Below are 72089 nucleotides of genomic sequence, written 5' to 3' on the forward strand. Positions count from 1 at the left end.
ACTTTACGTTTTCTTTCATTCTAAGCAGATACATGTTGGTCTTTGTATTCGTTCCGCTTTGTTATACTGTAATACTAAGCTAACATCAATGTGTATGTAAGCTCTGGGAAGCGTTGTTGTTTTTACTGCAAAATAGAAAATTTCGTAGGACCTTGAGCCGAGATCTCGTAATTGGGATAATAAGACTCGTGCTTTTCTCTTATAAATCGGGCATTTCTCTGTGTGGGTGAGGGTGTATAGATGCTCTGTAAGATGAAAGGTAATAAAAAGTGTTAATACTTTTTCTCATTTCGAGAAAAAATTAAGCGGTGACCTCTCTGCGTCGCCTTGGGAGTAGATAAAGTTTGTCCTGTCGAAGGTGGCCGGGTGGAGATTAACCGCGGCGAGGTCTTGCGTCGACTTCATCAATTATCTCCGTCCCCCCGACCCCTCTGCCCTCGAGCCCTGCTGGCTCGTCCAGAACCGAAGACACGCCTCCTCGCAGCTGCTTCGTGATGAGACCGTTTGCAGTTTGCGAATGATTGATCTCCTCACAATAAGTAGTTACACTGTAACAAACGTCTCGAGACGAACATTGTTCGAGTAAAAAGGGTCACTTTTATTCACGTTGCCAACTTTTTCATTGGAAAGTTTAATGTTGATTTGATAATATGCATTCAGTGGCGCATTATGTCCGTTATTTAACAAGCATCGTATATCTAACAACAGAGCGCATGGAACCGGCAGCAGTGATCATTGTTCCATTGTTTATCGTTGCACAATTATGTCGGGATTGGCGTTCAACCCACCGCTGAAAACAAATTGAATGTATTAAACTCCCGCACAAGTTTATACACGGTTTATACTACTTTATACAGTCCGCTTTACGATACAACATGCGTGTTATTTTACTTTATGTTGGAGTTACTGTTCTTGCTGTACTGCGGAACGAGTAGACGTGACAACAAAACAAACGTCTTCGTACAAGGACAATGATAATTTCTGAAACTTTTACTACGTGCAATCATTGGTATTTGTTGCAAACTTAACATCATTCATTGTTTAATGACCGTTTGATGTGTAGATAGAGTGGAAAAGCATAAAGTTTGTAAACTTACATTTAATATAACTGTGGCTCGACTCTTGTACAGTTAAATTGCTTTATTTTACCTCGATTTTATGGAACCAGAAGCGAGAAGGTTTTCAAATTATGCAGAGTTCCGAATTTTATACTGATACAATATTAGTTTATTCTAATTCTGTCAGATATTGGACAACGTAATTTATAAAATTGGAGATATTGGTTCAGAAAGGGGGCGTTCTGACAAAAATGGCATTTAAAATATTGTAATTGGAGTGGCCGATGGGTGCCGATGGGCCGATGTCGGGCACTCGGTGGGAGCGAGTCGAGTGCGACCTTTCTCCTCTAATGGATACCGAAAACCTTCTTCACTTTTACGCGAGAAATCTTTTTGGAAAATAAATGAATCCATACCGTATGTAAATCGGACGCCTTCGAAAGTTTTTATTGAAAAACTTGAAGAACTGATGAAAATGGGGCCGCGACGTTTAAGATATCTCCGTTCATCTTATGAATGTACCCGTTGAATCCTAAATGTTCTTACTTTTGCATACTTTACTTTTATTTGCGATGCGTATTTGTGTGGACTGAACTAATATGGAAGTAATGTAGTCTAGTTACGCCACAGTAGTTTGGTGAGACTAATAAAATATTTATTAAATTATGTTAAAGGGTTTCAGCCATAATTAAGTTATTTAAGATTAATTAAAGGCGAGCAGGGTGGCGGCACTGACTGGCTGACTCGGCGGCGCGGCGACGAGCGAAGGGCACAGAAGCTCTCCGCAGAGAGGCTGAGTAATTGATAAAGCTAACCCTACTACCCTTAATCACGGTCAGCTCAAAGTTAAACTCAATAAATAGTTATTTATTAAGTTGTCTGAAAACTTATTATCAAGTCTCCTCATAGAGTTAGATAGGTACCGTGTTTATGTTTTGCGTCCTTGTACCTTCAACTACCAGTTTATCTGTATGTGAACTCCTCACTCTAGGTGCGAAGTGCGGATTATAGCGTAGAGACTTTTAGTTTTTGATACATAACTATTTATTATTTCGTTGCTAAATACGTATTCCATTTTATATGAACAATATAAAGATATGACTCTTTTCTAAAATTATCGCCTACCTCTATAAATGACTAAAGCAACGGAAAACGTAATTTAGGTACCTAGGTATATGAATTATAGGTAGCAAGAACAATAGTTTACATTTAATATTCGTAGGGCTGATATAAGACGTTGCTAAAAGCATAAACCCATTACAACTATGTTAACCTCATGAGTTAGGCAAGTTCGTTTTATCTAAACATATCGTGATGTCTCGTTTACAGCTAGGTCTCTATTATTTATAACACGCGACGTCGTGACTTATGCACTCTACCTACTGGGCTACTTATTAATAAACATACAAAAAATAAACTGCCGACTTCCTTTCGCGTGCCTACAGACATAAAAGTTCTTCGTGCGTATCCTAACAAAAACATAAATTAGGTAAATTTATATAGAGGGTCATCCCTCCGTTACAATATGTTCGTAACGACACCGAGGGTCAATGCGCAGTCAAATCTCCCCCGCAAGAATTCAAGCGGCTTCGGATCGGCAAAATTATCAAAACTTTTTAACTTACAACTTTTCCTTAAACGAGTGGAGCGAGCTTTTTCATTCGTTTGGAGGTCTCGCGACTCGCGGCGTGTGGGGCTCTCTCCGTCCCTGTCGCGCGCGCCGGCTCCGGCTCGGCCAGAGGCGGCGCGGCGGCGAGCTTCTGTAGCTGTTGTCTCGCGTGTGCCGGTTCCAGCCGGGGCCGGCCCGTCTCGTTGACTCGAAACATTTTCAGTTCTCGTCGCTGCGATGCCGGTGGCGCACGTCACGCTTGTCGCCCGCCGACGACTGCGTTACCACGATCGTAGCGTACTTCTTTACCAACTAATAAATCAAGCGAGCCGAACGAAGTAAACCCTCACGAACAGATTATAACTCGATATGAGATAACAAGCTCGCGGTAAGAGTTGCGGTGATTAATCACTGAAGTCCGTTCAACTCGAATGATCTGAACGGAAGCATAATCTCTCAGATTTCGGTTTAGGTGCGCGTAATGTAAACAGATAAACATTGTTGAAGTTTTCCGGAACCGTTGACTCGAGGACTACAATAGTCCTAGGTGTATCTTATGGACTGATGAGAGCGGCGATGTCCGGGTGCGAGAGTAAGGTGTAGTCGTGTGTGCGACGTGGATGTGTGTGCAGAGATAGAGGCGCGCGACCACGATGGCTGCCGGTGGACAATGGACTGCGGGGGTGCTGTGGGCCATACTTGCGACGGCACTGGCCGACTCCTGGACCGCGTACCAGGAACAGCCGTGCTGTCGACCTGTATCGCATCACCGCGTGAGGCATCACCGAGGTGAGTCATAGTTACCGAGTACCGACATCGGTGTTCTAGCTTACTATATTTAAACTGTTCTTACTATTCAAATATTTTTTGTTAAGGTAAGTAACTAGATACAAAGCGATGGTTCATCGGCCGAGTCCATTAGTCACAGTGTTATGTAGGACGGACAGATACGGCATCATTACAACTTTAAATATTTACCCAAGTTATTTATTCTATGCTGCAGATAAGTTAAAAGTTTACCGTTAGTCTTACATATTCTAATTAGTCATCTGGTATATTTTTATGTAAACTCTACTAAATCGCATTATAAGTACCCATAAAAAATGACCGACGGACTGCTCTTATTTTTTGTCATAAATATGAGCACATATAAAGATTGTTAAAGTTCATCAATGAACCCGAGCCGGTAGCATAAAAGTTTTACAATGACACGGTAGAGTCGTCCGGCACGCAAACTTATGTTTATGCACCGTCGATCCGTGGCGGACCAAAGCCCAAATAGACCAAACGAGGCACACACACGAACACCCAAATAGGCTCAAATGGAGCATTCACCCTCTTCAACTCTCGTAAAAACACCATAAATGAATAAAAACATACTAAACAATATTGTAAACAAAACGATTCTGATGCAACCAATTCAGATTCTGTTGTATTTTGATCGTTTAGTACCTACTTTACTTTGTTTATAGAAAATGCGACTGATTTAAAATAAGTTTCATATTAGAAAAACAGTACTTAGATGTCACGATTCATTTTTGGGACTCTTCGTAGAAATACATTTAACGTTGTTAGCTTACGTGCTTACTTTATGTATAATGTTCGCAAACTTTTCTTCCCTTACCGCATTAAAGTTTTTAGGTAATAAATTATGCCTACTTGTTCCTAGTGGCTGTTACCTACTTTGCAATACTTAATAAGCACATTTTCCGTTAGAGGAACAACTATGAAAAATAGTTCAAAAGTAGACTCAACTTTGAAACTGTTCTTTGTTTGCCTATGCAACTGTTAGATTTAAAAACCATATTAATGTTCAATCAATAAAGATGCCATTTCAAATATAGGATTCATATTTTTCCATTCCAACGCTGTCTCATGTCGGACTAAATATTTAATTTTATGCGGCAAATGGTCGCTCACCGAATTCTTTTCGGACATCTAGGCGTGGATAAGAGTACAATTTGGCGTCATTAGCAAGGAGTAAACATTCCCCGGAGACGCGTCAGCATTAAGAACGCAATATATTGAAATACTTGGACTTATTTATTCAGATATCAATAAACGTCTCTTAAATATTACTTCTCCTATTGGTATGTACGTGTAAGCAAATGTATTTCTTTAGGTTCGCAGCTGAACAAAAGAAAATAAACGTCACAGATAGCAATCTATTAATTGTCGAGTTCCGTGTTCGTATACAATACCCAACCTACATGTTCTACAATAAAGAAACAGAGACAAGCTGCGACTACGACTAATGAGTTTAGTTCAAAAGCCGTTACGTTATACTGGATTTTCAAACTTTTTGCACTAGTGTACAGAACTGCGGATTAAATTACGAAGATACGATAACGAAACAGCAAAAATAATTTGTTAAACGAACTTGTGGCGAATGTAAAAAAACCGAAGCATTGGTTACTCTGACTACTTAAATTTATTTCATACAGTGTTAAAAGGCAATAAAACTGTTGATGGGAAAAATTGAGATAATGATCCAATTATAATTCGTTCTGGCGATTATTGTTGCAATCATCTCTAGTTAGTTGATTACGTTCTTAAACAAGTCATTTTATTCGAAGGCCGTTCAAGCACCCGGTGATGATTTTTATTCTTTATTTTAATAACCGGCTTATTGTTATGTGTGCAAACAAATTAAATTTGTACGAATAGTGATTAAGCTGCTTATTAATGTCTTGTGATTTTATTTATTGTCTGAAGACAAGGATTCTTCAGAATATAAATAAATACACAAGGATTAAATGAAAATACATATATTACGCAGAAAAATGGAATTAAGTGATTAGTCAAGTCTTTGTTCGACAAGTAGGTACTGAGGTGTAGTTGTCTGTTCTTATTATAGTTTATTTCTCACGATTTAAGGGGCCCCTCAATGTGGAGCAAAAAATATTATGCACGATGGGTGCTAGGAGCGCGGTGCGAAGGTGAAGGGAGGATCATGCGAACCGGTTTAGCTTGCGCCCGCGCAGGTAAACGACTCGCGCTCCTTATAACCAGGGCTGCTACTGAATATTTACACTCCTTTTTGTTTAAGAAGTGTTGAAGTTTAAACAATGAAGTGTAAGGCCTTGTTTTAAGATGCTAATAGATCGCAGTTTGAAATCTGAGACGCGAGATACGTGTCATATTTTACCATAAATATTAATAGTGGTCAAGAAACAAACCACTACACGTTAATTTCTTGGGAAATCGATAAGCAATCAATAACTAAATATACGGCAATAAATCGGTAATGGGCCCAAGAAAATAATGACTCAATTTCGCTGACCATTTAGCAGGTGGCAGCCCTACTTGGCTAAATTAAGTTATAAACGAGGCAACATAATCGAAACATAAGCTATGGCGAAGAGTTTTTATTATAATATCGTGCTACATCATTCCAATGGAATATATCTTAATGGTTGTGACTATTAGACCAGACACGCATGTCCGACGTCGCGGTTTTTTTATTTATGACTTAATTTGCCTGTTACGAATATTAGCTATCATTATATACACTGCTTAGATAAGATAACGCCTTGAAGATAGTTGTTAGTAGAAATAAAATGTACGTTAAACTTTATTTATCGTTTAAGGGCGTGAGGTCAACGGTTTCTTATTCACAAGATTATGAGAAAATCCATCGTGAAGGTAGGTTATTCATAGGTATTATCATACTGATAGATATATCATGACGTGCCCACCGGCTAAGGCGTCGACTTGCGATTAAAAGGTCGCGAGTTCAAATCCTACTCCGATGAACTATTGTCATGAGCTCAATGCTGGTTTAGCTATATTTAATCAGGTAAAGAGCTTAATATGAATGATGCAGTACAAGTTTAGCCATAAAATATTAAAATCAGAATATAAGTATATGATCAAAAGCCCAATAGGTAACTTCTTTTAACATTATGTAGAGCCATGAAAAAAAACCAGAGATTATCTTTTTCACATTAATAGTTCCGTTACTTTTTAATACTATTTCGAACTTATGACATGTAATTGTAACATCACTGACATAGTTTTCCGAGTGCATTTGAAAGTCCGTAGCTGTTATCATGTATATTTAACCAACAATGTTTCTGATCCACCTACTTCTGCATTCCATAAATCCGTAGTTTCATCGAGCCGGACAGGTTTATCTGATAATTGTACCCTACAATTATTTCACGGTACACTCCACATAGTTCAAGCGTTTTAAACATACAACTACTTCGCGTTACTGGGTCCGCTTGGCGTGTGGTCCCATCGTGGAGAGCGCGCAATCGTTCTGACAGCCCGGCCGCTGATCTTATCGTTATTTAATATAAACCTATTTACTAGCAGCCCGTATTCGGCGTGTACCGCTACACGTGGCCTTAGAAACGCCGTGTACAGTTGAACACCCACAAGTATCGTTTACTTGCTATCTATGGAGTACTTTAGATACTTTGAAGTAATGCGGTAAGTTGAGCTTGGGCAGCGTGCATGCGGCTCGGATTTTATGTTATTGCAGATATGAATCAGAATGAATGTCTATTAAAATATCCTGTTAATATATTCGATACAATCAATATAAGGCTTAGAATGTTTAGATTTTGATTACTTTAGCAATATGTATGTATGAAAACTCAAGACAATCGTCTTTTTTTATCTATGTTGACTATAGGTATGAATATTACGAAATATAAGCAAGAAGTTCAATAAAAGATTTTTTATAGAAGCGGGTACAAGGTGTCAAAAAAAGAATCCGTATAAAAATCTATGCTGTGTTTTTTGCGCACTGACTGATCAAAGAGTAACGTGATGTTATGCGACTCTATATTATTTGTATTCCTTTGAAAGGAAACAAAGCATTTCTGTCAGCTACCAACATACTAACTACTAAACACACAAAACATGTAATTTCAGTAAAATAATGAGCACGCATATTTTTGTCAAACCACTAACCATTATTTTGTAACTAATTGCGGACAATTTATTTAATTTAAACTCTGTTAGCACTAATGAATGGTTCTGATTATATTATTTTAGATGCTAAATATAAATAAAATACGAATTGATTTTGTCATAGGCATAAAATATATTATAATTATATGCATAAATAATTTATCTGACTGCTAAATACAGATAACGTTTGATTGTCGGTTGTAACAGTATTGTGTCTAATTGTTTAATAACATATTCAGCAGTCGTAATGCCCTTTTTCCATATAAGTGACTTAACGCATCAAGCATAATTGTCATAGGTATACATATTTTAATAGATTTCTTGTTACTTTATCTATCGCATAGGTTATCCAAAACTTATCCATAGGCCGCAAAACTAGCCAAGAGTTTATCAAATGCTTTTCTTGATTTGTAGAATCAGCGACAATATTACCTGTTAATCAATATTAAATTGTTATACTCTTTTTGTTGTTGACAGTCGCTTTTTCATTCACTGAATACAAAATGTTAAGCTCACTTTTTTCCGAAGTGGTTTTATGACGCTTGTATACACAACTTCAGAAATAGAGATTAATGTAATCCGGAAGTGTAAGGTTTTACAAACACATTTGCGGAACACATAAACTTAGATCAAAGGACATTTGACAAAGAGATGTGCATGTTGAACGGTAAAACTGGATAATCTATGTTTAGAATAAGATCCGCGACCGGGAATTTAATGTATGGACCAAGATCATTGGTCGTTTTTCACAGACGACTAGACATTACTTACTCGTTCATATTGTATTCAATATGAATGAGTAACCCCCGATTTCTGAGGTACATTAAGCGGTAGTTTATCTATTCAATAGCGTCAAAACTTATACAAAAAAAAACGCTATTGAATACATAAACTACCGCTGAAAGTTCAGAAACCGGGGGTAAGCAATGTGTAATATCTCTGGAAATATCAGTGCCACTAAAAACATGGCTAAAAAACGAAGGAAAGTGGGTTATGCCTACTGTATGTCGGTAAAATTAAAAAGCAAGTTAGTGTTAGATCAGATTTTCATACAAAATTTCTCGATAGCTAGTTATTGGTATTCGATAGTAGTAGAGGATCGAGCTCGGAGCTACTGGTTGCTAGTCAGTGTCCTTTAAATTCTTTTGTTCGTTAGATATACATAAAGGAAAACCTTTTAGAAAAAATATGTATAAAATCATGAAACTGCTAGCACAGCTTTAATAATAAATCTCCAAATAAAGAGTGACATAAAATTTAAAGTAAAAAAAATAATTATAAGGTTTAAAAAATTAAATGTCCGCAGCAATACGAGTGTCTTATACTAATCCTTGAACAATAACCTGCAGTATAAAAATGCAGTTTTGCTAATTTCTTTATAAAAAGTAGACAATCTAGGATTCAGGTGGAAGCTCTGCAGGTGTATAATGATCACGTCGTGTCGAGCGTGATAATCACTCTAATTAAGTTATCTAGACAACACGGTTTTACCTAGGACCAGACATTAACGACTTCTAAGAACCACCGCTATTAATTGCTAACTTTATATTGTATCCAACACTGTTATTTATATTTCAGATTCTATGTTCGATTTTATTTAAAACTAGCTTTTGTATGCGATTTCGTCCTCGTGGTGTGTGACTTAGGACAGAATTTTTATACAAACTGACATCCCCTATGTTTTTCCCTTGGGAGTAGAATTGAACATATACTTATATATTTAGTTTGATAAAAAAGATTTGTGCAATATACTATTAAACTGCATTGTTAATACGTTTTTCTTAAGAGGTATAATTGCTATGTAAATCCTTCTTCATTAATTAAGTAGTTTATTACGGCAACTGTTTACATGTCAGGCAGTTTATTGCCTCTCAATTGTTTTGTCCATATGCCAAGTGTTATCTCATAAAGAAAGTGAAAATATTATGAAGATTTAACAAAAAATGTAGTTTTAAAATTACGAAAATGTACGTAAGTATCTAAATATAACTCTCATTCGTGTCGTTAAGATGTCGCTATAGATTATGAAAATATATTGTCCTGAATAATAATCTCTAAACTCTCAAAATTAGATCTCAAGGATTAACTCGATCAGGTCACCATTTACAATAATCTCTTTCCAATAATTTATTTTAGGAGATCAACATCCAGGTATTATAAATTACGTGCCAAAATAATAAAAAGATAAAGGACGGCACATTTACTTTAATAACCCCTTAATTAATAGGTCATTTAAAGTCAGACATTTTTCTATTCCTTTAGGAGAGCAAATTTAGTACGGCTGTGACTCTACAAAGTTTATAACAACGCGTTATTAAATTTTCATTTCATACTATCACGTTTGTTCTCCTCAATTGCAATAATTTGAAACGTCTTACAATTCAAAGAATGAGAACGTATTCTAGTAAAAGCAATTATAAGTGAACAAATCTAAAAGGTTATAAACAGGCTGTTTAACGAGTTTGTTTAAAAGCATTCGTAGAAAGTCGTAGTGTAGTGTAGGTTATTGCTTCGTTATCTTTATATTATCGTCGTATATCTGTTATGTTCCAAGTAAAGTCTCGCCAATATCGTACGGTGTCGTGTAGGGATTTCCTTGCAGTGTTAAACGAGGTTTATTGGGCGTGTAGCGTCGCAAGCAACCGAGCCGAGCCTTGTGTAAATCGAACTGACAGACCTGTCTCAGATTGACTGACGTTGCTTTAACTGCTCTATCCCACGTACATAAGCTTATCTACCTACATTCTCACTTTAATTTGATACTGGTATTTGCTACACTTTTGTGATTTTATCGGTATTTTATGTGGAATTCTCTGTATATGTCGATGTGGAGCTGTATGAAGTGCATTGTGAACAGGTGCACTCGGGATGTATGGATAATCTATAGCTTTTTAGGATTTATGGCCGGAGCAAAATAACGAGTTGATACGTTCTGCTCTTATTCGCTTTCGCCTTTAAAAAGAACGGATTATCTCGTCTCTTTGTTTCATATTAATGCTTCGAATAATATATTAAAAGGTAAAGACATTTATAGAAAACTAGTTAAACTGCGCGGATCTGGGCGTGTATTATGTATAAAAAAATCTCATTTTCGAAGGACCCCGCGTCTCCCATTAAATATATAAGCAAATTAATAATGCATTATTGAAACCGAACGGTTTAATCGTGAAAGAAATTACATGCAGACTTTCAAATTTATAATACTTATTATAGAACTGCGAGTACTTCTCGATAAACAAAAAAAGTCCACACAAACAGATTCTCCTTAAGTGTAAAATTTTGGTTGTAAAATGCTTAAAACTCCATTACTTTATGTGGCTACTAAGATATTAAACTGAAGGTAAACAAGTGTAAAATAATAGCTACTTAGTTGATAAATAATATATCATCTTCGTATCGAGGTTATGCGATTATACGTCGGACTCTGAAGTTTTAGAACTCATCTAAATTGTATGACAGCAGGTGGCGTAAAACTTTACGGAAGGAGATATTGCCATCTCGCCGCTATGGGCTGACACAATAAATTTTATGCTTTATTTAAACTATTAAACCTTACACGTTTTACTATTATGGCTTATAGAAATATCGACAAAATGAGTTCTCAAGCCTTATCGTGTCTATTTATAGGTTTCGTTATTTTAATATAAAACGTGTTTCAAATAGATTTACAAAGATAACTTTATCTTATATTTTCTGTAACTGAATCCAAATTGTGATCTAAAACACCTACGCGGTATAATAACATTGATAATCATGTTCGGGGACTATGAAATAAAAACCGTATCGACTCGGTTTCATCGCCATAGAAGAATATTTATCTACGTTACAAATTACAATCGTAATGTATTTACTTTCACTTTATTATTGAGTCTAATGGAAGCGATAGCGTTTATTTACTAGGACGGGTGAGTATTGAGTGTGGTATTCAAATATTGGGTCCGCTGTCTAACCGATAAGGCGGGTAACATGACACTTTAGCCGGTATGCGTCGCGTCGGACGGGCTCGAGCCGGCAACGGACGTGTGACTCTGCGGTGTAAGGCTCTCACACTACGTTCCCGGTACCGCAACAGAAACGCTTTTATTACTAAGATATTCAATAGACACTATCTGTTACTGTCAATACTAACATTCTGAATCGCTGAGTTGGGACTTATCTAAATCGGTTTACATGTAAGTAGTGTTCGTGTGCCTAGTAGACTGAGGTTGCTTATCTCTCGCGTTATTGGCTGCTTGCTACATTTCGGTTGTTCGATTGTTGATGGGCTTGTAAGTAGTGAAGTGTGGGATCTTTTATAACTACATGTCCGTTATGTTACTTTTGTAACCGGATTTCAAGAGAAAATAGGTTAAGAAGTGGTAAAAATATAAAAGTAGTGAGTTCCTTATTTGTGTTCTATTCATTGTGTTATTTTTGTTCTTAATTAGTTTGTTGAATTTTTTCCCTATTTTCATATTTTTTTGAGAATATTAGATATTGTAATTGTTATACCAAGATCGTAGTCATATATCGTAGATCGTAGTATATCATCTGGGGGCACGGCAGTGCCCCCGCAAGTCGAGCAAAAATAAAGCGGCACGGCCGTACTATCCTTTTCTCGAAGCAATTCAGGCTATTTTCGACCCCCTATAATTTCGTTGTGGATAAAACAAGAAGCCTGAATTTTTAGCAACTTATCAGTCATTGTATAAACACGGTATATTTAAAATTTCAGTCAATTTGAACCAGTAGTTTAAGAATGACAACTTGTTAAAGTTATGAATTTTGTCACTCACTGATTCACTGACTCACTGACTCACCGATCATCAAAAGTCTAAGGTACTTCTAGCAGACATAGAAGCTTCAAATTTAGAATACAAATAGAATTTAGTGTCTTAATCATGGGAAAAATTCTATATTCTCTAATTTCGGTCCAGTTTTCTAAATACATCAACTGCAACAATAACTTTGTAATCTTATATAAATGTATGGTATTACAAGGTTACATTTGCAGTTAATGAATCATTATTACTGTAGAAAATAAAATAAATAGGTGTAGATAAGTACCTACTATATGAGGCATAACTTAAGGGTGTTATTATCATGCCAATTAAAAAAAAACGTTTAAAACTAATAGATCGACTTGGTCATCGCAAGAAAACACAAATTCACTATTAACATTTCAGGAGCATTAACTTCTCGTCCCGCAAATCATGCGATGGCCAGGTCGGTCTATTTGTTTTAAGCGTTTTTTTTTTAAATTGGCTTGATAATAACATACGTAATAACTTAAGACAGAAGGTCCTTTAAGTAGAGACTAAATAGATTAATCGACTTGGTATTATATAGATCTCACTACTTTTTACGGCGAGACTTGAGGTTTTTACAGAATGTTTTTGATGGCATACATAATTTAGTAGTTATATGTTGCACAAGTAAAGATTGGTTTTTGGTTTCCACGTTATATTACTTTAGTTACGATGCTGGAGACAAATTGAATCTTTCACACACGAAACCGCCGCAACAACCATGATTTGTTAGTCTCTCCAATCTGTGCATCTGATATGTTATACCTCGTTACAGTCGTTACTCATTGTATTATGTCGATAAATCTCTACACTACATCATATCATGTTTTAGATTTAACAACCGTAAAGATTCGTTGAATTCTAATCTCTGTTTGTCTGACTACTTCAGAAATACAAAAGTAGTGGAATGTTATTTAAACAGTTGACAGTCATTATAGTAATAGCGGATAATTTGGCAACATAAATTACCCTGGGAAAAGGAGTTTCATTCAAACTACGCTGTCTCGTCATGTTTCCTCTAATTTGATGACTTGAATGAAAATTGTAGGCAAATAAATGAAACACAAGTGAATAGGGGCTTAACTTATTTATCGTTCAATTAAGTAAGTGATGTTACAAATTCCCGGAGTGTCGGCGGCGGATGAAAATTAAATGGCTCAGTTTCCGTGCCACAAATAGAGACATCAGTTCCGACGCACGTTCTGTGCTCGCACAACACTACCCGCATATATTTAACATTTCGCCCATACGAATTAAATTTCAATATGCGTAAAAGCAACATGAACAATAAATTGGCAATTATTTCCAATTTTTTGTGCAATTCATACCCGCCGGGTTGTGTTTATGGGAACGCTTAGTTGAGTGGAATGATTGTGTAAAACTGTTGGACGGGCTCCAACGAGCGGGTGCGCCGCGCGAGAAACAAACGCCACAAATAAAGTCAAATAAGTGAACCTAGCAGAATGGTTGTGAGCTGCAATTGCACCCGGTATCGGGCATTTTATTGGACCGTGATGAAATATCGATATGAATCATAGACGTGCGCTCCATAGATTCTATTGAAACATAACAGTTACACCGAGTAACAGCCAGATGTTTTGTGCTCGGATGTCATTTATTGCATAAATCATGCTGTTTTTTTCACAGCAAGTGGACATGACTACACAAGTTCGAGGAACACTGTCACGAAGTTATTTCTGTTGCGCGATCCTTTCTTCTGAGAACTGGTTTGTGTATGTAAGTCCGTATCAATGTGCCATTTCGTATCGAGTTTTGTTACTCGTTCGCGGCACGATACGGGTAATCTAACGGAAATGATGGAGTCTCGACGACCGCGGCTTGTGATATCTCCTCACATTCACTGTACGTATCGCATGGTTGGAATACTTGATGAATTTCATCCAATTACTGCACCACTTAGAATAAAGCATCTCAATTAAGAGACATTTTTGCTTGATGCGGGACTTTATAGAGCCATTATGTTCAATATTACTGTCACATGTCTATTGTGGTAGAATGGTCCGGAATTCCAGACAGAATAGTTTTATAATTGGCATCAATTGCTCCTCTCGTTTTATGGTTATTAATAGCTCTATCACATGTTAACCGCAAGAGATCTTTGAGGTCATTAATCAGTTGAAATTTTCCGACGCTGTCACCGCAAGCTTAATAAGACAATGAACTTCACTTAACTTTGATTCTTTTCAAAAAGAAATCCAAATAAAACCACAAATTCGCAGTGCTTAGTTATTGTTTTTATTTGATTATTTAAGACAAAAGTTCAAAGCGACTTGTATAAATAATGACAGAGTGAAAGCGTGTTGCGCCTAAGCAAGTGGATGTTATAGAATAGTGTTGTGACATGTACAAGTCGTAGTCCCGCACTCGGCGAACAGGCTGGCACCGCTCCAGTCGTTTCAATTTTATCCCGCGGGACGTTCACTGTAAACATCCCTAAATGATAAACGCATAATTTAACGCCCCAGCGAAACACGAAAAATTGTGCATCCATTTATTTTCTCGATCATAGGAGCGTGAAGACGTTCATATTTGAAATTTATGAGTTCACGCTCGGCTATAATAGTAACAATACGTTATATTAATATTACGTTGATATATTTTAAACTATCTCGACTAGAGTTTTATGTACTAAGAAATGGATTATTAACGCTGTATGAGACGTGAAAGCTTGATTACTGGGGCAATAAAAACAGATAGCAGCAGTTATATTGCCTGCCTTTATGAAGTTTTTTATAAGTAGTTAAAAACTTTATTAATCCTTAGAGAGATGTAAAGATTTTTAAGATTATTAAAGGGAGTAGGGTGAAGAAATCTTATATTGCCTTGTAACAGTTTAATTAAACGTCCAGTTAACCGTAGTTGGCACTTAGAATCGTATCTTTAAAGCATATGCTGCAGAAACAGCTGTTAGTAAAACAACAAAATGCACCTTAATTTGACTGCACGATTAGAACAAAGCTCGGCTCCGCTTTATGTGTAGATCTGCAGTGAAAATATGTACATTCACATTAATATAAAAGATTTATGTCATATCGTTAACAATCATGATGAATTGATGGCTCGTATGAATATGATAATTTATGTTCTACATCCAGCTTACATACAATACATATATGGAACAATGATAAACCAATCAATCAAAATCAAAGATATCGAAATTCGGTCAGGAATCCAAAATGCTAACTGGCCATTACGCTTAGGTATTTTGTGAGAATATTGTATACGAGCCGTTCGCGAGTTAGGTAAAAGCGGCACGTTTAGGGCGGGCGGGCCGCGGACCGCGCGCGGTTTCCAGCGGCCGAATGCCGATACCATCGCAGCCTTCGTCGCAGGCCCACATAAATCTAGCTTTGATACATTTTGGTAAGGAGCCAAGTGCGGTGCATCCCCTCCCCCTGCGATCCACTCGACCTGTGCATCGCGAAATAACATTTGCTTTTATTTGAACCGCACCTCACTTTTTTATTACATTGTTGGAACACGGAAAAATACTTTCTTTTGTGTACATAGAGCGGTGGCTGAAATAGAAAATTGTGTATTCATCTGAAACCGCCTAAAACTGGTCTGGAATTTAAAAGCCCACTTAACAGTAAGGCGGTATTCACTTGAAGGTTTCATATTTTTATCTGAGAGAGCGTCGACAAGAGAAGGCTTTTATTAATAAATACTTTATTTGGAATAGGTACAACGAAGCTGTTTCTTTTTAGATCGTTTGTTAGGCTTTTTTTATAAGTGAAGAGAACATTTTTCACATAGAGATATTGCTTTCGTAATTTATGAAGGCCTGTATTTATTTAACCAGGTTCTTTGAACAATGTTTAAGTCCGAACCCGGTGACCGCTTTTGTCATCATGACACTCGTACTTAAGTAGTTATGTATTTTTGCTTTGACCTACTCAATTAAGCTTCACAATGAAACTTTTGTATTGTGGCTGACAACAAAATTATGGTCGTTGGAAGTGTGCACTCTGCTGACTACAGTAATACTGCCGTTTCATCGCTGAGTCACGGCGCGTTGTTCATTCGATATTCATATTAAACAAATCCGATTGTAACAAAGATTTATCTTGCGCAATAAAGGTATTGTGTGTTCGAAGCTCACTGCGCTTTCATACTCAAATAAATACATTGAAAGTTATTTTATAAAGTGGCCGCAGCGATGCAGGTGTAATGAATCACGTGCAAACATTGAGTGATATTATCTGCGCTGGCCTCCACCGCTGCACTTGTTTCAAAGCGAATATCTTTGAACTATACATACGTATAATTGGACACAATACTTAATATCACATATTTTTAAGTTATTTTCTTATTTGAACTTGTTTTACTTTTTTAGAAATAAAAGTGTCATAATGTGAAAACAGGACAATTTTAAAGTAAAGTTTCAGTGTTTTCAATAAAGTCGGTCTAGCCCAAAAATGACTTATGTACATGTGATAAATGCCACAACTTTGCCATACGCAGCACTTATCTCCCTGGAGATACACAGCTACATAATAACGATGTAAATCCACAGAGGGTGAGAAGAGGTCAGCAATTAGAGGGTTTACTTTTCTTGGGATGGACGATAAGTTAGTTTAGTAATAGGGTTCATTTTCAAGTCGGCGTGGTACGCTCGTTAATCACTGCGTTGCGCGTTGGGCGCGCTTCCGTCGCCGACCGACGCCGGAACACAAGCTTATTTTTGATTGTTTTTGATAAAAACAAACAAAGACAAATGAATAAGCTAAATCGTTAATCATAACCGGTTTAAACTGAAGTTCCTTTTGCGATGCTTACATACATTTTTCTTTGCGAATAATATGTGGGCGTTATCTTGTGTCAGGGTAAATTTATGAAGACGCTTTTATTTTATCACAAAAAGCAATCAGGGACTTCTCCGCTCGATGCTTTTGGTTTTATTTTCATATCAATTGAAATACGCACGTTTGACGTGCAGACGTCTTAATAACTTTATGATAGCGGGCGTATAAAATGAAAATGGAATAAAACGGTTTTGTAATGTTATTAGGTGCATTTGGTGAGTGGGGTTGGAGGCGGCTCGCAGTGAGCGCGTTATGAAAAAGCGATCACCGAGCTGGCGCGGGCGGGAGCCGGGAGCTCTGCTCGCGCCCCGCACCCGTTACCAAATTAATGTGTCACGAACTGTATCGCCCTATGATATTGATGTTGAAAAATGATGCTATTTGACATTTGATTGCAATCGTAAATCTCTTGTGAACGGCACTGCGCCGCTCTATTCGTAATTGACGGTTTACAAAATTTTCCACGAAAACCCTTTTCTTTTGCATTACAACATAAAAGAGATATTAATGTACTATCAGAAAGTAGATGGATAACTTTCAAGCCCTGTTACGCCCTCCCCTAAGATAAATTGTGGGGATTAAACAGGCGTTATGGATCGCAGTATAGTAGATACATAGACAATACATATCTATGTTCGGCGTGGCTGAATCAGTTCATATGGATACTAATTCGTTTATTATTTGTATAAGCCATAACGCGGCTAATGATTAATAGTGGCGTTATTCGGCGACTGTATGTACGAAGGCGAGCCCGAGATCGGAATGATTATCGTGGAGCTCACGCTTGGTTGATCACAGCACAAAATTAATTTACGTATAAGGCGGGCGGCGGAGCGGCGAGCATCGCTGCGTCGTCGAACCCTCGTGCGCCTATATCGTTACGTACGATCGGTCTCCCTCGAGAGGTGAACAACAACTTTGATACCGATACATTCAGTATCGGTATCACACAAAGCTCAACAATAGTTAGAGAGTTAGAGCCCATCGTAGTTATATTGTCAGCATCAACTTCTTACCTCTTAAGTCTTTATAAGTAAGAGTTGTTTACTTATAATGCTTATTTGTAACGTTACTTCTATAACTTGTCTTTTAAGTAAGGAAATACATAACAAAGATATTCCGAGTGAGTCGGTCGTAGTAGTGATCCGGTAACTTGTATTCATAGGCCGGTCGAGTGGCTGTCAGACTGTCGAACTCGGCTTCGCTGGAATTGATCTGTAAAATTGATTTTCATTCGGTGCTGAGGAACAAAGGCTGCGGCGACAGGCAGCCTGTCTATTGCTATTCAAATGTTATTGTTATAACTTGCTAAAACTGCAAAACACTAACCCTCTTATTCATAAAAATATATGAAGTTATGAAAGGCTTATAAAGAGTTTTGTTTCTTCTTAGCCAAATGAAAAAGAGAATACATTTTATAGTCGTTTTTTAACTGAAATAGGTTTATAGTGTGTTTATGAATAAGAGGGTTACAGTTTACGTAATTTTCAATGTCGCATTACAGCCTGGAAGTTTTTAGAAAAACTAAAGTCCTTTATTAATAAGTAGATAACGTAGACGTTATAATAAGCTGCTACGTCAAAGTTTTGCCGGTTTCACCTGGACCTTAAAATCCGCTTTTGACTTCGAGACTTTCTAAGTGAATATTAGGTAATTCGAAGATTACAAAGAAAAGTTAGACTGCAGGCGAGAAATTGTTCAGTAATAATATTTCATTTGTAACTTTACGTTCAAGATTTATAATTATTTTAAGAAAAACTGACTTCAAAACTAATTTATGTTTGAATGCTGGTTTTTTGTCACTTTATAGGCAATAGAAAACAAGAGGTTTGTCACCTATTATTCTGTAGTATGTACTTCTAAGTAATAACTATTCTTCTTAAACAAAAATTTTACCATAATAAGTGTCAAACAAAGAAATAACAATAAAAATATGAAGTACCAAACATTAAAAAAACATTACTTAACGACTTGAAAACTTCCTCTGTTTTCAAGTCGGTTTAAAAGATTGGCAAAGGAATCACTAAAACTACACCATTAATGAGTTGTTCATTCTATCATAATTAAACGCATACATATCTGTGTCATCTATATTAAGAAAGCCGTTAACATTTTTGTCGGTCGTTTCAACCGTGTTAAAATTTATATATTTTGACACGAACGGTGACGTTTGAAATAAACAAAACAAAACTCGCGTCGTATCATTATACCAAGATGTGGGTTAGTTTAAACAACTTTTTGTAAACGTATATTAGTATTAGTAGTTGACACTTAGATACATTAGGAAATACATTTTTCATAGACTGTTCTATTACAAGAGTGAATTTGCCCCTAAAAACTAGGTCATAAATATAAATAGGTACTTTTTCTTTGAAGTTATCTCCTGAACAAAAATGACTTACACAGATCTGTCTATTGATACATTAGACCTTTGAAATGACGGTCAAATTGATAAAACCTACGGATTATAAATTCGATTTGATTCTACAAGCTCTATATTTGCCAATTTCAATCCATAATATCAAAATTTTCTGAGCTCTACAATATTTTCTATAAGAATTTCTTTCCAATATCATTGTTATTTTTCGATGTTTGTCAATGTGCGAATCGATTGGCCGACGGAACGTAGCAGGACGCAATTTTAGAACAATGAGGTGGGAAATTGGTTTCAGTACGAGTATGTGGTGTGGTGGGTAAACTGGCGCTACACTGAGTGCTGCGGACCAGCGATGATGTTCTACTCAATCTAATATATGACATATTATTACGTATAAGATTTCGTAATTTTTAACCGACTTAAAAAAAGTAGGTTATCTGTTTCTATGGTCAAAATTAGTGTTTGTTACTACAATATGACGTTTGTTTCAAACAAAAGTATAGACGGAGAAATATGAATACTCGTGCACGTTGCACTGCATAATTGTGATAATCATATTATATGGCAAGCAAACATACCCGGCAAAACTTAGTGACAATTTCGGGAATTGAAACCGAGGCCTCCTGTTCGGTAGGAGTTCGCTACGATGATGGCAGCCAATTAAGAATACTCCATAAAATTCTCCTGCCCGGTTTGTGACACCTGCCACCTAGAAGCTATTAAATGTGTTTTGAAAACGATCGTAAACCGAATTGTAACAACATAAACAATCAGTTTATGTTATTGAAAGGTGTGAAAACCAAACAGACTAAGTAGGTAGGTACATATCTAGTTGTTACAGTTTTAATATCTAGGTCACATGAGATAAAAAGTTACATTTATGTTTTTGGTTATGTGTTTTTTATACGAGCAGTTTAATTGTTTAGTATGATTCTATTTATTTTGTAAATATATGGTGCTCTTGAAGCAAGACACTAAGAAAGCGTGTATTGTTCAGGTAACTTAGTACTGCGAAGGATAAAACACAATGTCAAATACATTACGGGCTGTTTGCTCCAGTTTGTCTTCTATTTTACTTCGCTTTTCCTCTCAGAGAAAGCAACATTCAAGATATAAGCACTACATCTATGTCTTAACCACAATACCAATGTTTGCTGGCCAATTGCTTTAAACACACCAATTTCTTTGAATGGTTTCTAAGAACTCGAGGCGGTTACTTGACAAACAATTTACCCATGCTTTTATTCATTCACTAGCTTCCACTCCGATCGTGACTTGTTGTAAGTATCCTCGCTTATTTCTTTATTCTACCTATTTAGTCATGATCGATAAACGCTCTTTAGTTTTATAAAGGCACTCAGAAATAGATCAATAGTCTATTAAAATTTTGATTGCCAGGCAATGCCAGGGTTTTGATTGGTGGATGTTAGTAAACCTCACTTTTGCGTATTTGACATACGTGCCAATATCACGCAAAGCGAGAGGTATTGGCAATAGTCGGGTCGACACTGATGGCACATAGTCTAGCAGCTTTCAGACAGACATAATGAAAACGTAGCACTATCATTGGAGCCATTCAAGCAAATTATCTTTTGGCGTTTTCAATTTTACTACGGAAATATAGTTTCATCCGGACTAAATGTTTTACTAATTGATTCAATTTGTAACTCGGCGTTGTCGTTTATTTTAAGGAGGCTAGACACTCGTTAAGTTAAATATTCATGTTTTGTTGTGTCAAGGTTCGTTTTAGTTTTACAACAGCTGTGTACTTTATTAGGTAAATGTCTGTTGTTATAATTACTATTAATAGAGCTGCGTGAATTTTCGGCAGATTAATCTATTGTGGAAATAAAAAAAATATATTAACGAGCTTTATTTAAAAGTTCTCACTAAATAAATCTAAGTTAGATATATGAAAACGGACAGTCAGTACTCATGAAATCGAGGGCAGGTCACTGGTATTGTATTATAAATTACAATGAGTTATTTTTGAAGCGTATAATGCACAACCTACGCTATTCTTCCGATTGAATTTTGTTGATACACGAACAGACTAACATTATGGAGTAATTAGTTTTAAGGTGTGGGCGTGATCTATAGCTATGAGGCCCATGAGCCGTGATCGCTTATGGCTATCATTATGTTTTCTAATTGCAATACTCGAATAGATAATGGCTTATTTAACGAATTATCATAATGGGCTGTGCTTTGATTGTATTATGTATTTTATATTTGGTGTATAATTTTGACATTAATAAACAACGTGATGTTTTCAATAAGAAAATTAGTAAACATGATGATGGTGAATGGTGATATATTGTGAGAGTGTTACAAACATTGTTATTACTTTAACTGAATTAATAGTAATATTTTAAAGAGGCACGATTTGTATGTAAGCTTGTTGGTAACGAATTGGCTCAAAAAGTATTGGACCGATAAAAAAAATACCTTCTGAATGCTCGTTGTCACTGATTGATATAGGCTATTTAATTGCAAGAAAAAAAATAAGATTCCAGCTAAAACTAGAATATAGTAATAAAAAAATGTCTACCCGTAGGAAAACGGGACGGGTCACTAGTAAATTAATAAAGTGACTGGTTGTTAAGAAAATCTCTACAAATTCCGAATTTACTGCTTCTTCGTTCAATATTATTGTAGATAACGCCGTTAAAAATACTCTCTGGAAAAGTCATGGAATCAGTATGCTGAGATGATGGTATTTTTATATCCGTGAGCATGACACACAATGCCTACTCGTAGAGATGAGCATTCCGAGAGAAGTCCGTCACCGGCCGCCACGGACTTCAACAAACATAACATATTGCGGTTTGTGTCTGCAAAATGTATGAACGCATATTCCAGCTTATTGTAAACAAATAAAACAGGTAGATTTATGTAAGAAGAAAGTTAATTGCAACTTGTTATTAAGCATACAATATAACGTTGATAAAAGAACGGTTCAAAATGGGATAGTTGGGATTACAAATAGACAGGACTATATTGTAGTGTTATACCTGTAAATACTTTGTATAACATGCAAGTAAAACTCGTGACTTGTTTATTAGATGTGACCGCATGGATGGTCGTATTCGTGAGGAACTGGTATCGTAAATCTGCCTGGACCGGAATGGGTTACAGCATCGGCTCCATAAATTGGCTATCCATAGTTTACGATTCAGTGTGAAAGGAACCCGACGCGTCGGGTCTCGCCCCCAACTAAGATAGAACATGGAACACTTAAATTTTCGGTAAAATATTCGCAAATATGTAAAGAAAATGCTTTTGGGATAAAGAAGAAAAACGTGAAAATAATATTTCGTTGGGATGTTTACTCATTTTTGTACCTATTTGTGATAGGAAAATTTTGTCTACTGACTTTAATCTCTACTTAAGTTACGTCAATATAAATTGACCTTAAAATTGTCAACCGGGTCACGTCGACGCCAGTTTTAGAAGACTGTCAGCTCTTGTCTAAATTTAGAGTCGACGATGTGACCGTTGAAGTCGTTCTGAGAACGGCAGCATGGCGCCTGTGTTCAGTTCAGCCTGCTAATTGAAATGTACCCACGAGTTATGTATATTTCGTGGCATTAAATGGGCCCGCGGGCCCACAATTCCGAGGCGACGGCGCCTCTTCATTAAGAATACATTAGTTCATTAAAGCTTTTACACTAAATTTCTTTCCAGACTGTCTCGCTTCGTCTTCGGCAAAATTTGCGAATCAAAATTCCTATTAATGTCCTTAAAACTTCGCCTGCTCCATGTTATTTATAACATATACAATTTCATCCATTTGTTCGTTTCGAACTCTTCAATTTAACTTTGTTTAACTATTTTCTAAGTTTCTAATCGACCCGATGGAATTTCGAATGATTACTATTTAACATTGTATGTGATAGAGCGTATGTAGAGCAAAGTTAGTCGTTCGATTCTGTTTGAGTGTAAATATATTATCTTACTCTAGAATGGTTTTGAATTTCTTTACTAAATAAATACAGATCATAATAGAAATATTTTCAATACGCCAAAACCAATCAGAGGTTCTCGTCAAACACTCATTGATATGCAAGGGATATCCATTTATTACTGTGCAATCAATTTGCAGTGTTTTCTTAGGAACTGACGCAATAAACTTTAATATTTTTAACGTTCAAGCGGTGAAATACGTCTCCATTTACAAAAGGCAGAAGTTGTCGAGTAGAAATTTTAATATAAATGTACGTACATTCAGTTGGTAGTGTCGGCTCGTGCCAACAACCAGCAAAACATATTCATTTTGCTTTTGTTATTTAGCAATGATACACACTGGTTGTTTATTTATTTGTAAGGATTAAACGCGAACAGTGAGCTCGCAGCGGTAGTGGTTCCTACTTAAACTTCACTAAATGGTCAGCTCTGTTGAAAGCCTTCTAACTCCCTCTGCGCTTTACGCTTACCATTCGCTGTGCCGAAATAATATTGATATTTAACAATAGTACTTTTGACATTTAATGAAGTAAGAGTTTTCTTTTTCCTGTAAATAACTTTTTTTTGTAGTTTAGTAGTATGTAGGTACTCAAATACTTATAGAATGTGTCAAATACATATTTATTTTCTTTTTGAGTCGTTTCATTTTTATTGTTTGCAAACAATAACTTTTTTTAAAGTACACTGAAGCAGGCATTATTAAGCTTGATAATAATTTTGTTAACTTAGAAATCAGCTCAGTGAACAATGGTTGAGCAATCATTTAAAACTGTTAATACCAGTGGTCAAGAACTTGTCAAAAGCTTCGCAAACTATTCTGAACTAGTTTTGGCATTCAAATGGACGAGATTCAGCCTCACTATTGCTCAATATACTTAAGGTACGAAATATAAGGTTGAACTATATTCTTATTGCTATAGTTATTTTGTCCTACTATTTCAATGTAAACGTGTGTTACAATCTCTTGTTAAGCTAAAGTTATATTACTGTACAGAGACCTAATAATTTAGTTACAAAAGTGATTCTATGTAATACTAGTCAACCATATCAGGTCAGGCTAAAGCTGACCCTAATACTCTAGGGAAAGTGCTCGCATGATGAGGATTTTCCACGACCTTTTCTGTGTGGATTTTACCATATACCATCTAAGAAGGTCTCATGTTAATCCGATGAACGGTTTCGTGTCGCCCCAACAAATAAATAAAACTTTCCTTTATAACATAATACGCTTACTGTAACCGGCGGAATCCAATATAAACGTTCCTACGACCGAAATAATTTCTATCTCGTTATGACCGTACATTCACATTGATTGATTATTTATTTTTATTACTCCAGACATGAGCGAGATACGCTCTCGCTGGGAAATATTTTAAACTAACTCAAAGAAGTACAAAGATACGGACTTCAATAAAATTTAATTTAATGTCGATCAAAATGTCAGCCGCTGATAAGTGACGGGTGATTTATATAAAAGGTGAAAAATGGTCCTGTTGGTAATCAAGCCTACCTGCTTTCACATCTCCGGATAGTGGATGCATATAAATCATTGGACTGTCATCAAACCAAATGGTTACGTAAAGTTATGAACCCGGTGAACTCTATGAACTGTATTTCTGAACCTCGACTAAATAAAGATGTTATGTTGACGCCTTTGTTTGCTTGTAACATCACCTTCACGAGAACTGCTCCAATATTCACGGCTTGTTTGTTTTGAAGGGTATATTGACGCTAAGGTTCGAGTTAGATATACCAGTAGGTTATTTATACAGTTTCTTTGTATAACAGTTTGTATTACGGGTTCTTTCTAATCAGATTTACACAATTTGTAGCTATTATCTGAGTGAGCTAATGAATACTGTTCCCATTGAGCTCTGAACAATTGTTCAAACTGTATTGGAGAATTTTGAATAAAAAGTTGTGGTTATATTTGTTGTGAAGTATTTACAAGTGAATGTCAGAGCACCTGTGGGTTACACATTGTTTTCAATTCAAATGTTAATTACAAAGCTAGTTTGGTGGTAAACGTCCCACATGCTGAGCTTTGTTCAATGTTATGTCATTGTATTTGTATGTTATGTTTTAAACGTTTTGTTGGTCTCGAACAAAGTTGCCGTTGTGGCGTTGTCCTCGCACACAATGGGTTTAACATTCATGTTTATATACCTGTACGTACAAATTATATTACACTTCTATTTGTACAAATGATAAATTTAAATAATTTGAAAGTGATGAGTGAGTAAGATTTTTGGTAGTTCTGTTAATTATTGTTAAGTATACTAATGAAGAGATTATAAATATTTAGATGAGCATTTGCAAATGATCGTTTTTGCAATATTTCATGTTACCTCAGAGTTTAAGCATACAGAATAAAAGGTTTCTGTGTAACACTTTTTAGACACAACGCAAAATAAAATAAAATAAAAAGTTTAAGGTGCTGGATTGAAAACAAATTTGATTTTGGGATCTACCTATTCCCGAATATCTTGGACGCATTTCATAGTCATCTCAACTTGAACGTACAGCTATACACATAATATTTCTACCTAAAAGCTTTCAGATTTCTTTCTTAGAACGGTGTTAGCCACCGGATGTCAGTCTAAGATAATGTATTGGATTACAATGAATAATAAACGAGAGTTCTCGTCGAAACCGGCTAACGCATACCGTGGCCGCATCTCGTTTACATAATAAGTGGAGAACTAAGTTTATTACATTCAACCTACGAACGATACTCACATTAGTGTAGTTTACAAAATGTTAATTTGTTTACCAATAATAAAATAGATAGGAACAGACATTAATCAACCTAACAATCAATCATGTATTTTTGTTCAGTCACAGATAAATAAAATATGTATTATTTTAGAAACTCAAATATAACTTAATGTACTTAATATGTATGTATAGGTAGAGAGACAGACTTTCTATCGCACTAGAGCACAACGGATGAGTTGGCAACCTGTCACAACTCACTACACTGTGTAACTTTATTATCTTTTGATCCTCTGAGCTCTGTGCCAAATGTAGCTTGAGCATTATTTGTTAGTGAGTGTGTCGTTACGTTAACCCGAACAAATCATAAATGTGGTGTTAAGTGCGCCACGTTTGATACGTGTTTGTGAACGCTAACATAAAGCTAATTGTGACAACGGCTTAAGCAAACGGCCGAGGTGTAATGGACATTGTCCGGGGCCATCATCGCGGTGATGCCGCGCATTGTCAGCCCTTCCTTGCTTTCATTAAAGATACATTACTCCTTTTATTCTTGTTTAGATTGCAAATTCTCTCCCAGTCCTTTGTCTCATTTAGCATTTATTTACGGCGTATTCAATTTAAATACCGCTCCTTTCGCGTTTTATCGCTGTAGAAATTGCCCGAGTCGGACCTCGGCTGTTTTATTTATTTGTCAGTTTTGCTCTTGTTGTTGGTAAGCTGCGATTCTGTTTAACTTCGAAAGTTGTCTTTGCATTAGCTACATTATTTATTATTGTAAGTAATACTAAATCTTCTTTAAATCTCCCGATCCATAATTCATTTGACAATACAATGAGGGAGATCGAAGTTATTTAACATTATAAGCTATTGTAAGTGTTCCGATCCAAAGAAAATTCGAAAATAAAGTCTGCTGAAAGTAAAGAAACGGCGGTGAGACGGTGAATAATAATAAAAAATATTACAATGTCGGAGAGTAAAGAAAATCAGAACTAATTTACATTACAATGTCGCGTCGACATTTCCACGAGAGCGCTCAATCATTAGGGTTTTTATAAATATACCGTTACGTCGGGGGTAAGTTTGCAGAGGCGTAATTAAAACTTAAAAGTTGTATTATGGCGAAAGCGCGGCGAGAATGTGAACTGTGCCAAGTGTCGGATTTCGTACGTGCCTCGAGTCCGCAATGCAATCCTTGTGCGGATCGCGTCCGCTGCCTCCGCTAGCGCCGCCGCCGTCGCCGCGGAACAGCGCTGCCGCTGCAAGAGAGCACTTTCCGTTAATCCTAAAGTGTAGTCTTTTTCATGAATGTGGCTAATGTATACTGAACAAAAACATAATATATACTCGCGCAGTGTATAATTTTAATTACTATTCTATTTGTACAGTGAACAAATTGGAGAGTTCTCATTTCAAATGTATCTTCACGTTCTTTTTATCCCTTTTGCAGCAACGTCGGATGTCACTTGAGATTTGTGGTAGCTGGAAAGGTCACGTTTGTTCCAAGGTTATGCACACGATATATCAGGGTGGGACGAATACCAACACCACTTTAATAATGCATCAGTCAGTTTCTTTTCCTGGCCCCTTGTATATTTTATTGCTTTTTGTATCTACTCCTTAGTCACGTAATCTCATTGCTAGGCCTATACTATATGATTATTTATTGATACTTTTTAACATTTAAAGTATGGTACAACTGAAATCATGAACCCATAAACAATCGTTAGAATTTATTAAAATCCCAATAGATTTTTTGAAAATCTGTTGAAGCGATAACTCTTTCAGCTCTTGCATACTGTACCCTGGCAAAAAAAGATCACATTCAATGAGGTGGCGTTACGTGTAGAGCAGGCTCAGCGCAGGGCTAATTAAAAGCCAAGCACGTGACTGGGGCGGGCCGCCGACGCAGCGACGACGGGTTGACGAGACGCCGCCACCGAGAGCTATTTGCCCCCGCTTATTGCCCTTTTCAGCCTGTACCCGCCACCTACATCTCGCCTAGTACTAGTGAAACTGCCACTCCTTTTGTATGTACAGCCGTAAGACAAACACTGTGTTACTTACGATCTCGCAGGTTTATTTTTACGTCTACCTTACTTACAAGATTGCGGTAGTTTCAGCGCGGGTTTAAAATAACCGTAAGACTTCATACGTGTGGCTAGAGTGCACATATACTGTTGTTCAGGATATCAGTGACTGAGCAAGACTTTATAAATTGTAAAATATGGGGACGAATGCAGTGTTGCTATGCATTTCGGAACTTGACGTAATGTGTCAGCGAAGTTTCGGTCTAGACTACAAGAAAATCTGTTTCTATTTCGAGTTTTCTATTGTGTCATGGTAGTACCTAGACAACTTCAGTGTATAGCGTATACAAACAACTTTCTCAATGGTTCACAATAGACAGTGTTCGGCCATGACGGGTGCGTGGGTGTCTTAAATTCTAACTCTAATTCAATTTTCTAAGTTCTTTATGAATTAATCCAAATTTTTGGGAGGAACTTCAAAAGTTAAATTTGGAATTATCCCGTAAAATTAACAAAGTATTGAAATATTAAATGTAATTCGCACTTAAAGATGGAAATTATAAATTTAACGGTATCTAAATTGGCACACATTAAGTTAACTTTTAGCTAAAGTATCTAATTGTATGATGGGTCCAAAAGTTGTGACATTTTAATTAAAATTACAACTCGTTTCGTGTCCGTCCATTGTACGTGTGCCGAGCACGTGACGCACATTGTAACAAACTCTTATGACCCACAATACACGGAAATTATGATAATATATTTGTTAATATTATGGTCAGCTCAGAGAGGATTACGGCTTAATGTTGAGCGTGCATAAGGAGGTTGGAGTCGTCTTATTTCTCTTGAACTGAAATTACCGAATCTGGAATTGTTTACTGGATTTTTGGGATGATGCACCTCCGTCAAAGATAATGCGTGTATAGCATATAGTCTATAATTATATAGATTGAATACAGTTGAGTGGTGGTGCGTGCAGGTTCCGGCAGATGGTAGAGTGCAAAACAGCTGGAAAGACATGTTAAAGGCAATCATTAAAATACATTTATTGTTTAAGGTCAGGAACGGTAGAAAAATTGGTTGAAACTATATTTTGTTAAGTGTAGGTAACCTCCAAATGTAGGTAAACACTACTCAGAAAATATAGTTGGTAGTTTACTAAATCTCTACTCTGGCCAGCATTATCAATCAATTTTCGTCAGTGACAACGTAAGAGATCTGCCACCGAGCGTCCCTTGGGAGGGCAGTTTGGCTCATCCAGAAAGCGAAAGTCACGAACTCATGACGGAACCATTCTAACTCCCAACAAAATAAGTATATTTTGCTGATTCGAGACGAAATTTGCAAGTCTGCCAAGAATATTCGTACCAAATCGTTTTCCTATAATTGGAGTACATGTGAATTTGTATTCAGTAGCGCATCCACGGCGGATGGAATTTCGCCATTTCGCGGGAACCTCGTCCTCCATCATGCGTGCTTATTGAAGTAATTTGTGTAGCCCTGCGTGTCTCAGACTATGTTACTTGAATTTTATTGTATATGTGGTGTCGAAACGATGCCCAACCACACTCCAATAGACGTCCAAGGGTTTAGAAGCATAACATTACTGATTTTAAGATGTTTACTTATGATTCTGACCGCAACTCTAATGTAAATATTTCGTGCAACTTGGGTTGCCAATGTCAGTTGAGCTAAGTTCGTTTTACGGTTAGATGGTTCTTAGCTAGAACTTTAGTAAACTGCGGTTTGAAGCACTAGGTGAGTAAATAGTAGTATTTGAAATTTAAGTTATTTAGTTAAAACCGAGTTAAGAGAATTCTACAGTCTTTTAAAAAACGCATTGTTATCTGCATGCGGTATCAGTGGCTGATTGTAGGTTGTGCACATTGTACAGAGGCTCGTTGAATGAGCGGAATTAAATTACACCCATACATATGTATGTTTGCGACGCGTGCCACGCATCCGCCCGGTGATGCGTTCCAACCCCCGGCACCAACACTTTTATCTAAGCAGAAGTGAAAAATACGTTGTTATTAAAAGACTGAATATGTACGGTACATGTAATTAGACAACTGAAATACAAAGTAAAGAAAAGAAAAGTGGAAATTTTCAGAGGTCAGTTGAAACCTTATGTATATCGAACGTTGAAACTACATTTTATCCCAGGATCCAAAGAAATCCATATCCATTATTTGTATTTCATTATTTTACAAATCAAATGATCGATATATTGCACAGCCACACGGCTTAAAAGATTTCCTGAAATTAGTAAGAAATTAGAACCGGAGCATTAAAACGTGATAGATACGCATTAACTTTTTTATAACGGGCCGAGATTGAAACAGAATCAAAAAGTAATCAATGCCAGTAACTATTATTTATGAAAAATCTGTTTCTATTTTGAAATGATTTTATTAAAAATGTTATATAGGAGGTGTGGAAGCAGTATTTATTCGCAGGTAAGAGCACCGTGACGCATGGGAGTGCGAGCGACAGGACTGCAGCCTATCACCGTCACGCTTGGCTGCCCAGGTGTGTCGCCGCCCGCATATGAATTTTTCACTATATTTAATTCCAGACACTAGTGTGGTTGGAGTCGAATTTCATGTCTAATTTTGTGGACGTGAGAAGATATCTATAAATTTTCTAGCCATTTTCTTGATTTTTATAAGATTATATCATGTTTGGATAACTTTAGGCATGTGTGAGTGGTGTGTTAATTAATGCTTAATGAGAAAGAGAGACTCTTAAAGTTAGTTACGATAAAAGTAAAAGCTAGCATTATGATGATGTATTTATTATCTTAGGATTAAATACAGAGTAGCTGAAAAATATTCTAATCATAAACAACAAAATATTAGCCATGTAGTAGATATGTATGTATTTTATATAACAATTCAAGTAAGTAATCTAAACAGTAACGATTTTATGACGGCGAAAATAAAGCAACTAGTAAAATATTAGCAAGAATTTCCGCGACACCCGCCAGTAGAAATAACGTTGAACGATGTCGCCTTGAAAGCAAACGTCTGTCCCCTGACCACTTAAACTGCTTAATGCGGCTGTATATTATAATTATGACAATCAACGTCGTTAATGAGGCAATAATTCTCACCTCCGTCTTCATTATATTTAATGGATTAATTCAATGGTTTCCACAGTTTGATGTAAATTGCTTTGTACAAAACTCTGTAGAGTGGTCGGTGACAGGGGCCGTCGGGAAGTCCAAAGCTCATTTCACGGCGGCCGCACTCATATTTTACACTATCCAAAAGAGGCATTCTAAATGGAGAGAAAAACCTTGTTTGCTCGCTTCTATAAACATTCTTTGTCGCACCGTTCTAGAGTACAATTTTGCTCGGAAAGAGTCACATAGTGAATATACGAGGCTTTTAGTGATATCACACGAGGAACTAGTTCGGTTATAATGTAAGCCCGCTTGTAAACATGTTAAAATTCTCTACCAAAACCGTCGAGACTTCCGGCTGATGTTTTGATCACAGACTAATTGAGTAATAAATAATGGTCCAATATTAACTATTTAATTGTATTTAATTAATGAAAACGAACAATGTGTTTTGCACACTTTATTAAATGTGTTTAATATCGGTGAGGGCATATCATAATAATTAATGATATCAATAGATCGGTTACACGTGATGATAAATATTACGCTCTAGCTCGTGAGGTACGTTTGGATTGGGCGTTGGAAAAACGTAATACCTACCTAGTTCTTTTTCGTTTTTCCAAAATCCAACCCAAACCAGTGTACAATCACTACTCTTAAGCAAATAAAAAATCTGAATAAGGGGTAGTAATCAAGTGTGATCCATGAAATATCCCTGAAGCAATATTTTCAAAAGATTCGCATGGCATATTGTGACATAACGACAGCCTTAAACTCTCGAAAATCGTGCAGCGAGGGCCACATCGTATTAGAGAGTGCACTAAACCGCCTTATCTCCCCTACTTGTTTAGATAGACGCCGGCTCCTTCCGTAGAATGCATCTTTAAGGAGTTCAAAGATAAGATTTTATGTTCAAAATAACGTACATCGACTCAAATGGGGAGGGAAAGACTGTATTGCAAATACTCATAAACTACAATGTGTTGAAATGTAGTTTCGACTGAAATATTTTTTCTGTATGTGACCGGAAACAAATATTAGTGGATATAGGTGGGTGGGTAAATGAACGCGAGGTGCGTTGCCAAGTAAGGCGGCGGGCAGGAGAGTCGAGGTCATGACACGGCGTAGTTGAATCTGCTGTCACCTCAGTGGTGCGGGTCCACTCCGCACTCACTGACCTACATCCGCTTTGGCACCGTTCACAATCGCCGCTTCAACTTAATTGTCCCGACACTTTGGCCTTCCTAACGACTGTGCCGCAATCGGCCGATTTAAGGGGCGTTTTGAACACTGCGACTGCGAGCCCACTCAGGTCGAGCGACATCTATCCGACACCGAGTCAAAGGCCAGCCGCATTGGAGATGACGTTATGCAAATCTTAGCTTTGTTACAATTCAGCGTTTGTTACTAAAACACTTGTTCCTCTCAAAATAATAAAATAGCGGTGCAGCGTCAGATATATCTACATAATGCATGGTCGTCTTGCAGAATAAAGTAACAATACGACACATTGTGTGAGTGCCACGTTACGGGAATATACAATGAAAAGAGGGGGATTACAATTTGCCTTTGTGATGGCGTCGTCGAATTACATTAATCTGGCGTACTTGTGCCGAGGCGGCGCCGCGCCGCAAGCAACTTGATTAAAAATTCTATTAGTTGAAAGGCACAGACATCTTCTTAATAGATAAAGTGCACGGTGCTAGTTGTGGTGACTTGCGGTTACGATCCTTGTTATAGGAAAGGTCTCGACATACCGTACTAACCTTAATTAGAGTTTTCTCATCTGCCAAGTATCGAGCTCGTTTGTGTAATGCAAGTCTGAACTTACAAACAGCTGTCAGAGGAATAGAAGAGTCCAAGTCTTACTCCCAATTTAGCAAGTTTAACAAGATTCTGTCATTAAACTTGTAACAAACATTGAACTAAAAAGAATACTCCAGACTAGGCAACGCACAAATCTGAGTTATAAAGCTAGTAAAATTCATATGAAAAGCGTGTAATGAAACAGACTACACTGAAAATAACAAGCCCTTAGTATGCAGCGTAGTGTATTTCAGCGAGTGAAGCATTTGTAAGTGAATTAAGCGAAACATCGTCACCTTGGCGTGGTAATTGTTACAACGAAATCTGTGTAAAAACATCACGGTCGGCATCTGCCCCCGCGGCCCGGCCGGCGCACAGTAATGAGCGCCTCGGGCACCGCGCGCCCGCCTAGCGCTCCATGCACCATATACATATTTATCTCTACTTTTTGCGTTTCTTCTTTATGCAGAACGCAATTGAAATATGGAGTACTTGATGTTGTTCCATTACTTGCCTTATGTCGTACGCATGTTCTTCAGATTCTCTATGATGCTTTTGTAAGGAGAAAATTATGTAGAAACTTTAAGTTAAAGTAAAGATGAATTTTGAGTAAAAAATATATAATAAGATAGATAACAAAATATATAGAATTTCGATTATAAAATATGTTTCAATATTTCATCAGCCTCACTATTCTGAAATGAAAATTTATATGTCCTATTACCATATCATACATTTCTATTCTATTGTACCCATCTCAAAATGTGGCTGAAATTTAGGACCAAACCTATAAATGTGACAATTTTCATTCCAATCCTCTGAGAATTGTGGCCTGTAGTTGCGGAGTATATACAAAATTATCTCAGACAGATAAACACAAACATCGACCGAAACTCGGAACTAAGCAGATATCTACGTTCCTTAGAAGTTTACTGTCCTAGGTGACCATAAATCAGCGTATTTTAGCAAAACACACTCGAAGCGGTTTCTTCACAGTATTTTCTTTAAAGATATCAATGTGGTGTGAGCCAAGCGTGCGGGAACTCGGACAGGACAGATTTACGAAGACTGTCGTTATCTCCGACCGCATCTCGGACCGGACCAAGGGGCAACTGAAACACAAAAAGAATTTAACACACTGCTCTAGGTAACGTAACCATTGAAATCACGAGCGCTCGAATAAACGAAAACTCGCTCTATAGACATTATCCACCTGCAATGTTCGTGGCCATTCCCTTCGAGTTTAAACAATGATAGGGGACAGTATAGCAGACGCTTAGTAAAACGTTTACTGGAGAATTGTTCTTTTTAAGTACACAGACAAGTCTCTCTGCAAGTCGCCGACATCGTGTGAGCTCTTTGTAAATACGTAGACTTTATTTGAACACTGCTGGTGTCTGATTTACTTTCGGGTTTCGTGTACTGCGACGTTAACCGGGAGTTATGGGACTGTTTTATTACCTATGTAAATTTCTGCTGCGTGTGCGTACGTACCATTGTGTTTTTAAGTACAAACTTTATGTCGATTCGTAATAATAACAAATGTTATAATAATACAAACAAATCGCTTTGTTGGCGACATTTTTTCTAATGTTTATGTTATTTTGCATTTCTTTATTCGTTTTTCATAGTTTACTCTTTGTTAGTTACATAACAATAGTATAACACTTAACCTAAGTTCCTTTTGGACCCATTAATAAGACCTCTATGAAAAGCAACCCTGGTTAATTATAAAATATTGTCAGTTACAAAAATCATCATACTCATTTTGAAATTTCATAAGCGCGTCAGTGAAACTGCGGGCAAAAGCTATTTAGTTTAACGTGAACACGCGTGCATAATACGAATAAGCGCTAATTCGTTCATTTTCAAATACACGGTGATATTAATACACTGGCGCGAATAGGCCGTTGTAACACACATGAAATACAAAAGAAAATAAAAAAAAGAATATCTGTAGCACAGCTGCGTTCCGCACATTGTGGACTGCGAACCATACTTACATATTCTCTGACTTCATCCTCTTATTTTAAAACATTTACTTGTAGTCTTATTGCTGGAACTTGGTAACATAAGTAACTTTATTCTCTCCTTTAGTAGTTCTTAGTTTACTTATTTTAGTTGGTTTCGACAATTCAGTTGGCTAGATAATTAAACATATTGTTTTAATAGCCATAGCCAGTTGTGCTCACCGGTCGGTAAACGATCTGTTGGTTAAGCAACCGTTGGCGCGGTCATTCTATAGATTTGTGTCCGCATAGTGGTATTGGAACTGAGCGTCGCCGTGCTTCGGAGGGCACGTAAAAAGTCGGTCCCGGTTGTTGCCAATCAAGATAACAGTCGTTAAGCCATGTCAAAGGACTTTCGGGCGGCTTGAACATCTTTGACACTAGGTTGACCACTAACCATACGATAGATAGTATTCTATGATCATCCTTCTATCCTATTAATTTTATAAATGCGAAAGTTTGTGAGGATGTATGTATGTATGTATGGATGTTTGTTACTCTTTAACGCAAATGCTACTGAATTGATTGGGATTTACACGGGAAGGGTTTCCACGCGGACGAAGTCGCTGGCGGCCTCTAGTAAGCAATAATGACTGACTAAATAAAAATAAACAAATACTCATTGTGAAATCAGAATGAAGAGCAGAGAGCTTATTTGGTTAACATACGTAATCGAAGCGTAATCTTGTTAAATAGTTTTATCGCGGGTGGCGATATTAATCGTGTTATTACTGAGAGCGTTGGCCTGTTTCATAAGTGCTAAAGATAGTATGGTCGGTGCTTGTTCACACATTGTAATTGGTATAGCCTGTAACTTCTAATTATATTGACCACCGTATTAGCTTTTTTCTCGTGAATAATTTATCATACCTATTTTATTTTTAGGTGTCGTACATTGATAACTGGTTCAAAACGGCCAGTATTTTTTTCTGACATGCGTGCTTAGATATCTATTTATAAAGAACATTGTAAGAATTATTTCAATATTGACATTAAAAGTTAAGTCCTTAATATGCATATTTTTTAAATCTTTATATTTGATCTTTTTTCAATCAGAATGCACAACGCTGGCCAGATGATATTAATGAGTGATAAAAAAAAAACAAAAACAAAAGATTTAATTTGGAATTAGTAAAACAATTATAAAGTAAGCATTTTTGGGTTGGTTTTGCTTTTAATTTTTATGTGCCTTTGAAAGCCAAAGAACAAAATAAATGGATTCTATGACACTTCTCATATATCATGTGGTAAGTTCTAAACTGTAATTTTGTTGCAACAAAATTCTTGTAGGTATTGGCATAGAAAGAAGACCATAAGGCCTACTCTATACAAATAATACATAAACAATAACATACAAACAGCAGTGTGCAATCGTAATGAAACGTCTGAAAAATATAGGTAAGCAATTTTCCCGGAGAAATACAAGTTTATAAACAGGCCGGGCATGTTTCCACGCAAACAGTCGGCTTCGCCAGTTTACTTGTTGCGGTATTTAACCCTCCGATGTTATCTGCATAATGCGGTCGTCACTGCCGGCGTCGCGATACCTCACCTCGTTATTATGGATTTACATTTTAACCGCACTTGCCCGTATTGCCTATTTGCTATAAATTAATTTATTAAAATATTTATATCGCTAATTATTGTGAATAATTTCGCTTGGTTTATAATAGTAATTGCGGGAGAATTTGTGGTAGTCTTTTGTACTCGTTAATTACTCGTCATTGTGAAGTTGACACGTGTTTTTTGTATAGGTATACCGTTTTCCTGATGATCGGTTTACACTATTCTTGTAGTTTTATCCCAACTATTTATGTTTCTAACCGAATAGAGAGCATTCCTATTTGGTCAGATTGTACTCATTCCCGTAGTTCTAGAAAAATATGAAATGCAAAACATCTGGTAAATATACAACTGTTTATAGATATTGGCTGAAGTTATCTCTGGAGTGTGTTTAAAGCAGATACTTAAAGATCCCTATTAATAGTGTTGCACTCAGTGACTCCTTAGTGAAGTTATAGGTAGCGGTTAGTTCTACAAAGATTTATGGATGCTAGTGTTAGTTTAAAACTAATTCGGAAACTCTGTGGTTCGTCTACTTAGTAGTTCTATTTGTAATATGTTAGGTTTGGCACTACCTACCCACTTGAGTAATTTCGATGTTACTGAACTAAAATTAATGTTTATATTTTTAAGTTCGTCGCAATAGATAAAAGTCCTGTTTGTTGAAGTTGGTCAAAATACATTTAAGAGAATCAAATAAAAACTGATTGCAAAAAAGCAAGCTTCAAAGTCAGTCTAAGAAAACGAATTTCCTTTAGTAAAATTAAAGTAGGTAGTACACTACACGAAATGACCTCATTTTACTTAATTTATTTTCCAATATGAAAAAAAAATATCGCTATGTATAAAAAACTTTATGTTTCAAAGAATTTTCTATTTCTACGGAGATTTCATTTTATAAGGAAATTGATTCTTGCGATCGGAAAAATACCATTTAAAAATAAATCCCTTATTATCGCGTCCGATACTGTCGGTGGTCGCAGGCACACTCTGTTGCTGAAAGAATATTATTCTCTGATACGTATTGTGATATAGCATGGATTTTAAATTAATTATGAGATGATCGCTTGTGTCCATACAACAATGGAACGTTTAGTTCATTAGATGAACAAACAATGAGTTCATTAGCGTCGTAATTGCTGCGGTCTCCAGCTGGTTCGACAAGCAGGTGTCAACATGTATATCATATGACTCGCTGATCAAATCATGCCCGTGTGTAATAATTAGTCTTTATTTGTACGTGATTCCACCAGGATTTCCCAATGTATCTACTTGGATCCTGAACATTACCTTCTATCGTGGAATTTGTATTAGAGGAATAAGATTTTCCTAATATCTTAACTTGTATAAATCGTTTATCAGAAGCTTTGTTTCTTCAAGGCAAACATTATTAAATTATTATCAAAGTCAAAGTCATTACAAGTATATAACAGGATCAACGTTGACGCTATGAAACTCTACATAGTGAAGTTCAAAAAAATACTAAAAGGGAAGTCCATGTCCCACCAAATCTTATTAATAATAGGAACAAAACACATAGCCTTAATTTGAATCATGGTTAAGTAGAGACGGTTTTAAATGTTACGATGAAGCAGGCGTTATTGTCACGTGATCTTGCGTGCGCGCCGCTCGGACCACCTGCCAATAATCACGGCTATTCTTACCCGTAGCCCGCCACTTATAATTACTAACCGTCTGAAATTGCATACGGCCATAGTTTTGTTTATGGAAATCATCTAACCAAATAGCCTCTGTTATCAGATTACATGGCTTGTTTACTAAATAAATTGGGACTTACCTTTTTATTTTGACCGGTCCGTTTGCCGTAAAGAGTAATACTTTGGATTTTAGTGTTCAAGATTATGTTCACATCACACTATGGGCTCTTTTATGTTTCTCTAACTATCGTGTTGTGCGGTATCTTTAATTGACTTCAAACTAATCGAAAACTTGTTAACAAATACAATATAAACATGTAATAAAGGGAATTTAACATTCTTGTGCCCATAATATATTGCTCACTGGCCGCTTGAAATACTGTTATTATATTTCCAATTTCAATTCTTATGTTAATGAAGCAATATTTAAAATACATTGCATAAACCAACTTTGAGAATTGGCTTTAAAAGTTTTATGATTCTCTGCAGGCCATAACATGTTTAAAAGAAAAATTCTAAAGATATTTGAAATTGGTTGTACTTGGTTGTAATTAAATAAATGTCGAACTGAATGTTTATTCAAAATATCTGAATTCAAACAGTGATATTTTGTAATGGCTCTCTAAATAACTTTGTTGAAATATTTAAAATATTGTTTGAAAACATAGACGCAAATTGACTGAACTATAAATATTAACGATAACTGCACTAGACTGAGCGCTGCAAATAATGTTGACCCAAATACTGTTCTTATTTTATAACAATATGACAGTTAATATGAGTAAATTCTTAGAAATATATACCTACATTTATTAAAATAAATCTCTCTTTGTTTCAGATCATATAAGAGAATTCTCATGTGGCAGTCTGTTCTACCGCACTTTGTACTTGAATGAGGAGAGAAATACACTTTACGTTGGTGCTATGTAAGTATATTTGCTTCTTGAATGCAATTTTATAACATAAATTGTACACGTGTTTGTAATATTATACGTAGATGGAAATGTTTATACTGCGAACACTGGGGAAACAGAATTACTCTACGTTCTTTGATCATAAATAAGCAAGATGTAATTATGCAAGTTGAAAGTAAATAAATACGAGAATCTGGAATACATAGTCTCTAGCGTATCACTTGGAGTTATAAAATCTATTTCTCTACGTTCGTCTTCTAAAATTTAGTAAAAAACCCGTGGTAAAGATACAAATCAATAACATTATTAATAGAATGTATGCCTACGATGTTTGACTTAAGATACGAATCTAGAAAACGTATCGGGTAGCAATTAACATGAAACAAATGACGTACCTGCTCATTACAAAACAAATAAAAATACTTTTCCATACATTGTACTATTTTAATTGCTCGAATTAGACTAAGCATTTTTATCAGAAAATACATTATAAATACGCGGTTACAATTGTGGTTTATTAGTGTTGTTAGTGGCACAACTGCTCGCCATCATTTTAATGATTTACCCGAGGGAAATGGGCCCGAGACATGAAACGGTATTATCCACCAATTTCTGTCAACATTTGTTTGTTCTTGTTAGTTTTATTTTCTTGCTGCTGCATTTACATTGCCAGAATTTTCTGCGCCTAATTTCGTATGGTTGGGGGTAAATAGTTACTATAAACTTGATTAAAAATTTTGTCTACATCCAAAATATGTAATGTCTTATTACATTTTGTAACAATTTAATACTGGCAGTGTACACATTGCCAGAATTGAATCTGGGTCCCAGTTAAAATCAGTAATTTAGCCTGCTATAAAGTATTTTATGTGAAATGATAACTTTTAATTTCAGATGGACCTATGATGTATTTTTTTCGATATAAAATCTTTAAGAATCTTAATACTTTATTTAATTTTACGATTTTTACTGATTACTAATTACTAATCGTTGACTTATTGTTGTTCAGATAAACTTTAAAACTGTAGTTTAAAGTAATTGTTCATCTTTCTTGTCTAGACAGCTATCCATCACGTGTCCGTTCATATATTCTTTTACATTCCCCAGGAGAATCTTTCAGTACAAACGTAATGTAAACGTACAGTGCATTAAGGGCCGCCGGCTGCGCATTAAAAACGTTCACTTAATTGCATTCTTTATAAAAACAAAAACAGTTTGATTAAAAAATAATTAAGGGATCTACTTTTACTCCTAAATACCTATATTATTTCAAATGTAATTAAAGTTTATTTAACTTAAGTACAACGAAACATGTACCTAATATCTATTGGATATAAAATAATAAGTACCGATACTTACCTATTTTATGTAAGAAAGGATTACGATTATAATTGTGTTTGTGACTCTCATGGAAATTACAATAACTTTTGATTGCATATATAAAACATATTAAATAAAATATTTTGCGTAATTCACCTTCCGATGAATTTTCAGAAAAGCGAACACGTTTTGCATACTTTATCAAGCTGCAATGATTTTGTAAAAAATAAATCTGATATTTGGTCGCTGTGGTAAAGTTACCAGCCCATATGTTATAATAATTTTAATAAAAAGGTTGAAAAAGGACTGTCATATTTACGTCAGAATTTATTATAGCGGTTATCCAAATATTTAGAGAATTATAATGAATTAGAACATGGACAAAGCTATAAAAGTTTTTCTTAAAATTAGGTTTTGTAATCTTAAACTTAATCAGTTTTGAAAAAATATTACAAATCTCATTATATTTTCCAAAATTGGTTCTCCTGATTTGAATTTAATGAAATATGGAGATTTTGTGCTTGAATTGAAATTTCACACTCGAATAGCGCTGAATGTTTTCTTAGATTATAAAGTTTTTAATATTTTAGGCCTCATTTGTCATTTCATTATTTTAAATCCTACTAACCGTCTTTTATAGAAAACGTTTTAGACATAAATATGTAGTTTCGATTCATATTAAATAGATATCTAGCCTAATTTATTATAATCCTAGAATTAATAAACGTAATGGAATTGTAATGTATAAAAAATATATAAAAATATTTTACAAAATCCGTAACCATTTCACGTAGCGATACAAGAACGTCTATAAATCTCGTACAATATACTACTTTCAGTTTAACAAATGCGAAGAGTTTCCAATTTATTTTGCTCATAAGTAACCGATATTAGCTTTTGAAATGAACCAAGCACAGTGTTGAGAAACACGCCTCTTATATCGCTACAAAAGACTAGCATTTGAACATAATAATAATATGTATAATAGAATACGGGAATTAACCGCAACCTGCGCCGAAACGTTAGGCATTTTAAGGTAAAATGCGTGTTCGTGTTAATTCCCGTATTCTATTATACATTAAACATGCAACGCGCGAGTTTAAAAGTTATAATGATAATATATTATTAACATAAACAAGAAACAATTAATGACCGATAAAAAAGTCTGCAAAATGTCAATAGAAACCTAATCAATTCTTCTAATAAAGTGCTCGTTAGTACACGACAGAGAGTGTATGAGAATACCATTGCACAGTTCCATTGCATGTACAAAAAAAACATTAATGTTAAACGGCTAACAATTCTGCATAATTTACACGATTCGTTGAGCAGATAGTGGACGTAAAAAAAAGGAACACTGTCTGTGCATATGCTACCCTCGCCCAGAACGACTGGCGCTCATTCAATTCCAACGTGGATTGTCTTAGTTTTGTTATTTGAATACGTAATGCAGCTAAGAAACTATTATTATCTTAGGGGACTTCTCCCACTGGATTAAGGCGATTATCATAAACAATTTTATTTAAATGATTCTGAGCTTTTTACTTTGTTTCAGGGACCGTGTTTTCAAATTAAATATGACTGATATTAGCCAATCACATTGCGAGGTAAGTTTCATTATTCATTATATAGACAATCTACTTTAGTGCATAAAAATGTCACCCTAAATTTTATGTTGGAGACTTTTTTATAAAGTGAAATTAACCCCTTGCTTACGGCTGCTGAATTCAAAAGAACACTTTTATGGCACTACACTGGATTTTTAATGCATCTTGCTTTCATATAAACTTTTTCTACGTTTTCACACGTAAGTGTCATTAGTCTTTTGACGTTAAAACTCTTGTAATGTGGTTGTAGAAAAGAATGTGTTGGGTTTCATATTTATGCCACTTGTGTAAAAACAAGTAGGCACTGTAGATATCTTCGTTTAAATTAAATAAAGCGTTATTCGGTGCCAAAAGAAGAAAATGAGTTTCTATACAATTTTCAAGGCAAAAGGGTATTTGGATTATCGGGTTTTGAGATTGTGTTTAATATGTAGAAGTGTTTATTACTTTGTATACATGAAAAAAATCCCGTAATATTTAGTATTGGGAAAAATACAATGCTAACTGTGCGTACAGTGTTTTATTCATAAATAATGGAAAATAAAAATGTTGGTGTAAATTTTAATGTATTTGGTCTTACGTGGGTACATTTTTTTGGCTCAGAGCACTTTGTTTTTTCTACCATAACCTTTGTAGCCCTGTTTTTTAAAAACTTTTAAAATAACTAAATATAAAATTATATTACATGAAGCATTGAAAGCTTAAAATCATGTTAAAAAGCCCAGAAACACGATGTTAAAGCCCACTCATTAAAAACCACAAACCCAGTAACATGAATCCAGGGCGGGTTCAGACTAAATCCCCTTTTAAAATACAGGATAACATCAAGTTCAATGACATTGTTTCCACCTAAAACGATAATGTCAATCTGGTTGTTATAATATAGCATTAGCTGGCATCAATGTGATTAAACTGATATAAATATTATAGCAAATTGTAATGTGCACACATTGTTTCAAATAAATAATATTCGAGGATCACTTTTATTCACGTAAATACACAGCAATAGTATCTAAAATATAAAAGGTATTTCATTTTTAGCAGCAGTAGTTATTTTTTTCTCTCACATTCTGTGTTTCCCACGTGATGAAATTCAATTTTGTTATTTTTATCAGCGCCGGTGTAAACACTATTATATTTTAAAATAAAAATATGTGGTAAACTGAAGACGTGGGGAAACTCTAGGAAACATTTTTTTTAATCCCGGAGAACTGTGTGACGTCACGATCCTGTAACATTAATAAAATGCTCATTAATAAGTATGTTTGCAGCGAGACGCGTTACTTTTAGAAGCGGGTAATGTGGCGCGGTGCGTGAGTAAAGGCAAGTCGGAGCCGTTCGAGTGCCGCAATCACATCCGCGTGCTGCAGCCACTCGGCGACGGAGAGAGACTCTACGTGTGCGGCACTAACGCTCACAGTCCTAAAGACTGGGTGGTCTATGTAAGTAGCTCCAACTCTTATTTTACACAAGTTTTTCTTTAAACTGTACGCGAGGCAAAGCCTTTATACTGCGAGTGCACTACAAAGTGCTGTCAATAGAGTTTTCCGATTTTCTAACCCAGTTTTTAACTTAACTGCTGTATTTATAGCATAATTGTCTACCCATATACGAAGTATTAATACACGGTCAACTATCCTACTATAGGTATTTAAACTAAATAAGGTATCTATGTAAATTGTTCGTTGAGTACTCCACTACAAGACCTTCAATGACTGCCTATTATAATAATTATTAACTTTAAACTTAATTGTTAAACCGCTCATTTCTTTAACGACAGTTGGTTTTATTCTAGGTCAGTACTAAATTACTAGACACGCTCTCATTTTAATCCTTCAAATCGTAGAAATATTATGAAAAATATATGTCTGTAGATATAAACCGAAAAGCTGTAGCTTCGTCTGATAGCTGATTAAATATTAATGCACCTCATGTTCTGGCTTGTTAATGGATTCCCATTTGGATCTAAACTTTGACAGACAGACAAACAACGAGTTTCGGCCCCTGGTGTGCTTTTTGTTCTATCAAGCTGTTAAAGTCGCTTCATGCAAAATATATTAAATTGCTAATATCGTTGCAAAAGATTGAAGATATGTTTTCTTAATTACATTCGTTATTTTATTACTTTGAGAAGTTTGTAAGTGTCATATTACCAGAAGAAACAATCCAAAATACTTTTTTGAATTATAAAAATATAAGAAATAATATATAAGAAAGAATAAGAAATAAAATATATAAGAAAGAATCTATAACGCAATTTATATGCTTAAGTTACCTCATCTTAAGTTGCTTATAACTAAGAAAGTCAAAGTCTAAGAAGTAGGCGGGTGTTTCCGTTCCCTTTCGAATATTACTTGTTACATTTGTAATAGTTGAGAGCTAATCTGAGCTTAGCCACTTATCATCCTACGCAAGTCGTACTCACAGCCGATTGACTAGCTAATGGGCCTCATTTATAACCAAGCTACGCCCAAGTCTAAACAAACTACAATACTAATATCAAATATTTTACCTTAAAGTATTTTAACTGATTTAATTTCTAACCACAGCTCTTTGCCGGTGGTTAATTAGTCTTTTGAATTTTAAAATCCATGTAAGAACGTATCCTAAAAAGCTTAAAAACAATCTAAAGCGTTCGTCTGAAACGGATCTCATCCGAAATTTATTAAGTGTTTATGAGATTACCTTAATTAAACCGCAATTAATTCATCCGTCGCGTCGGTCAGACAATTTATGAAGATTTAAAATACAATTTTAAATTCTTACCTCAAAGATATCAAAGATTCTTTCTATTTTTTTAAGCATCCAAGTTTTGGTTCGAGGTTAAGGCTCCTCCTTCAATTCGTGTGTTCTTATATTCTATTTATAGCTTGCATAAATACTGCCTTTTCAAACAGAATAACTAAGTCTGAATGGATTTGGACCTTATTAATAAATAGTTACAACAAATGTTGGTAAGTTACGCAAACAGAATTAATTTTCGTATCTGCATAAAATAATGTAGGTCAGTAATAATTCACTTCAAAATGTGTGTTACCAATTAGTACAGTATTTGGATTTAACGCTTAACGTTATTTCGGTGCTAAGTTCTACGATTCTCATTAGTATTCGCCAAAAGTGAATACATTAAACTGTCAATGTAAAGGTAATAAAGATTGCGTTCTTATTTTTAATTATTTTAATGGAATGTAATAAATGACAAAGAGCTCGAGACTTAGTTAAGAACAACCCCGTGGATCGATCTCTGAGATAAGCTACGCTTGCCGCGGTTAGTCTGTGGATGGGTGACCATCTTATGCATATCGAGTTCTTCCGTGTTAAATTGTGGGTCCCGGCTCTCATTTTCAAAGATCTTTGACAGTCGTTAACAGAAGACAGAAGCTAAAAGTCTGACAACCAGTCTTACCAAAGGGTTTCGTGTTATAACCCAGGTAACTAAGTTGCGGAGGTCGGATAGGCAGTCGCTTCAAATAAAATACTAATATTCAGCTACATCCGGTGAGACTGGAAGCTGACTCTAACAAGTTTGGAAGAAAGGATAGGCTAATGAAAAAGAAAATGAAATATAATAAATACCTAATATATATACTCGAAGTTAAGTTGTGAAACACTGCTTGCTCTACGTTGTTTGTGTACAATAGTTGGTAAGCTTAGCAGTGGCTATTTACGATGCACTAGGAGCCTCTGATTTTCTCGTTGGACAGTAGCGTAGTGTAGCAGAGAAACGTTGCGTCACTTGAAAACTACAATAGCATTAGCAACTAATCCAACTTTACTCAGAATAATTATACTTGAGTAGAAAGTAGTAGAAAATACCACAAAGTATTGTTTTCTTATTCTTATTAAAAATAACATCTACCGCACTAAGAATTGCTCTTGTGTCGCGGGGACTTTTACAAACATACAAGCAACGGACACAAATCACAACCAGACGCGAAACAATTATTTGTGGATCGCACAAATAATTGTCCCGTGTGGGAATCGGACCCACGATCTCCTGACGCAATGACTTCGGCGGCGGCGTGGCGACATAAACCACTACACCACGGAGGTAGTGATGTGATATAAGCAAGCATTTTGTTTATATTAACATTTCTTTTTTCTTTGTGCAGTTAAACCTGACCCATCTACCTCGACACGAGTATGTGCCGGGCGTAGGATTAGGGGTGGCGAAATGTCCCTACGACCCGGCGGACAACAGTACAGCAGTATGGGTGACGGACGGCAACCCTGGAGGTCTGCCCACGCTCTACGCAGGAACAAATGCTGAGTTCACTAAGGCTGACCCTGTGATATTCCGTAATGACCTCTATGACTTCAGAACTGGCCAAAAGAAGTTCAATTTTAAGAGGACGTTGAAGTACGATTCTAAATGGCTAGACAGTGAGTGTTAAGTTCAGTTTTATTTTTATTTATTTGGTTAATTGATAAACGTACAAAAACTATAGTTCGCGTTGTTTGTAATGAAACAGTTCCATTTAATGAGACTAATCACCCAGTAGAGATATTAAAACTGCACAAAATTTCTACTAGGTAATTTGTCACTGGATAACATTGTGTTAAAAATAAGCTCGTGTAAAAAACAGATTGTGCAAATGTTTTTTATTATTATTTGTGATGGATCAAAGCTAACTAAATGACTGTAAAATGTTATCATTATTTTTTGCTCATTGAATACGCAACATCCCAGTGTAATATGTAAAATCTCAACTTTATTGGATAAATAAACCTAGGGACGTTCATTATATTAATCGGGATATTGGGTCTTTGTCCCTTATTCCGTACTTTCTTTTATGAGACTACGATAAAACCTATAGGTGCTTACTCTTTATCGTAGGCACATAAAAGGAAATAAAGAAGAACCTTGTACAATGTCTGACCTGTCAGCTAAACGACCCGAAATAAAAGCTTACATTTTTATTAGTTATTGGAAAAGTTAAAGGAGAGAATATTCGAAGACAATTCGGGACATAAACAGCACACACAATCGCCAATGAACGGTGTCTGTAAACATTGAGACTATTTATGAATCAATTAACGTTTCGTTGGACTTAAAACATGCTTTGTTTTGTCGCAGAAACTAATTTCGTGGGTTCATTCGACGTCGGCGAGTACGTACTATTCTTCTTTAGAGAGACTGCTGTCGAGTTCATGAACTGCGGCAAGGCAGTATACTCGAGAGTGGCTCGAGTCTGTAAACAAGATACCGGAGGAAAACATATTTTAAATCAAAACTGGGCCACGTATCTAAAAGCACGACTCAATTGTAGTATACCAGGAGAATTCCCCTTCTATTTCGATGAAATTCGTGAGTATTTTTGTTATTGTTTTTGTATTTTGTTAGAAATTACTTTATCTTAGTTTCAAGCGACTATTTTAGAAATCCCAAACACGAACCGACATTTCAATATCCAACTTAAAACGCATACGTGATAGTAACTCTACCTTTTTCGAGTTTAATGGTTTCATTTGGTTCGAGCAGTTTATCTAGTAAACGTTTTAAAGCCAGGCTTTCAAGAATAACCCTAAAATGTTTGATACAGAGAGCGTGTATCAAATGCCGGGTGAACCGAATAGGTTTTATGCGGCATTTACGACGGGAGCCAGCGACGGACTGGTTGGCTCCGCTATATGCACTTACACCATGGACGATATACAAGAAGCATTCGCCGGGAGGTTCAAAGAACAGGTTAGTGCTGCAACTTCCTTATTGCATCTTTTGTTTTTAGATTTATGGTTCTACCTTATAGTTAGCCAGCGTATTCAAGCAAATTGCGATTATAAATTATTACGTACTCCTTTCTTTTCCGCCACGTATCTATTTTCAGACGTAGTAACGAGAAATTATAAAACGATTGCACGGTATTTTATTTCTAATCAACATTAAAGCTTTAATCGAGTTGCCATGCGGGGAGTCAGGTGTCATAAGGGTACTGATATCTTTGCCCCACTTAATCGAAAACATATAAATAGGATTTTGTAATCAAGTCTCATACGTGGGTGTGTTTGTTTTGAAACTCGGCTTGTTGTTATTAAAGTATTAATACATGCGTATTAAAAGTAATTTCCTTTTGAAATTGTAAGCTCTGAATTAAACTACTTCAACAATTACTGCAACGATACAATAATCAGTTCACGTAAGATCTTGCATTTCGAGATGCCTGTCTAATCTTATTAGACAAGTTAAGCTCTAATTAATACGGATAATATAATTTGAACTATCTGTGGATCTTGACGTGGTAATAATGTATGAACATATAATGTTATAATACACTAGCTGACTCGCGCAACTGCGCTTGCGTCACATAAGAGAAAAGACTATCTAACACTGAAAAAATTTTTCACATCGGACCAGTAGTTCTTGAGATTAGCGCGTTCAAACAAACAAACAAACAAACGCTTCAGCTTTATAATATTAGTATAGATAATACATAATGCATATTGTACGGTGTTTGATTTGTTAGGCGTCGTCAAGTTCAGCGTGGTTGCCGGTCCTAAGAGCGCGGGTGCCGACTCCTCGGCCAGGCACTTGTGTCAACAACACTGAGGCTCTGCCAGACAATGTTCTAAACTTTATCAGGTAAGTGCGCTAATATAAACTTTAATGTGTCTGGTATTTGTTTGATATGAACACATACTATCGTAAAGTTGTCCGTAAAAAGAATTAAACTTGCAATAAAAAGCAACATATGCAAGCAAATTTTATACATTTAAGGTTTATTTAGACGTAAAATTCCTCTTTCATTACTTTTTCATGACAATGCGAATCACAAACGAAATATTTGTAAAGCTTATTTCAACACTTTAAAATACAAATGACTCTCATTCACACATCTGTATGATTAATTGATGTGTGAAATTCTTGAACATTTTCAAGATACCGGTAATCTAGAAGTTTAATGTTGCTCTCTGGAGTATAATCTGAACAAGGTTAGAGTAGTTAGTTTGACGTACCTCTTAAATTGGGTCACATACTAATTGATGGCGCGAGAGATTCGTACTCCATTCTAATTTGGAGAACTTAAATCGCTTCTACATATTTGGAAACTCCCTATTAGTGTTGTGAAACTAGTGGAATACTGATTAGAATCTCTGAACACTTCAAAGTTGTTCTTTATTCTTTGTATGTCTCTTTTTCTGATTGTTTCCTGGTTTTTATAATTTAATTGTTCTGCAAGAAATTCTCAACAACAAAAGACAAGTTTTATTGTCAGTTATTTTAGTTTTATTGTGAATCCTCTTAGTAAGTAGTTATAGTTATTAAAAAGTCACAACAAGCTGGAAGAGTCTTGTCGACTAAGATTTGAATGAAAGCTTTATTTTTTAGTACAACTTTAATGTCTTCCTTGTTTAGAAAAAAAAATATTAAAACTGTACCATGGCTTTTAGGGCTCCTTAATTCTAAAATTCAATATACATTTAGGTAATGTATTGATATGGTTTAAAATTACAATATTGATTACCCATATTTCTACCGTATCAAGCAGGTACCTCATTAAGAGCGCTGTACGAACATTGTAATGCCAATGACACTTAACTGCCCTTATAAACGTTTGATTTACGGGCGACGGACGGTTCCACGTTCCGTTAATTACATTGATATTGACATTCGCAATTGATCAGAAGTGATTGGATTCAATTTTCACAATCAATTACCCAGGTCTCACCCCTTAATGGACTCTGCGGTGCGTCACGAAGGGGACGCGCCGGCTTTCTACAAGCGGGACCTGGTGCTCACCACAATAGTCGTCGACCGGCAGTTCGTCGACATGCTGGGCGATGACATCACTTACACCGTCTTCTACGCTGGCACCAGTGAGTTATTTATCTTCAGCCCTGAATTTCGATCACAATACTCATACTTTAGATTAATGTTATGCCTATCTAGGTTACCCTTACAAATATTTAGGGTCTCGCTGACTCATCACTATTGAGAAACGTTTAAGAGGAAGGCTTAGAAAAGATTATTGCGAACGAATTTCGCTTCTCAGTTCTCTAAACGTATAATGTACTTGAGGTGTATTTCTATAAAATATGTTAGCTAAACCCAAACTTTAGACAAATCAAAATGCTTTCGTTTATTGAAAATCAGCGATCTTTCAACAATGATTATGTGATATAGGTGCTGGTGAAGTGTACAAGATAGTCCAGTGGGCTGGCGGCGGGGGCTTCGGCTCCCGTGTGGCGGACGTGTGGCGCGCGGCGGGAGACGAGCCAGTGCGCGCGCTCGCACTCTCGCGCAGACTGCACGCGCTCTACCTCGCCACTGACAACCGACTCAGACAACTGCCGCTTAGAGCTTGTGCTCATCGGTAAGTTTAGTTTTAAACTTCATTTTTTACGCGCCTACACATTAATGGAAATTATGTCACCTTCGTTTCTTTGTCACCTATCTTTTTGCATTGCAGTTAAATGTTTATGATGTTTAAGCTTAATTTATATTCGAAACCTAGTGTCTCTACTCTTGGTAACTTTTGCAAAACCACTAGTATCTCGTCTTTCATTGTGAAAAGTTTGTGAAAACAATAAATTCGAAATAATTATTTTGATTCTAAAATTTGTAATATGTTAGAAATAGTTATAACAAAAGTGTATGTAATTAATAACACGTGAAGAATCCGTAGAGATTCATGATTCACGCACATTCTAGTAAATATACGTTCTAAGAAAGAGATTGGGAGCTTCCTCGTAAAGTCGTACCAAAAGTTAGCAATAGATTCTAATTTACAAATCTCAGAGGTGCAAACATAGCGAGTTCTCCTAAACAAAGATCTACATACATTGTTGGTCCTGAATAAATGTAATGTAAGTCTTGTATGAAATATTTTCCAGAATTTTTCACTGACTTTAAATTTAACTAACGAAACTAAGTTACGCGTGGAGTTTAGAGCCATTTAATCGTATAAAAGTACGTTACATTTAATAAACACCAAATGCATGTTTCAAAAATTGCTTTGTTCTTTACCTAAACAGTTACGACAGCTGTGTTCGATGTGTCCTGGATCCTTATTGTGGTTGGGACAAGGAAGTGGGCGCGTGTCGTCCTTACAGCCCGGGACTGCTTCATGATGCGACCAACTCGACGCCCTCAGTGTGTGAAGCGAGCGCTCCACTCAAGACCGTCCGAGCGGGCTACGGACAAAGTGTCCACTTAGCAGCTTTCGGGAAAACGCCGGAAGCATTAAAAGATCAACACGTCATTTGGTATCATCATTCAAGAGAGAAAGGAAGATACAAGATCAGTTTCAAGTAAGTTATGCCTTCTAGTTGAAGTGATCAATTGCAATTGTTAATAGCCTTTAACCGGATAGTTAGTTTGATCCTCGCCAGCCAAATTGATGAATAGCTTCATCAATCACGCTCATTATTGCAATTGATCGTTTTGTAACTCTGTTATATTTGCTATCAAGTTCCGTACGTAGATTAATCTTTAAATCTTGTTTGAATTGTCTTAGTTGGGATCGAGTTTTGCAGACTTCGGAGCGAGGTCTGGTGTTATTATCTGTGACAGAATCAGATCGCGGTCGATATGAGTGCTACTTTGGTCCTACATTGATAGCCTCATATAATTTGGACATCGATATACACAGGTATTTATTTTGTTATAATTGTTATATTTAGTTCGCTACGCCGCTGCCATTGCGTCGGGAGGTCGTGGGTTCGATTCCCTTACGGGACAATTATTTGTGCGATCCACAAAATAGTTTTTGGGTCTGATTGCCCTCAAAATAAAAATACCCGTGGCACTAGACCAAGTGCGGGAGTTGTCTTGAAAAAAAAAGAAACTGGTCGAAAGGTCATATTTTATGAATACATATTTATTTTATCATCATATGTTTTCAAGTTATTGCTACTATATCAATAAATTGCATGCTTGATTTATTAATAGTATATAACCTCAATTAACGTTGCATTACGTATGATGTAAACCTTCATTTCTGGAAAAAATACAAGTTCATGATATTAGATGGGAGGGATGTCGTGCGACCTTTGCATGTAGTTTTCATAATGAACACTTCAGCCCTGGAACATTGGAGATGCAACCTCGACATACTGCCACATATTTGCGGAAAATGAAGTCGTTTGACGTATTTTCATTCTTTATAAAAAACGTGAAAATCCACACATAATCCTTGAATGTTAATTCTAGCTGACCCCCGCAACTTCGCTTGCGTCACAAAAGAGGTCATAATTTTCCCTGTTTATTGTAACATTTTACTGGTACTCTGCTCCTGTTGTTCGTAGCGTGATGTTATACATGTAGCTTATAGCCTTCCTCAATAAATATGCTATCCAACTCTTAAAGAATTATGCAATTCGCAGCGGTGCGAAATTAGCGCGTTCAAACAAACAAACGTTACAATTTTATAATATTAGTAGATAGGCAGGAGCTTCATCTTTACCTTCTTTAAATACTAACTATTGTATTTCTTACAGGTGTACCCAACCAAGTAAATCGCAAGAATATAAGCAAGTTTACTCAGACTGGTGTCACGAGTTTGAGAAGTATAAAAGCGCTATGAAGGCTTGGGAGTCGCGGCAAATGGTAAGCATTTCCTAACTATACTATAACTATACAATAAGTCTATCTTTTGGCAACCTATATCTTGCCGTAAGTATGATTGTCTATGCCCGTTAAAGCCAAAACTTTAGATTCATTTAATTATATTAATAACATTCCATTGTCCACTCCCCTGTTCATTGTTACAAACAATTTTCACCCGATTTATTTCCTATACATATGCATTTCAGCATGCAGTCCTACATGAAAACTAATGGCATATGTCCAGGTTTTATCGTGCGCGCGTACCCAGAGCTCGTTAATCTTGTTTTCAGTCTCTTTCAGGGTTCAGTACACAGCTTTGTAAGGCTAGTTGCACTTGAAACCTTACAGACTGACTATCACCAAACATTCCATTTTGTCTATTTCCTACATTTTTCAGTACATTTGCGCTGGATTTTCTATTCCACGTCCGTCAGTCATTTGTTTGAATCATTTGTCGGTTGTCTCCTTTGAAGTGCAGTCTACTTACAAATTGCCTAGTTGTCCTACTAAGAATAGAACAATAGAGCGTGTTCAACTACTCATAGTCACCATTACCTTGTCAAATGTAATATGCCTGAAGTATTTTTATAATGGTTTGTGCTACAACACTGTACTATATTGAATGAAAGTAAAGCCGTATTACATGTATCAGATTATGTTGTTTCCATTTAACTTTTGTATATTTTACCAACAATTGATACGGTGCTCATGTATAGAATACCGGATTATGCAGAATGCTGGTTAAATAAACAAATAATATGTTTTCCGCATAAATGGCTTATTTGATTACGAACAAAAATAGACAGAGCAATGTAAAATTAAATAAATTATTCATCCATTTTTTTCTACTCTAATAGTCTTAATTCAAAAGGCTTTCAATACCGTCCAAGCGGCTGTTCACTATTTACGAAAATTACTCCTTAAGTAACTTCGCACTAATTTAAATCGCAGTTAATCTTTTACTGGGGTATTAAGAACTTTATAACAAACTTTGGTAAATTGGATACATCAAAGTTTAGAACTTTTTGCCTCTAAACATAGACTTTTTAAGTCTTTGATATTGGCTAACTCATTGAAAAGTCATCATTTAAACCTGTTTCAAACATCGCTTTCAAAGAGGTTTTGCGAGCTAATTTTTGGTGGTGAACTAATAAAATGGCCATAAATTATGAGTTTACGCGTAAAAAGACGTGCAAGAATTGTGATAGTTTTTGCATTAATAAATCACGTTTGACATAGCTGTTTTAATAATTATAATATTTTTCACGTATATAGTAGGTATAGTATAGGAGTTCAATAATAATAAATGTGTCAATGGCAATTATAAATATAAATAATGTGAAATATAAGTACATTTAACACAATAAAAGAAGGTGTAAGCAATTGCTTAGTATTTCACTTAAAAATGCCGGTTTACGTCATTGTTAGTTATTTAATATTTATGTATAATAACAAAAAATGATTTTTTAAATAATCATAGCCTCTAGAGTCCTGCCGTTAACGACTGTTATCGAATCGTTCTAACAGCACGTGTTTTATTTCCAAAACTGTGCCTTTTATTATAGTCAATTTACTAGTTTTAAGTTAACAACTCTCCGGAATGAATAGTTAATGGCATTATAGTGCGTAATTACTCACATTCGTGTCGACCCAATAAAACTTATAATACTTTTACACATGATTTTTGGTACCTATATGAAAAATCCATGACCCCATTCACGTATTGGAAAATAGGTTTTAAGTTTAAGCGACATGGTCTAGATCGCCTTAATGTTTTTCACATCATAAATGTCTATCATCTTTGTGTTAAGACTACGATCAAAGATCGAGGGTGATGTAATAACAAAAAAATTGCTAAGCTTGAACGAGAATCAATGGGCAGATTTTTGTATGAACGCGAGTAGTAAAAGATATTTTAGATATAAATTTAACTGGGGTCATAAAAGGTGTTTTATCGAATAAGCCATTTCGTCCTTTTGCTCTCAAGTTCATTCATTATACATACAATGTACATATAAAACTATTTCAAGAAAACCTCTTAAAACGATTGCGTGTCGAATTCTTTGTTACTGTCTGCTACAAAGAACAACTATTTCTCCCTGTTTCTATTAATATTTTCAGACAATTTACTCCTCGCCCGTCGTTCAATAGTCCTCCAATATTGTGATGCCTGAGAAATGTATTTATAGTCATTGTGTATTTCAGCAATGCTCCAAAAGCCTGAATGCATCGAGCCAGCAAAACAGTATGTCGAACGAGATCGTGGCGTCGCTACGGTGATAGGGCACAGCTCGCTAGTGATTAATGAGCGATTACACACACCGAGCCACGCTAACGTAAACTAGCCGATATTTCGCAGACACAACCCTCACGCCCTTACTACGAAATCATTCCCTTCATTTCACGATACAGATACGGATTATTTACGCTTACTTAAAGCACACTCAAACATTTTTTGTCAACAAACTTGTCGAAACATTGTAGTAGTGACGTTGCGTCTTCTGTTTTAAGATGTACGACACAACATTACTCACATAAATCCAGTCGTTGAAATACTGAACATTCTCACAAGACGAGCTGAGTGACGAGTTTCAGTAGTTAGGGAGCGAAACTAAAAGGGGAACGATAATGTAGTGAGGGGATGATCTGTTAAAATAGATTTGTTGTCCGTTCCGAAGACTGCGCCGTGATGGATGGCTGACTTCTGTTCAACTTTCGCCTACAACTTTTTCCTTTGTTATCAGATAAAGTATCGCATAGTTTATATTAGTTATAAGTAATCGAGATTAATTAAAATATTAAAGAAAGCGACTGAGTATAATATAGTGAGGACATTGTCTCGGCGAAAAAAAAGCGCTTCGAAAACGCGTCGTGGTACCGTTCGCCTTTGCAAAATTCTACTGTAAATATGTGGAAAATGTCAGACTATAAAGGTGTGATGCCACCTATATAAAATGCTGTGATATCAGTTCTCATTGGATCATTGTGCTGGCAAATGTTTATTATACGTTGTGATAACCTATCGTCGCAGTTATTATGTACATTCATCAGCGAAATTCACGTTGCTTTTATTTATGTCAGAACACAAATTAAGATTGCACCAATAATCAACTTAAGTTAAGTGTTTACAAGCAACAGATAACTACAGTAATAGAAATGTGAAAGTTCCTTGTGTTAGCTAAGTTCATAAATAACGTTTGAGTTCGGTGCAATCGATTCGAAAGTACTTGACAAGTGAAGTAGGTAACTAAAACTTATTTATAGGAGATAACTTTGAGAGTATTTAAAATAAAGAGCAATACAAACGCCAACTTAGATGTAAGATAATAACGATTGTATAATGAGATGCTTATTTGTTTGTACCGTATCAAGTGTTGATGCGTAGACTAGTAGTTCGGACCGTTTGTTTATACGTTTGTGTTGGAGTAGGCTGACTGTTGCGTGTTAAACCTCTGTTCCACATTGAACGGTTATGCGGTTTATGTTTCAAAAAGTTGTTATTGATTTATCGCCATAAAATGTAATTTTAGGCCCGACTTCGGACTTCGAAACCGAATTTAATAGTTGGTCGTGTTTTCAGTTGAGTTTATAATAATCTCGCTAGAATAGTGCCTTGTGAAGCATGCTTACATTATAATAAATATAAAACTTATTAAAATTTATTGAGTAGATAATATTTTTGTGTACTGTGCAGAGAAATTTGATGATGATAGTTGTTAAGAAATTCAATCGTAAATAAAGCAATAAACGTTCCACTGAATTAATAGTCACCAGTATTATATAATAATTATATGATCTGCAGAGAGTAGATAGTGATGTACTCGAGGAAATTGTTAGTGTTTAAGATATGAAAATGTATTATTTGTATGTGTATGTTACGGTTACGGTCCTCGCTTACTTTGTCCTGTGACTTGTTATTTATTGTTGTGGTGGCCGATGATGATTAGGTTTTTGGGGGAGAGAGTGCGTAACGCAGGGAAGACAGGGGGATTATGAACAAGTACGATATACCTAGCAGCCACGCATCCGCTCCAATGTCGCCTTGTTTAAAAATAATTGTACGCGTTGCATGTTATTAAATACAATTGACGTTTTCACAATGTGACATTGGATGTTTTATTAATTTTTATTTATTTATAATTAGAATAATATTTTTTTAACTATGCTTCAGTTTTCATTACTCAGATGTTATTGTATAAAAATATTGTAAATAATTATAAATGTAGAAGAAACGCTATGAAATATGTTTATTGTAAAATATATTACTAAGTTAGATTGTAAGCAATTGTTTTATAAAAGAAACATGAAAATAAATTATTTTAGATCTAATAATTTGTTTAACTTCGTTTTATTCCACGAACAATTAGGCTCTACTTTCATTAACGTTTTCAACGTTTCTTAAAAATACTTATTATATGATATAGTGACTAAAGTTTCGTCGTAAAGGATTGAGAATTTGAACGTAGGTAGCTAAAAACACAAATTCAATTATTAAGCAAGGCGTCAAGTTTTATAGATAAAATAAAGTTTAATAGTTATATTCATATAATGTCAAAACTTAAATGTACTTTACTAATTTTAGTTCTTCAAAAAAATTACGCGCAATTATAACTTGAATTCTCAATAATAAGCTGTTCTTATATCTTTTTACGGGCAATCAAACCGTAATTTGGGTATCGTAAACGGCGCCTGTCTTAGATTGGCGAACATCATAGAATTTAATTACTGAGGGAGACTGGAATAATTGGCGACTCGCCTGTAATGGCCGCGCTTTACGGCCAAATTAATAGATTTCCGCTGCGGGACCCGCTCAACCTCTACTGAACTCATTTTGATATTAATTGTTGACCTAAAATCACTCCACTAATGTACTTTAATAATTGAAATGGTCAATTAATTATAAACTGTCACGCCGATACATCAATATTCACGGATTATTGAACGGGATACTAGTCATGTCCACCTATTAATAAGATTAATGAATTATCTCTTCATTTCACTTGATGTGAAACAAATCGAGGTCAGAGGCTCAGTTATACCTAAAGCCTATAAATAATTCTATTGGTGGAACTATTGGCGCCGGATCGACGAGACTTAGTTGCCGCTTTATCGAACATATGTACGAACAGATTCTTACTAGGAAAGTTAATTAATTACATAAGCCACGGGTTGGTAAACAAAACCATTATGAAGGCTATGAATTATGAACAGGTATGAATATATTCAGGCCGAGTAGTTAATCAAATTTGGTACAAAAATGATTTCGTGAGTGGACGTGTTTTTATTTTATAACATGGTGAACAGTATTCATTTAACGCGAGCTTGTGTAGGTAGGTACAGACAATAATTCCTGCTTGACGTATTGAGCTCCATAACTCACGGTGCGGAATAAATTTATTATGAACTTTATTTTACTTTTTGATTGCATAGTTCAGGGTCGTCCATTGTGGGGTTAATGGGGAAGGCCCGCTTTTTGCAGTGGACATTTACTGGCTGGTAAATGTCAATTGCAGATCGTAACGTAAAAGAGTAAACATTAACGCTGGTGTTTACCAAACAGAATGTACTGCTGCGTCGTTGTTTACTCTTTACAACATTATTTGGGACGACTACTACCCTCTTTTAGGTATGTATACCTAAGTATGTTTTACAAAAAAAATGGTAAGTGTCATTAGTAAAACTTTTCATATTATTATATTCCATTACCATACCTCGGCCTTGTTTCGATATCAAAGCGACAGCAAGCATTACTTGCTTAAAATTTTATAAAACATATTTGCACTGGACCTGCTTTTTGGCTGTATCAATAAGACTTTTTAACATATCTTAACACTCATTAATTAGATATATTAAAAGATTCTAGTCTCTCGAATACTTTTTAGTCTGATGGACCTACTGAATGACCATTGACGATCAAGGTAATTTAACCACAACAATACTCGAGAAACAATGAAATGCAACAAAGAAAGCATGTCAAAGCAATTATAAAATGTCAATGAAAAGCCTGCAATACGTAAACAAATTAAATAAGTTACCGCAGTCTAACCACAACAGCTTGAACTATTAAAATTAAAACCGCGCAAGGCATGTCGAACTCATTTAAAGTTTTCATTTAATGTAGTATAATTAATTCGTAAAGTCAGTGTGTGCCGGGTTTGATGCAGTAGTGCAAAGTCAACTAAATGCCAACACAACTTTGGAGTTCCGTAATTGCTTAAGACACAAAGTAAAATGCGCTATACACAGTTCTACTTTACTATTGAGCTATTGTGATTTTTGATTTTTTTTTATTGCCTGTTATTGGGGAATAGAACTTTGGAGCTACTTTTTTTTAAACCTTATAGTCCATTGAAATGTTACAATTTGAGGGCCGAGTATTGCATTTCTTAGAGGACGCAATTTTATTTTTGGGACATGTAGGGGGGGTCAATAGAAGCTTAACTTGAAGTTTGTGGGGTCGCCACCCTTGTCCCCCGGCCGCCATCTTGGAAAAGGTGTGGAAACACTTTTTTCGCTATATCTTGGAAACTATGCGTCTTACAATAAAATTGTAAAGCATAATTTGTAGCAAATTATTTTGTCTACAAATATGTTTAATAACTTTTTGTCCTATATTAACAATTAAAGAAGTTATAAGCAAAATAGTGAATTTTTTTTTACAAAAATTTTCTTTCCGAATCCGGTCTATTACGGAGCGCTGTTACTGAGTTTCTAATTAATGAAATTAAAAAAAATATAGGGTAAAATTTTCCTCGCAAAATTCTCTACAAGATTCGTCTGAGTTAATTTTTTTTAATATATTCATATCAGCTTAGCCTTTTTTCCAAACTATGTTGGAGTCGGCTTCCAGTCTCACCAGATGCAGCTGAATACCAGTGTTTTACTTGGAGTGACTGCCTGTCTGACCTCCACAACCCATTTACCTGGGATATAAAACGATACCCCTCGTTAAGACTGGTTGTCAGACTTTCAAGCTTCTAAGTACTGTTAACGGCTGTCAAATATCTTCGAAAATGACAGCTGGGACCTACAATTTAAAGTGCCTTCCGAAATAGGGAGGAACTCGATATGTGTAAGATGGTCACCCATCCACCAAACAACCTCGGCAAGCGTAGCTTAACTTCAGAGACCCATCCGCGCGGCTGGCGCTAAAAAAAGTTATAGAGCAATAAAGAAAATAACTATAAAAAAAATTGCACTTTTTTGCTTATAACTTCTTTAATTGTTAATTTAGGACAAAAAGTTATGGAACATATTTGTAGACAAAATAATTTGCTACAAATTATGCTTTTACAATTTTATTGTAAGACGCATAGTTTCCGAGATATAGCGAAAAAAGTGTTTCCACTCCCTTTTCCAAGATGGCGGCCGGGGGACAAGGGTGGCGACCCCACAAACTTCAAGTTAAGCTTCTATTGACCCCCCCTACATGTTCCAAAAATAAAATTGCGTCCTCTAATAAATGTAAATCTCATGTAACATTTCAATGGACTATTAAAGAATTCTTTATTTTAAATAATTGAGGTAAATTTTTTCAATTGTTTCATCAGAATACTCTACATTGATATTTTGGGGATATTTTAGGTAACGCCCAACAATTTAGTAGAGAGCCTTGTATTTAAGATTCGCGACAGGCAGAAATCAGAATTTAGAATAATAGTGACCTGCAGGATTTTGAAAAAACACTAAATTGAAAATTATAATCCTGTCAAGATATTCTCGGGCAATACCTTTCCATTTCAACAACGCCTCACTCGAAGGTTTATCACAAGTTATGTGCGTCACTAATCTCGCTTTACCTCAAACAAAAGTTACAAAAATAGTGAGCAAGAATATGATTACCATAACATTCGACATTTACACCTAATTTCCACTTCGATTAGCCTTTGACCGCACATTTTCATCCACGGTCTCAGGTCTCAAATGCGGCGAGGGGCCTATGATTCGTTACGACTAATTAAATTAAGGATCGGGGTATAAAGTTTTGTTGAGGGCATAATCTGTGATTTAGAATCAGTTGGAACGAGGACATAAAGCCTAAAGGAATATAAGCATGTATTATAAGCAGTGATTGAACGAGTTTTGAAGGGAGCTGCAAGCTCCGGAGTTGCGACTGTTTCGTTCATTCAAAGTATTTATGCGGAGTTTTGTAGACCTGCAATACTGACGGGCCATTGGTACTGAATCTGCAATCATTGCTCAATTCTGTTTATAAGAGCTTGGTTTTATTATAGGTTGCGAATATTTTTATAGATCTAGGTTATACATATAATGCAATGAACAGCAATACGTAAGAACTGTAATATAAAGAATCATACCATCTTACCTCTAAGTAGGATACTAGTAACTAATTTTAATTTAACAATTTATTTGCGTTGCTTTTAAATCTTCGCTATTCCACTAAACTACATACAATATGCGGCATTGGTGGACGTTGAGCTGTACCATAATCCCAATATTCTTTTTACTTTGAAATGATTGCACTCTAGGGTCCGAAACATTCAAAACATTTTATACAAAAATAAACAGCACTTTTTTGGTGAAGAATTTTTCGTAATAATTCTTTTAAAACTTAAGTAAGTGGGTGTAGTTTGAAACCGTTCAGAATCGACAACATGTGTACGTTTGTTATGCGTTGCTTTCTTATTTCTCTCGGCGCCCAACGAACCGCATAAATTACCGCTTTCCTGCGACTCGTTGAACGCTGCTTTATTTTTTTGTACTAAGACCGCAACTTAATTTATAGCTTAACAAAAGTAAAACTACAGATATACATGTTTCTGTTCTAAGCTGGTGTCATCACAGAATCAAAATAAACCTTTACAAAGCCGTCTTAGCAGTTAAGGCTCAGAGGCTGTGTCATCATAATAAAATGCAAATTGACACAGATTTAATCCGGACTTATACCGCTGAGCCTAATAACTGTTAATAATCCGAGCGGGGCACAAGCGAACATCCTCGACCGGCTCACAATCACACACCTACTACTTGTTTCATGTTTCTGTTTTCACGTGATCTCTGATTATTTGGGAGCTTGGTTTATGTCGCCTTTTTTGTTGAAAACGAAACATTCAAATACGATTCTTTTGTGGTTATATCGTGTTTAACCCAGTTAATTTGAACCTAACATAAAAGCATGAATTGGTACAGTAAAGTATAAAGTGATACAATCATTGTGTAGAATAATTATTACAAATGATACTTGAACAACTAATTAGAAAACAATACTGAAACTAATGCAGTACAAAGTGTAGCCGCAGCACTCTGAACGTAAGAGTAGGTAAGTAAGCGTAGCGTAGCTCGCTACATTACAAATTGTGCTTTAATGTTCGATTAGATACTTCAAAGTTACGTCGTCAATAGGCCGCAACTACTTACTAAGTAGTTTCAACTTAATGCTCTTCTACCGATGAGATGTTGCTTTGCAATTGCCATATAACCAAGGATTCTCGACGTAAATTATGCATATAGTTTACATCTCTATAATAATAATGTAGTCGCAAGTTATAACTGATTATAATTAAGCTAATAACATGAATTTATGACTAACATTACAATCAACGACTTACAAGAGGAAAAACATCACCGTCGCCAGCAAATACCTACCACCATTTCGCACAGCAATATCCGCCTGAATAACTAAATACAATATGTAAGCACTCTATTTACACAGGGAAGGAACATTCGGTACAAACGCAAACCTTCTCGGGATAGGCCGTATCGTTAGGAAGGGATAAAATAATGAAATGTAAATTAATACGTCATCTTGGATTAGGAGAGGATCGAGTTCTTTAATCCTATTAAGCCCGATTTGTTGTTAACGATAGGCTTCCATAACATGCCGAACAATATTCAAATCACTATGATTCTCAACTGGGTCATATTTGATCAAGCCAAGTACATACTAAATGAGCATCTAAATGAAGGAATAAAACGTCCAAGTGAAACAAGTATTTATATTCTGACGAAGTTAAGCGCTTCATTTCTAATGGATATGTAAGGCCTACTAATTAAACTTTTTTAATCTGAACAGCGGCAGCAAGGTGTCGACGCCTCGAGGCCTCTCGCCTCATCGAGATAGCTCTTTCTCAATTTAAGGATCTCGGGCAAGCCCTCTGATAAGCCCCAGATTTAGCGCTGAGCGAATTTGTTCGGGTAATTTACTTTCCAAGTTGCGAAGACAATAAAAGTTGGCGTAGGCTTTACTTTTGAGTAGCTTTATTTTGTTTTGTGTAATGAAGACTTATTTTACAAGCGATAAGTTTCTTTTTTTGTTGAAAGACCTTCATGTAAGTTTAATGTAACTTTTATAGGTTTTACTAAACAAATAATGGGATGAACAAACTCCGCACCAGCTGTGTACATCACAATCTTAGATCCTGTAGATATATACTTACGTATAATATGTATTCGCAGACTGCAGGTAAGTGGCCAATCTCCGTTTGTGTTACCTTGATTTATAGATCTAATTAAATACCTTTACGCAAACCATGAATTGTCTCAGAATCCCCGGTATTTCGTTTCCATCTACCGATGTAATAAGCGACTATGTTTGTGTTCTTGTATAATTATACAACGTAGACGAATTTAATATAAAACAGTAGCGTAATGGTGTTTACTGCAGATATTTATTACTGATACAATAAATAATGACCTGCAAATAAGGAGAGTTCATCAGATAGATGTTTAATTAAATTCTGTTGGTTATTTGCTATTATTATTTACTTTACATTAATATCTACGAGTAAATACTTTATTACAGCGTATCATGCATTGGAAGACGCAGAAATTGATTTTGTCACGACAATTTTACGTGATTAAATTACATACAGACATTACGTACATATTATTTTTGTTAAACCAAATAAAATAATTTATAAATAAGTACCAAAAATTCGCAAAATAATTAAACACGGTTCGCTATGCATAACATCTCTACAAACATACTTACACCCCAACTGTATTGGAAAATGACCGTTTTCTAACTTCAATGTCAGCGGACAGATTGTCGTAGCTGAAGTGGCCCATTGAGATTAAGGATGCACGTCACGGCGCCACCGGCCTGTCAGCCCAGACCTCATACGTCAACCCTTTCCAACCACAACATACCCAAAAAAGAAATATTTTTCTTTCGTAAAATACAAACAAATCATTGGGTACTAGCCTAAAACAACTGTAGCCGACCGATTCAGACAACCGTAACTATAAAATTTTAACACGTCCTAAAAATCCTAAATGGGATACAACTTTTTTAACAAGGATTTTAAGGCTAATAAAAAAAGTTGTTAAGCTTAAAAGACACTTTTTAACCTGATTTTCTTTGTAATAGACGCCTAAAAATCTCTATGTAGTTACCCTAATTAGGCGGGGTTTAAGTTTAATAAGGGGAATGTAGGGACACCCGTAGTTAAAGTTGATGTTTTATATCACCGCACTTAATTTCAGTGTGGCATTCAGAGGTTACAGTGTGATAGTCGGGTGACAGGGCTGTCATTGGCTCAATCTTATGTACACAGCAAACTGCAATAAGTGTTGTAAGTATATTGAAAACTTATTTTCGCATAAAATTTTCGAGTCATTTTGATACCATTGCGTGATGGTGTGACTCCAATTATGTATCTTCTTTCTCCCTTCAAATTACATGGTTTTGGCCAAAATTCTCAGTTTATACACACATATATCTAAATCACTCAATTAAAAGCTACGTACAACTTAATTATACAATATAATTACACTTAGTGTCAACCCTGTTTAAAGTTAAATGTCCTAATTTCTTTAAATGTGTGGTGACAGCCCTACGTGGGTCAACTCGGCGGGCGGTCGGTTGTCAGCCCCTTGCTGACTTGACACATCTCTTTCGGACCGTGTATATTGCATATTGGTGATATCCGACTTCGCGAAGATTAGCTTCGGAAACGTCAACAACACAATATGAGCACAGAAATCTGTTGTCATCAGAAAAAGTTTCGAATTTTAGTTTTAGTAGTAGTGATACTGTTAAAATTCTAGATAAAAGCTTTAAGTATCGAATTATATTAATACAAATTTGAATATAATAATGAAACTAAACAAAATATACTATAATATACAGCTTTAATTTAAATATTTTGCCGTCTAGTCATATTTCTCGACTTCATTATTTTGATATCATTACGTTAATAAAAGTATTATTAGTCGGCTACCGTGCCAAAGTCGCTAAATACGCAATAGGATTTAAAACTATTTTTTTATCATCTAAAATGACACGACTCCATATTTTCATTATAAAACATTATGTAAGCTCTTGAATTTTTAATAGTGCATTATTTTACAAAGTGTTATAACTATTTAGACATTTTGCATTAAAAAATATCATGCATCACTTGCTACTACAGTAAACATCCAAAAAGTGCAAATCTGCCTCCGGAAAGAGCCGGGAAGGCGGCGGGGCGTCCCGGCCTACTGGTCCGGAAAAACTTAGAACAAGATGACGTGGCCAACAGTTAATCAACCGGCAATAGTGACTAACCTACCAATATCGTGAAAGTAAAACTAGTACATTTTATTAACTAAAACATTTATGAAAAAAAAGTAACATTACCTACATACATTTTACCTTAAATTATATTAAGTCAGAAAGTAAAGTGTTGATTCCCGGTGCGGAAGATATTCTTGATGAGTAAACTCAAAATTAATATTTTCTGATACAAACTAAAGCTTTCTTGAAACCTTTCACGAAAGGTCAGTAACCACCAAGCACTCCATCCTATCCAAATACTTTTATTTATGTAGTAGCAAGTTCCACACGCTGATTCTCTAAGTAAACGCACGACAAACCGTACTCTTAACAGATTGCTATAATTACCACGATTGGCACATGGATTGATGATCGCACTACGCCGTCATTAGTACACAAGCGGATGTTGCCCCCAATCCTCTAATATCTTCCTTTAGTTTCCACTTATAACCGCAGAGTCGGCCCCCTTGCCAATCTTCAACACTCAGTAATTGCGTAATAAATGAAGTACCTACTGACAAAATCTGTAGAAAGCACTAAGAATTGTTTTTAATATTCAGTTAGCCGATTAGTGTGAATGGTGGTAATGAATGTCCGGTGTACGAAGTAAGGGTGTCACAGTCACGTGATGTGCCGTGCACTCACCCATGGATAACTGCCAATAACAGTATGTTTTACCCTGCCATTAAATTATGCTATACGTCTACGTAGCTCTTACTGCGTCAACCGCTGCAGCCGCATTTAAAACAACCCCTTTTACTGTAATTACTAGATACCGGGGTAAGTTTGACTCACGTAACACACGACATTTGTGATTTTGTATTTCGTAGTAACCAATTTAACACGCTAATGCCGTTTCTCTTTGCGAAAATAACGCCCATTACTAGTTTTATGTTCGTATTTGTAATAGAGCTGAAAACTTAACGTATCGATCGGCAATAAAATATAGGGTTGGTCGTAAAGAAGCCAATATTTTGACTAGCAGAGGCTGCAGAGGCGAATGTTTGTGTGTATCTGGTAGCGTTTTCCGCAATAAATCACCTCATGAGTGTGGGAAAATAGTTAAAGCGGAAGATGCGGTCTGCAAGTGGGCATCCGCGATACGCCCGATGCCCACAGCGCTGGCATTTACATACGTGTGGTAAAACTACAATATTTACTCCACATTTTATAAAATGCATGTTGTATTTTTCTAGCAGTAATAAATGTAAACTCGACATAATAAATAGCTTTAATTTTTCGGGTGGTCACATTGTAAGTAATCGAAAAGAAAGCCCCAACTTTTACAGGTAAAAAGTTTTGAGTGTCTCCTCATGGCTAAGGGTACAAAATGAATTATTATACTGTCTCATGAAAAAAAATCACTTCCCCAAGTAATGAAAACTCGAGCTGATGCGCTCGAGTGGTAGCACTCCAGTCCGGCGGATATTACGGCAATATATTTCAATTACACATAAGAAAAAGAACAAGTCGTTTGAAGTAGCTGAAAGGCCAGATTACAGTCGCGGAGGAAATAATAAGGAAGACCCCGCTAACGAGCCAGGGACGGCAACTTTTTAAAAGAAAACGTGTGGGGAAGAAAGATGTTTGTTGAGAGTGATTAAATTTCATAAGTATTATTATTCAGGTTGATACAAACATACTTCGAATACAAGAAGCTTTTCATTCCGACTCCCCGAGCGTATTTTAGTGCTACTCTCAAACAAGAATCTATTGGTTACCTTCGCTACCTCAACTTATACATACATACATATATATAGCTATAGGTACGAGTATTTTTGTTGTACAGGGAAGTTGGGTGCGAACGTAGGGCGAAGATTTGTGCGATTCAATGGAATTTAATTACTCGCTAGCGGGCAAGCCATAACGACGCAAAAATATTTATGTTTATTGTCGAGCTAATGCCTGAATGAGACCGCACGCGGACCGCGCGACGAGATGCACTAAATGTTCCTCTAATATTACATTCACAATCAAAGGCTCTACTGTTACAGCTAGTTAACAAAAATAAACACAGCAAAATGTCGCTGCTTTGCTGTCCAGCTGCAATAACGTGTGTAAAGTAATCACAGAATCTCTTTTTAATTTTTTTATTTCTAAACGTACACTCAACTCAAAATGACAAAACTTTTTTACTTGTTGTCCTGTCGGCTCGCATGTTTAAAAACAAACTCAAAACAAAGTTAACGAGGTCCGACAGCCACGTCTTTAAAATCGAACGAATGTCACACAGTTCATATTTATTTCCAGCGTCGACAATTACGGTCATTGGAAGTTGAGCGTGATGTTTCCAGTACATTTCTCGTAATAGTACTGCTTTTATAACCGAAGCGTAATGAAACTCGTTTAAATATCACAAAAGTGGCTGGATTACGGCTGCCAAGCACTTTATGCTGCTTAATTACTGCCCTCAACAGAAATAATTGGGAACTTGGGGGATACAACCGGACTTTACAGACGAATTAAAGATTCTGTGAAAATGACGAATTGGTTTTCTTAGGAAAGTTAAACCAATCCGTCCTTATTATGGTTGCAAAATAAGTGCGGTGACAATTTAAAAAAGTTGTTGTTCACTTTTAAAGCATTTAGGTGGAAGACGTGATTGTTATATAAAAGTGTATCATTAATTCTCTCATTTAAACCCCTTAATGGCCTATTACGACAACCATGGGATGCGATAAGCCCTCTTCGTGACCGAGATCCACCGAATTGTTAATGAAATAAAGACACACGACAACTACAAAATCTATACTACTGTTTGATTGTTTGTTTGTTTGTTTGAACGCGCTAATCTCAGGAACTACTGGTCCGATTTAAAAAATTCTTTCAGTGTTGGATAGTCCATTTATCGAGGAAGGCTTTAGGCTATATATCATCACGCTACGACCATTAAGAGCAGAGTACCAGTGCAAAATGTTACAAAAACGGGGAAAATTTTGTGACGCAAGCAAAGTTGCGCGGGTCAGCTAGTGTTAGATAAGTGAAAACACAATATACTTAGAGAATAGAGAAAATTCAAGAAATTGTTATAATGAAATATGAAAAAACCGTAACCTTTTAATTTAAATACTTAATTTCTTTATTTTTAAAGCAGTATAAACTAAGTACGTGATACTATAGATTATTGTACAAATAAGTACACACATAAATTTTATGAAACTGGTAGTCATCGGGCGAGTTGTCAAAATAGCTTGAGTCTAGCTAGATTTAGTTGATCGTGAGCTCGAACAATGGATGGAGTGAAATCCTGAAATCCCAGTAAGCTGGTCGAAACCAGCGGCCGATAGACACGACGGGACATCATTGGGCATTGTTCGTTAACTGAATGGGAACAAATGAGTTCATGATTTAGCATGCGATGTGTATCACATCTGAATATCGGATCGCGCCGAGCTTCGTTTACGTTATGAATCAATAACTCTGTTAAGCTGAGTTTTCATTAGGGATTATTCAGCATTATCAACGTCGATGGTGCGAAATCAGTGTTTTATGGTAGGTACTTCATTACTGTTGTTGTTTTGATAGAGTGCGTTATTTTGTATTTTTTTTTATCACCCGTAATTATACCTCTGTTTAGATACTGCCTAGTGCACTCTAATGCTTTTTTTTGGTGATTATAGTAGCGCCAGGGCTTTATGTTACCAATAAGGTCAACATTTTAAACCTGAAAGCGAAACAGTCAAACACTTTCCAACTAATAAATTCAATGTCCCTAATATTAATTACTATTTCTACCTTATAAAACACAGAAGAATAAAATCCTACGTACGCTATACTACGGCTTTAGACAAATTTAATTCCATTAGTAGATAACACTGTCCTTTTAAAACCTTTCACACGAAGTACAACAACGCGTGACCTGCCTCAAAATCATTTAATTGAAAAGTAAGTTAAAAAGTGGAACAGAGAGCGTATGAAATCAATAACATTTATAAAGTGAACACACGTTTTCAGGTAGAGCTAACAAAAAAGTTTAGCTATTACCCGCTGGGCTGTTGTTGGCACCTAGCACCTAGCTGCATCGTTACAGCAAAAGTTTACACGTTAAAATATTTATCGGATGGCGATGCTCTACCAGGCGGCAGTTAACGTTCGCACTAGAAGCACTACACTCCTCCACACATGTTTCCTTATCCACATCAATAATTGATATGAAGCACATAAAACAGTTACAGAGTTTTGACGTCCTGTTTCGTTGTTACCACCTTTTGTTTTCTAAACTTTGCGTGTCGGAAACGGATTTTATGCTCGATAAATCTTTTATACCTTTATGACTGTTAGCAAGCAGAATATAAATGTCAATATCCCATAAGCAGCTGCATAAATGTGCATGCTATCAACGTTTGATTGTACGCATACCTGTTTTGCTCATAAAATATTATTTCGGCATTTGACATTTTCTTGTAATGACGTACTGATTAAATATGTCCAAAGTAGCTTTATTTAATTTGGTCCTGGAATCGAGAGGCTATTTCCTGCACCAGTAGATATAATTATATTTTTAATCTTATTCCTCGGAAAAATTGAGAACAGTGAAATTTCCTCTAAGTAAAAATAAAATATGGAAGCAAGTACACGTTTCAAGGTGACCTAATTACGCGTCTCGAATCAACTGACACCCGTATAATCCAATGAGTCTTCGTTAACTTCGCCCTATACACTTTTACGTGTACTTGTACAATTAATGAATTAAATAGCAAACTGTATGCGCGCGCGAATGATATCAGCGGTGATGTTGATGATGACATAACAGTAAGTTGATATAATATAAGCTCGGATATTGTTGATGCAAAGCCAGTGGCCAGTGCAAACTGATTAATTCTCGGCCGCTATGCGAACACCAGAAATATTAGCTGCACGGATATGAGATTGCTAATTCCACTAATGCACCGGACAAATATCGCAAGTTCCCCTTACTCCACACTTGCATTTCAACCATTTTGCCAAAACTATTTTGCCAAGCACTTGGAGAAAGCCAGATTAAATTCAACCATTAAAAAAGCAATTAACATATCGCATGTTTGGCAGTGGTTCAATAAACGGATAATGAAGGCTTCTCTTTGTTAATCACACAAGGTTAACAATGGTCGATGATCGATAAACTTGAAACAACACAGGTAGCGGCATAGCCGCGTCCGCACGCTGCGTATCACATCAGTACGTAAACGAGGAATTTAATTTAAAAACTTCCACGTTACAGGCACGTAATACTGATTTTTGGAACACGAGAATTTCATATAAGTATACTAAAGAGGGATATAAAATTAGGTAGACGTAGTACATATTGTTCTTGTACATAATACGCATCATGCGAACTCGCGTGTCACATTCAAACATTCGAATTTGATTATGATGTAATCATACTATTATAACATATTTAAACATATTATTATGATTATTGCCTATAAAAAGACTTAATTTTAGCACTAACCGTTTAACTAGACTATAGTTAAAAGTACTTTTTCATTTGTGTCTATTACGGGGTGGGTACCGATCGAGTGGGTGCGTAAGGGCGATGGTCCATTCAAAAGTTATTTGCAATTTAAAGTTAAAAACATCAGTCATACGTGGCTCGCACCCTCACGCACAAGTGCAGTCTATTCATTTGCCGGATGGATTAATTTCCGCCGTGAGATCGTTCCAAAGGGAAATGCGATTGGAACAAAGTGTACGCGACTGGTACGGGGAGGGGCGCCGATATTCCATTTTATGTCCATTTTTCTTTGAAAGGGTTAAAGCAATGGACTTTTTATATCACACACGAAAAATACCATAACTTTCTATATAAAACGTCCGTACGCATACGTACGCGTAATATAATTTGTGATTTGTTACAAGGGATATTATTATTCGTTCGTCCATATTATTTTCTCATACGATCGGCATGTTTCGGGCATTGTTTTGCTGGAGCAGCGTCATAACAAGTTCCTCGCCTTATTTTCCGCGTTGGGCCTGTTGCCCACCGAGATTTAACTTTATTGCAATGCCGGCACACTGCCAAAGCTGTACTGGATGATTATTATGAGACTTTCTTATTCTTCGAGGAAGAAAAGATATGTTTATTTTTTGGAATTATTATTTTATGGACTTAGTATTCTTTTTCTTGTGTATTTTATTTAGATTCCCGCATTTCTATTTTATGTTGTTTGTAAGCGACGCACAATTTCTATTCATTTTCCGAGTTAGGCACTTCGATTTTCTAAATTTATGTGCGCAAGTTTATGATGCATTTTACGATGGCCTCTCGGTCAAACACGCGACTCCTAAGGTTTATGGTACTCACGCAGAGTTTATAACATGACTAAAATAAAGCTTATTACTGACAAAAACAGCCTATAATTTGCGTAATACGATTACTTTTGTTAAATTCTCACACCATTTGCTGATACATCTTCCATCTCGTTCGTCATCAAGGGGAACATTAAACAAACCACTTTGTGTTATGATAATTACTTGTGTAGAGTTTCTTTAAAGGACTAAGTTACAAAAGTATTTACGCAAGGAACGTCTATTTGAATGGTGTAAACATAATTTGTGGATAAAGTTGTGGATGTAATGTTTTGCGTGACGATGTTGCCAGAACAACACGCAGGATTTAATTAAATCTGTCACATGCTGTTAATTTTTGTAAGGATTTGCAAAATTACGTATTATTTGAATGTTGTTGGTGTGATTAGACATAATATTTGTTTAAAACAAATATGTAATGCAAAATGATTTTGATTTTAAAATCGCCTTTTTGTAAATATTTT

At 35.9% G+C, this 72089-nt stretch overlaps 1 protein-coding gene across 1 annotated transcript; it reads left to right on the forward strand.

The window, feature by feature from the left end:
* Positions 1–2803: 2803 nt before the first annotated feature.
* On the forward strand, positions 2804–57173 carry LOC142974447 (semaphorin-2A-like). Its single transcript, XM_076116773.1, has 14 exons — positions 2804–3456; positions 39293–39380; positions 42244–42295; positions 43567–43737; positions 46408–46678; positions 47373–47603; positions 47839–47984; positions 48760–48875; positions 49956–50110; positions 50418–50607; positions 51269–51544; positions 51751–51885; positions 52733–52841; positions 55047–57173. The coding sequence occupies exons 1-14, from the start codon at positions 3321–3323 to the stop codon at positions 55119–55121; spliced, it is 2151 nt and encodes a 716-aa protein (XP_075972888.1). The 5' UTR covers positions 2804–3320; the 3' UTR covers positions 55122–57173.
* The last annotated feature ends 14916 nt before the right edge of the window (positions 57174–72089 follow it).

Source organism: Anticarsia gemmatalis, chromosome 7 (assembly GCF_050436995.1).
Source record: "Anticarsia gemmatalis isolate Benzon Research Colony breed Stoneville strain chromosome 7, ilAntGemm2 primary, whole genome shotgun sequence".
Lineage (NCBI taxonomy): Eukaryota > Metazoa > Arthropoda > Insecta > Lepidoptera > Erebidae > Anticarsia > Anticarsia gemmatalis.

Excerpts from the sequence above, each read along its gene's own strand:
- LOC142974447 (XM_076116773.1), top strand. The coding sequence starts at position 3,321 with ATGGCTGCCGGTGGACAATGGACTGCGGGGGTGCTGTGGGCCATACTT. Across the intron at positions 48,876-49,955 it reads AATGTTCTAAACTTTATCAG|GTCTCACCCCTTAATGGACT; the intron begins GTAAGTGCGCTA and ends TCAATTACCCAG. Across the intron at positions 50,111-50,417 it reads CGTCTTCTACGCTGGCACCA|GTGCTGGTGAAGTGTACAAG; the intron begins GTGAGTTATTTA and ends TATGTGATATAG.